Source organism: Piliocolobus tephrosceles, chromosome 4 (assembly GCF_002776525.5).
Source record: "Piliocolobus tephrosceles isolate RC106 chromosome 4, ASM277652v3, whole genome shotgun sequence".
Classification (NCBI taxonomy): Eukaryota; Metazoa; Chordata; class Mammalia; order Primates; family Cercopithecidae; genus Piliocolobus; species Piliocolobus tephrosceles.
Window position 1 is genome coordinate 153,774,908 of NC_045437.1, and position 71,634 is coordinate 153,846,541.

The 71,634-nt window shown below is 46.7% G+C and overlaps 1 protein-coding gene across 1 annotated transcript; it reads right to left on the minus strand.

Annotated features, from left to right (window-relative positions):
• Positions 1–14,769: 14,769 nt before the first annotated feature.
• TGFBI (transforming growth factor beta induced) lies at positions 14,770–48,505 on the minus strand. Its single transcript, XM_023195724.2, has 17 exons — positions 48,211–48,505; positions 43,534–43,632; positions 33,991–34,055; positions 31,653–31,813; positions 31,134–31,298; positions 30,730–30,876; positions 28,586–28,727; positions 25,029–25,241; positions 24,066–24,203; positions 23,325–23,470; positions 22,388–22,524; positions 21,433–21,563; positions 19,025–19,149; positions 17,655–17,757; positions 17,012–17,091; positions 15,905–15,929; positions 14,770–15,407 (listed from the first exon to the last, which is right to left on the minus strand). Exons 1-17 carry the CDS (start codon positions 48,342–48,344, stop codon positions 15,367–15,369), a joined length of 2,052 nt encoding a protein of 683 aa, XP_023051492.1. The 5' UTR covers positions 48,345–48,505; the 3' UTR covers positions 14,770–15,366.
• Positions 48,506–71,634: the final 23,129 nt, after the last annotated feature.

Genomic DNA, 71,634 nt, shown 5'->3' on the forward strand with positions numbered 1-71,634 from the left:
TTTTTAAAGAACACTAGTATGGCTATTTCATATTTCCTCTCCTCAAACATCCTCCCAAACTGATTTATCTGCCTTTTATTTCATGCAATGAATTTACGTAAACCTGAGAGTCTCCTCACCTTCCCACCATCAAAGCCAACATCTTTGCCACAATGGTTCTAGGCTCTCTGCCTGCCTTCTCACCATTTCTAGTGGCGGGGTACGGGCATTCACTACAGGAGACGCCTCCTGCAACTCCAGATCCCAGCCGCTAACCCAAGTTTGTCCCACCTGTGGCCCACAGGCCGTACGTGGCCCAGGACGGCTTTGAATGCAGCCCAACATGGATTCATACGCTTTCTTAAAACATTATGATTTTTTTTTTTTTTTTGCGATTTTTTTTTAAGGTCATCGGGTATCATTAGTGCTAGTATATTTTACGTGTGGCCCAAGATAATTCTCCTTCTTCCAATGTGGCCCAGGGAAGCCAAAAGATTGGACACCCCTGCCTAACCTCTCACATCACCAGCTCCCCAGCTCTACCAGAATATTCCCATCAACCTTCAAACTCGCCTTAATATGGTCCCCCTCACAGCAAAAACAAAACGAAGTAAAACACAAACAAAACCTCCCCTCACCCATGTCCCTTCCTGACAACATCTATTTCTTTGTCCCCTTTGTAGCAAAGCCTCTCTGTCCCTACCTGATTCATGTATTCACTATCTCTTCATTGGCCTCTGCTCCGTGCCAGCAAGTTCTCATCACAGGGGAGTGAGAAAAACAAGAGAGGGATGGAGAAGACAGCTTGGACACACTGGTCCAGTTCTCAGGATAGGTGGGATCCCAGAGCATCGTCTTCCTTCTCTACCGTGAAGAGATCCATCACACCTACTCCGGGGTCAGGGGCCAGGATCCCTTCCCCCATAAGATCACCACATTCCCTTTTCAGGGACATATATTCCTCTACCCTGGTGACTACTGGCTTCTAGACAAGAGGTCTTTGGGAGGGGAGGATGGGTCCTGTTGGTTCTACTTGTAAAATACATCCTGAATTCAATCACTTATCATTGCCACTGCAACCTGGTCCAAATAAATTCTGCCTCCATCCCTTTTCACCTGGACTACTTAACAGCCATTTATCTGGGCTCCCTGCTTTCTGTGAGCACCCTTTGGCCCATTCCTCACATAGTAGAGTGGACTGATGATCCATTCTGATCTCCTTTCCTTCTAATTTTCTTTTATGAAAAAGGCAAGGAAATGCTCAAAGCTCCTGGGGTCATATTGGGATATAGAAGCTAGCTGGCCTAGAGGGATGTGGGGGGATGCTCTGAGTCTATTTAAATCCCTGCATCTGAACCTTGTGAGATTGGCTGGAGACACACCCCATCTTAATTCAAGAGCCTCAGGCAGGAAACCAGTGGATGATGAAAAATGCATGTATTTGGCAGAAGATGAGATGGAGACAGCACTCTCCTCTTCCTGCTCAAAGGGAACTCTAACTGGCTGCCTTCTGACGCTGTTGATGTGCGATTCTTAATGCTCCCTTTGTTTCAGACTTGAAACAGCATTACAGCAACACAACTTCTTAGTGCGGAACTCACCCCTCAGCTGTAAGAGACTTCTCGGTGGGGTTGTGCCCTGCTGCCTGTTTGGCTCCTCTTGTAGGTGTCCTGGATTTTGAAAGCTTCCATTTCAGGGCCAGGCAGAGCAGCTGAGCTTTAAATGGGAGACTCATGTGATCTCCCCAGAGCCCATGAGTGGGAAACTGGAGGACAGGAGCCATTTTCTGAGAAAGTAGAAGGAACCACTTCTGACCCCCATCCTGAGGTCCAGCTCTCTTGTTCCTTCCACATTCAACTGTAACTGAGCACACTGTCTTCAGAGGGCCAGGGCTCCAACTCAGAGAGGCACAGCCATTCTGGGTTCTGCTTTTTAAGGGAGCTTATTTAGATTTCTTGCCCAGGCCAAAGACCCCTGAAAAGGGTACCTGGTGACTCTTGGGGGAGGGGATCCTGGCACCTGAACCCTGGAGGGGGTGTGGGCTTGGTGGGATGGATCTCTTCAGAGTAGAGAAGGAAGAGGGTGCTGTGGGATCCCACCTATCCTGAGAACTGGACCAGTGAGTCCAATCTGTTTTCTCCATCCCTCTCTTGTTTTTCTCACTCCCCTGTGATGAGAAACTGCTGGCATAAAGTAGGGGCCAATGAAGAGACAGTGAATAAATGGACAAATTAGAGACAACTTACCAAATGGTGGTTGTCCCAGGAGGACATGCAGTGTCAATAGCTCTTCTTTTCTCTAGCTTTCCTGGGGATGGTATAGACCTGTGTGGGGCAGTGGCACAGGGAGTCACTGTGCACCAACCTAGCAGACACAAGCTGGCTAATTCTGCACAAGTAGCCATTCGCTTTAGGATCTTTAACAAGTGCCTCAATCCACAGTTTTGCAGGCCCACAGGTAATGGATAAAGCCACTCTACTTCCCACTTTCCTCCCTGCCTCATGGCCCCACAATCAACCTGTGACTGGGGGCATGTGATGATTTCTCTGAGCCCCAACTCATTGATCTACAAAATCGAGGGGAGGTTAATAATATTGTCTGCCTCATAGAAGTGAGATGAGAAAATGATAAAGATATGACTAACACAATAAAGGGTATTATCATTTCTCCCTAGCATAGTGCTTGGCATACAACAGGCATTCAATACACGATTACTGAAAGAATGAATAAATCAGTACATGTTCAGAATGATAGTCTTACTCCTCCTTTCAAGAAGGTATTAACTTTCTGTATGTCCCCAGGCCACGGAAATCCCACAGCTTTCCAGATATGGGTATTTAGGCTCCAGAAACTGATGCATTAAATTGAGAGAAAACAAACAAATCAACCCTGCATTGCATCTCCCTGGCAAATATTGGTAAGCCAGTAAATAGACATCTGGAGAGAGGACTGAGCCAGATCTCATTAAAATCAAAGTCAAGGGCTTTTCTTCAAGAATGTTGCTTTTTGCATATTTACATAATGATACCAACATGGCTGCCCCTGACCTTGTCGGGAAACTGGAGAATTCATGCTGGGTTCCAGATGTGGCTGATAGGACGCTAGTCTTCTTACTACTCAACCTGACTGGGCCCCCTGGGGAAACAGAGTTTTGCCTTTGAGCAAAGAAGAGACCTCTAAGACCCTTGCACTCTGCTTGCCCTGAGTGGCTGTCTCAGCAGATGTGGTCCCTTCCTCTGGTGGTGGTTCCCAAACTGTACCCTGTATCACCTGGGGTGGGGACTGTCTCAAACAGCTGGGCACCACTCCTTGAACTGTTGACCCAGTAGGGCTGAGGGGGGGGTCTCCCAATTTCCATTTCTAACAAGTTCCCAGGCGATGCTGACAGTCCCAGGACTACTCTTTTAGAAACTTTAGCCTAGGGCAGCTCTTCCACACCTGTTGAAGTATTTGCCACTCAGAGTGTGGCCCCTAGACCAGTAGCAGTGTGACCTGAAAACTGGTTTGAAATGTAGAGTCTGACGCTCCATCCCAGATCTCTCGAGTCAGAATCTTCATCTGAACAAGTCTGAGAAACACTGAGCTGGGAGGTATGGTAAAGAAGCTAATTCTTGGGGTCCTCCCTACATAACTGAAACAGGGTGACAAGGTACAGCCTAGAAATCTGTATATGTAACAAGGTTCTGAGGGGCTTCTGATGCATGGTAATATTGGAGAGCCTTTGCTCTACATATTGAAATCACCTGGGGGAGGTTTTAAAACTGCTGAGGACTGGGTTTCCTTAAGGTCAATTAAAATCAGAATCTCTGGTCTAGGCATCAGAATTTTAATAAGCTCCTTGGAGTATTCTAACATGCAGTCAGGATTGAGAACCACTTCTCTGTGTGTTGTTGCTGAATGCACACCCTGTCATTGGCCACCCAAGGTAGTGGTTAAAAGAACCTAGAGTCAGAGTTGAGTTAGAATCCTGACTTCATCACTTATATAACAATGCTTCCTTGGGTAAATTCCTGCCTTAGTTCAGGCCTCTATAACAAAAATATCATAGGCTGGGTGGCTTAAATAACAGATACGTATTTCTTACAGTTCTGCAGGCTAGGAAGTCCGAGATCAAGGTGGTTACTGGTAAGGGCCCTCTTCCCGATGTGGGGATTACTGCCTTCTTGCTGTAGCCTCACTTGGTGGAGAGAGGAGGCAAGCTCTCTCCACTCTTCTTATAAGGACACTAATCCTATCATGAAGGCTCCACCCTCATCACCTAAGTACCTCCCAGACGTCCCATCTCCAAACACCGTCGCAGTGAGGATTACATTTTCAACATAAGAATTTTAGAAAGACACAGACATTCAGTCCATAGCAATTACTCAATCTCTCTGAGCCTCAGTTTTCTCCTCTGTAAACTGGAAACAAAAATTATAACAAACGAGAACGTGAGTGTAAACTACTGAGAATGAGGCTTTGTGCAAACCAGGCTTTCAATAAGAGATGGCTTTGATTGGAGGGTGTGAGGAGCTCCAGGGCCCTTTGTTACACAGTCTCTCTCTCTCTCCAGCCAGCCCTAAAGCCACCCTTGACTGCTTTGGAGCAGAAATTTGAAGCCGTCAGTGTGTTAAAATGCAAAAGTGGACACTTATTCCCAGAAGACCCTGTGGAATCTCACAGGCCCAGCTGATGGGGATGACAGTTTGTCAGTCAGTGTCATCCTGATGTGTGTGGATGTCCTCAGGCTGTCAGCTAGCTCACCAGGGCAGAAGCCCAGGAACACATGTGGTAGAAGGTGCAGCCAGAGCCCCAGGGGAGTTCTGTACCCTAGCTCTCGGCAGGTCCCTGTGGATCTGAGGGATGGGGAATCACCCTGACTCCTAAGGGTCTTTTTCTTCACAGTAATGCCTCACAGGGCCTGGCCCTGATGCCTAGGCCCAGGACTCAGACTTTCCATATACTCAGAGGTCTCTGCAGAGACAGAGTGAAGAAAATGAAACCAAATTCACAGGTTTATTCCCAAATATGATTTTTCTTAGGAATATAGTAAGAAACATGACAAAGGGCATTTCTTTCTATCATCCACTGGTTTAAAGGCCTATATTAGTTTTCTGTTGTTGCCTAACAAGTTACCACAAATTTAGTGGCTTAAAACAATAGCCATCAATGATTTCCTAATTTTTAAAAGTCAGAATTCTGGGTGGACTCAACCAGATTCTCTACTCAGGGTCTCACAGGCATAGTGACAGCAGGGCTCCTCTCTGGAGGTGCGAGAAGAGAATCCCTCTCCAAACTAATTTAGGTTAGTGGAGAATGCAGTTCCTTGCAGCTGAAGGTCCAAGGTCTCTATTCCCTCACTGGCTGTCGGCCTAAAGCTGCCTGCATTCTTTTTTCTCATGCTCCTCTTTCTTCCGACAAGCAACCTTGCACCAAGTCCTTCTCAGGCTTCAGATCTCTCTGATTTCTACCTCAGCCACCAGCGGGAGAGAAAAGGCTTTGCTTAAAAGGCTGTTATTTGATTGGGCCCACCTGGATAATCTCCTTTTTGCTATCAAGGAAGAAACATTGTGGGGCAAAAGTCATGGCAGCCATCTTAAAATTCTGCTTACCACAATACCTATATTCTTTTTATTTTGAGGCTTATAGCACAATAGGGGAAGACTGCAATATATTATATACGCTCACGTTTTCCTCAAACACAGTATCTGAAAGAATCTGCTCTAGTGATTTGATAATGGTTTACATTTTTTCTTTCTGCTTGCCTATACTTTCTAAAAGTTCCACAAGAAAAAAGTGTCAATTTTGTAAAAAGAAAAAAGTTATCTTCAAAAGCAAAGAAATCTGACTGTATGAGTTATTAAAAGATACTAAATTAACACCAATTTACGTGGTGTGATCCAGGTGCAAGCACAGTTATGTAGATCAAAGGAACAGATATTATAGCCCAGAGACACAAGCTGATACGAACAATGAAACATATCTCCAAGAAGGCAAAACAATACAATGAATAAGGAAATAATTGATACATTTCTGATGGTGGAATAAAAATTTTGAGGTGAAATTAATTCATTAAGACCCTGAATTTCCATCTTAGAGGAAACGAAATTCAAATTGAATTTAAAAGTTAAAAATAACACAATAGACACATTAGGAAATAAAACTAAATTCACAAATACAATTTTTCTAAAAATCTGGTTAGAAAGATGACAAAAGGGCTTTTATTTTTAATCATTCACCTGTGTAAATTCTATGATCTTCAAACAAAGAGATAGGCTACTGAAAAATGTGTTTGAAGATTTCCTTCCTGGTTGAGTTCTCTCGAGTATGTAAATAATAAACCACAAAGAAGGTGCTTCCATGTTACTTAAGTTCTCAGGGTTTCCCAGCCTGTGAATTCTCCAATATTGAAACAGTTTTGCCTGTGGAGTAAAGGTCGTCTACATTCCTGACATCACAGGGTTTCTCCTCTGCAGCATAATTTACTAAGCAGTGCAGTGCTGTGAGCTCTGAAGGCCTTTCCACAGCCCACCTGGCTATGGCTCTTCTCTTTTCTATCTTGCTTTTAGGCTGCCACTGAGCCACTGGGGGATAGCCTCTATGCCCTGCTGCAGGCAAAGAAACTGGGCTGCAGTTGGATAGCCTAATTCTTCTATGCTTATGCATGACCTACTATGTGCAATGTCTAATGTTGATGCTTTGCGGGTAGAGGACTTGTTGACTGCAAGCAAGAAGCGCATGGTGCTGTGGAATTCAGGTCTGTATGAAACGTATCTCGAGTAGGGCCTTGATATGGTTTGGCTGTGTCCCCACCCAAATCTCATCTTTAATTGTTGCTCCCTTAATCCCCACATGTCACGGGAGGGAGCCAGTGGGAGGTAACTGAATCATGTGGGTGGGTTTTTCCTGTTCTGTTCTCGTGATAGTTAACAGGTGTCACTTGATCTGTTGGTTTCATAAAGGGCGGTTCCACTGCACACGCTCTTTGTCTGCTGCCATGTAAGACTTACCTTTGTTCCTCCTTTACCTTCTGCCATGATTATGAGGCCTCCTCAGCCATGTGGAACTGTGAGTCCATTAAACCTCTTTTTCTTCATAAATTACCCAGTCTTGGATATTTCTTCACAGCAATATGAAAATGCAGTAATACAGGGTTCAAGGGGGAGTGGTCATCAAAATCGTGTTTATTGTACCTGTGCATTTTCCTGAGGAGAGGATCCATGGCTTTTATCAGGAGTCCCTGGCCTAAGGAAGACTAGGAATCCTGTTCTAGTCTAGAAGTGAATAGGATCTGATTGTGGGTGATTCCTCTCAAAGCAGGGCTGGGATTTGAGGCTACATCTTGGCTGTTCAAAGATCATGTTCTTCCTTAGTTCTCAGGCAACCCTGAACAACTGAGGACCCAGGAGTGCTTATTCCTATACCCCTTCTTTTCTCCTCCCTCCACTATAGGAGGGACCAAGCCTTCTTCACTCCAAAGCTGGCTGAAAACAGCCCCTCTAGCAGGGCTTTTCCCCTCACTCTCTGATTCTGGAAGCGCAACTGAGAGCTGTCAGCAGGAAAAGGTCCCTGCATGCAGATGGCTTTCTTGAACTTGAATTATTCATAAGCTGTTGCCAAGAAGCCGCAGGGACTCACCCGCCTCACTGACAGGAGAAGAGAGTAGTTTTCCATCTGTTCATTCAAAAACTCATTTCCGCTCAAATGAGGATATTTAATCATAAGTCTTTCCCCTCTGTCTCTGCTACTACCAAATGTCAGAATTTCTTCTAACACAATTACGATATTCGGAATGGGGAGAAACCCTCCAAGCATGAAACTTCCTCCCCACAAGGGTTAGAGGGTCGAGTCACTTGCTAAAGATGAAGCAGCCCTTCTGCAGTGTGACTCAGCAGTCGTTTACCTGTTCTCTGGGCCCAGATGTTCTCTCTGAGCCAGGGCCTGCTGGCCCAGGGGTGCCCTTTCTCAGTTAGGGAGTCTTAGCCAGAGAGGACTGAGGCACACATAGCTGGGCAGGAGGCTTCCCTGGGAATGGTGATGCCCACAAGTCACGCTGCTTTCCTGAGGAGACCCCAGAAGAGCTCCGGTTGCAGGCTTCCTTCGGCCCACATGCATGAGAGACCCCAGAAGAATATCTCAAGGGTCTGGAGAAGTCTCTTCTTCCTTTTTTAGAAAGCAACAGGGGCCTGAACCCACCTCGTTGACTGAAGGAGCCATTTGTTCTCTGGAAACCAGGCTCTGAGATAGCACTTTTTGAATACGTACTGTGTGCCAGGCCCTGTGCTAGGCACTGGGCGGAGTCCCTACGTACCTCTGAGCAGCTCACCTCCTAGCAGGGAAGACCGAACAAGAAGTGGGGAATTAACCCAAATAAGTCCTTAGGGCTATGGCAGCACATGCATGGGGGTTTAGAAGAAGGAGCTGCTGATTCTGACATGAAGGATAAGACTGAACGAGTAAATTTCCAAGTTTTCATATGCCTGTGGGGTTCTCAATCCCTGAAAAATGGCATCCATTCAAGCACTCACAGCAGCAAATGTATCCTTCTCTCCTGCCCCCTTTTCTCCCAGCCCAGAGGCAGTCCTCTCATCTCCCCTGAGAATGCTCTTGCCATGGTGCCTGATGACATGCATATGGCTAAACCCATCGGATACATCAATAATTTATCTGAGTTGATGCTTGTCCTTAAAAGGCTGTCCTTCCTCAGCTTCTAGGATTCCATATACATATTCTCAGACCCTTTTTGCAGGTTTTTCTTCCTCTTCTAGATCTCCAAATGCTGGAACTACCCAAGACTCTGTCTCAGGCTCTCTTCTCTCTCTCTACTCTCTCCCTGGAAGATCACATCCAGTCACTCTTTTTAAATAGCACGTATATCTACTAACTCCCCAACACTCCATCTCAGCCTAGACCTCTTCCTTGACTCTAGGCTTGAATATCTAACAGCTTTTTTTAACATCCCACTTGGATTTTTAATTGGCTTTCCAAACTCAAACTATCCAAAGTAGACTCTTAGTTTTCTTTTACCAGTAGCTTCTTCCCTGCTCTGCATTTCAGAAAAAAAAAATGGCATAACCCTTTAGCTGGCTGTTTAAGGCAAAAACCTTGGTACCATTCTTGAATTCTCCCTTTCTCTCATGTTCCTCCTCCCATCCATATTTAAGTCCTATCTGTTCTACCTCCAAAATGTGTCCCAAGTTCCTCTGTGTCATTCCATCTCTAGTGCCACTGCCCTGGTACTCCGTCATGTCTTGCCTGGATGACTGTAACAGCCTCCTAATTGGCTTCCCAGCTGCTACTCCTACCCTCCACTTCAACCCACTTTCCACACAAAAACCAAAACAATCATTTAAAAACATATTTAAAAATTAAGAAGACAGTTCTATGTATGATAGCATCAAAAAGTATAAAATACTTAAGAATCAATCTAGCAAAGGATATGAAAGACTTGTACACTGAACACTGTAAAAAAAAAATTGTTGAAACAAATTAGAGAAGACCCAAATAAATGGAAAGACATCCCATGTTCATGAATTGGAAGACTTACTATCATTAAAATGTCAATAGTACTCAAAGTGATCTGCAGATTCAATATAATCCATATCAAAATCCTAATGATATATTTTATAGACAGAAAAAATCTACCCTAAAATTTATACAAAATCTCAAGGAATTCCCAATAGCCAAAACAATTTTGAAAAAGAATAACAAAGTTGAAGAACTCATACTTACTAATTTTAAAACTTACTCCAAGCCTACAGTAATCAAAACAGTATGGTACTGACATAAAGACTGACATACAGACCAATGGCATAGAGTAGAGACCCCAGAAATAAACCCTTGCCTGTATGGTCAAATAATTTTCAACAAGGGTGCTGAGATCATTCAATGGAGAAAGGACAATCTTTTCAACAAATGGTGCTGGGAAAACTGGGTAGCCACATGGAAAATAATGAAGTTGGGCCCTTTCCTTACTTCATATACAAAAATGAACTAAAAATGAATAAAAGGCCTACATGTAAGAACTAAAATTTTTAGAAGAAAACAGGAGAAAAGCTTCATGACATTAAATTTGGCAATGATTTCTTGGACATGACACCAAAAGCACAGGCAATAAAAGAATAAATAAATATAGTGAACCTCATCTAAATTAAAGATGTTTATGCATCAAAGGACACTGTCAATAGAGTAAAGAGGCAGCCCACAGAATGGGAGAAAATATTTGAAAATCATATATCTGATGAGGAATCAATATCAGAATATATAAAGAACTCCTAAAGTGCAATAACTAAAAAAGAAAAAAACCCATTTAAAAAATGGGCAAATGAATCAAATAGACATTTCTCCAAAGAAGAAATATAAATGACCAATAAGCACATGAAAAGAGGCTCAATATCACTAATCATTAAAAAACAAAGCAAAAATCAAAACCACAATGAAATATCACTTCACACTCAATAGAATAGTTATTACCCAAACCCAGAAAATAACAAGTATTGGAGAGGATGTGGAGAAACTGGAATCCTTGTGCACTGTCGGGGGGAATGTAAAATAGTGCAGCCACTATGGAAAACACTATAGCAATTCCCCTCCAAATTAAAAATAGAATTACCGTATGATTTGTCAAGTCCACTTCTGGGTATAACCAAACTAATTTAAAGCAGGGACTCTGACAGATATCTGTACACCCACATTCATTCACCATTATTCACAAGACCCAGAAGGTAGAAGCAAGCCTAATGTACATTAAAAGATGAGTGGATAAACAAAGTGAGTGGTATATATATGCAATGGAATATTATTCAGCCTCAAAAAGGGAGGAAATTCTGACACACACTACAGTATGGATAAGCCTTGAAGATATTATGCTAAGTGAAATAAGCCAGTCACAAAGAACAAATACTGATTCCACTTACATGAAATACCTAGAGAACTCCAATTCATAGAGACAGAAAATTGAACAGAGGTTATCAAGGGCAAAAGGGAAGAGAGAATGGGAAGTTAGTGTTTAATGGAACAGATCAGTTTTGCAAGATGAAAAGAGATTGGTTGCACAACAATGGGAAATGTACTGTATACCACTGAATTGTATACTTAAAATAGTTGAAATGGTAAATTCTATGCCATGTTTACTTTACTACAATAAAAAAAATCTGATCATTGCACATCCCTCTCTATCTCCTTCCCCCATCTAAAACCCTCCAGTGGCTTCTCATGGCCTTAAGCATAATGTCTAAAATTCTTAACACTAATTATGATAGTACTTAGCCTACGAGGCCCAGTACAGTCTGGCTCCCAAACCTCTCACCAGAGGAATTGTCTCTCTCCTCTCTAGCCACACAAAACTCTCTCACGTTGTCTCAGAGGCTTTATGACACTGTTCTTCAGACTGAATTCTCTTCCCCAGCCTCTTCATTCTTCAGGTCTCCGTGACCTCCATTGCCTCCACAAATGATGGCGAGCTCCAGCACTGCAGGGACTGTTAGGGCCTGCAGGGGTGACAGAGTGCAGCAGCTCTGGGGAGCCTCCCCTAACAGGCCTGAGGCCAAAGCCTCGGCTGCTGCCTTCTGCCCCCAGGTCCCGGAGTCCTCTCCCCAGCCACAACTGGGTATGCTGTGCATGTTTTCTCTGCCTAAGGCTGTGTCTTGGATTTTCCATGCAGGGGTGTGTGTGCGTGTGTGTGCGTGTGCGTGTGTGTGTGTGTGTGTGAATGCGTGTGCGTGTGTGTAGAGGTTGTCCCAGACTCCTCTCCTCTCCACCCACCACTTATTCTCTGGACAGGCTCTCTGGCTTTCTGGAATGGATGAGTTTCTTTCCCTGCCAGATAGGGATGGCCCAAGGTGGCCTCATTTGACTTCTCTGGACAGGCCTTCGGGCCCATCCCTCATTCCATGGCTTTCTCTCCTGGCTTTGAAAAGAGTTCTGAGCGTAATATTCCAGGCAGCTCTTCTAAGAGCATAACATTGAATTATGCTTTCAAGCACAGGGGTATTTTCCTCTTTTTTTCCTGACATGAGTTCTGGGGCACTCATGGCTATTGCTAATTCTTCTTAATGCCCTGGCACCATAGAAACAAGTTATGGTCTAGGCTGTGCAAGGAGAGACGTGGCCTGCAGGGGCTTCTCAGGAGGGTAGGGGATTTTGAGCCCCTCTGACCACCCTGGCATTCTTGTCTGCTTGTCCATGGCTGCCTTGGCTACCCCTCCTGGCCTCTGGTATAGTAGGGCAGAAGGGAGAAGCGTGGTTAACAATGTGGGCTTGGGAGCCAAATGGGCTGGATTTGTGTTTCAGCCTCTTCCTATTTCGTGACCTGGCAAACTACTTTAGCTCTCTAAGCTTCTATTTCTGCAGCAGTAAAATGAGAATTTTAATGGGAATTACCTGTGTCAGAGTATCAATGTAAGTAATAGAAAAAATAATGCACTTAGGTGCAGAGCCCAATACAGCAGGCCTCTCTGGCCCCATGACTGAGCTGGCCTCTTAGTTGGCCAATGTGGCCACGTTTAGGCCACTCCTGTCCCCTGTGTGGGAAAGGCATACTCCATCCTGGGAGGCCTCAGGGCCCAGTGCTGAGGGTCTTTGCAGTCCTCTCTACATCCCAGAAGGCTTTGTATTCCCAGAGTGACAGCAAAGACAGAAGAGTACCAAGAAGAGCCCATTCCCCTTCTTCCTCTCCTTCCTTTTCCTTGGCTGGGGCTCAGTGGTCAGGGCTCAGGCAAGGCCTGGGTGACCTCCTTCTAGCTTGGGCTACCCTCTGGCCTTCTGATGGGGTGAGGCACACCTCCCTCCCAAAAATCACCCAGCCCTGGAAACACACAGTGCTGGCCCCTCAGCTCTACGGGTCCATCCTCCAGATGGCAGCCGTAATTAATGCTTAGCCTGAGTCTTCATGAGAAAAGAAGGGGTGTGGATGGTTAGGAACCAGAAAAGGGAATTTAACCTTCTTTGGTAGGAGAGGAAGGCTGTGCCTGGTCCTCAACCACAAGGAGTATTGCTCTCCAGGGAGAGTTTGGAGAATAGAGTAGAGCCCACATTACTAGGGGGTGGGGCAAAGTCAGGGCAGGGAGTGGAAGGGACAAATGAAGGGGAGAAGTGGAAACACACATCTTAGTGTTTGGCATTTATAATGGAGTCTGTAGTGATTTTTACTTTAAATTTAAGGGTCTTTAAAACTTATGCTGATCACCTCTTTGGTTTCTGAGGTCGTCTTGGTAAAGTGCAGTGTGTGTATTTTGGGTGCTCAAAGTGAAGCATAGCATAGGATACCCAGCAAGAGCAAGGCCCTCATTAGCCGTCCAAGCCCGCATGGCTGCCAGGGAGGTGGGAACGGCAGGACAGAGTTATGGGAGAGTGACAGGGACCGAGTGCACACCCAAAGTTAAGCTTTACCTCTCAGGACACCTTCTCCCTGAGCCCCCTAGCCTGATGCCGTCCTCTCCAGGTAAGTTCCTTCCATTCCTCTCATCTCCTCCCACTTCTGGGAGCTCCTGGGCATTCCTGCTTCCAAATCCTTCACTATCTGTCACAGAACCACAGTGCTGTCCTCAGAGTCACTAAGAACACTCAGGCTGTAGTGCCATGATCTGGTTGACAATTATCTTCCCCCGCATCAGTAGAGAAGCCTCATGAGAATGACATGTCTATTCCCTAGGGTCTAACATGGGGGTGCACATAGGTGGCCCTCAACAAATATTTGTGGAACCCATGGATGAATGATTTTAATGGATTGATGTCATATCTGTCTTTCCTCAGACTGGAAGCTACTTAAGAGAGGGCCTCTGTCTGCCACTACCATTGCTGTATTCCCAGGAGCAGTGGACTGTCCAGCAGTAGTGCTGGGGATATATCTTTGGGTCATTGGTTCCATGAAGTGAAACGAGCTCCGCCTGCTGGAGTGAATCAGCCTTGGCAGCAGGGGATGTGGGTGGGAAGGAGGTCTGTCTCCTTCTCCAAGAAAGTGGGCCAGCCCACCTGTGGGAAAGACACAAATAAAAGCTCTCAGGTGCATTGATCCTGAGCAGTGCCAGAGAGCAGGATAAAAATAAGGCCACCTAATGCCGTACCAAGCATTTTATATGGATCATCTCATTTCATCCTCACGACAGACCCACGGAGTAGATGTGACGGTCATCTCCCTCTTACAGAACAGGAGACTCTGGAAGGTCACATGACTGGCCCTAGGCCACACAGGTAGGGGGCAACCGCACCACAGCCACATGACACCACCTCTCAGAGTGCTGAGGATATTCTGGATGCCAGCGATTACGGGAGCCAGGGAAGGAATCCGAACGTGGGTTGGCACAGAGGGGATGGGCCTGGAAAACCTGGACTTGTTGTGTTGTCAGTGGTGGTCCCTGAGAGTCAGGACGCGTGGGTTGCAGTCCCAGCTCAGCTAATTTACGTGTTGCCGGTGGTTCTCCCTTCCCTGGGCCTTGGTCTCCTCATCCGCATAATGGGATTGTACTGGCAACCACTTCACAGGTTGGTGCTGAGGATTCAAAAGTCCAGCACACAGGCAGAGGATCACCATGCTGGAGGGAAGGTACCTCCAGATAATAAGAGGAATAAAGTGCGGTGTGAAGGGAACACGGAAAACTTGAAACCCCAGGGCCAGAGGAGGGTGAAATAAAAACCTGTTTGGCAAAGACAGGCTCAAACCCCCACGAGTTGTCTGGGTGTCTGAGGGCTGGCTGCTGGAGTCTCCCCAGAAGCATCCCTCGGGGCTCTTTGCTGAGCTTCTCCAGAGCGGAATTGAGGTGTGAAGCAGCATGACCTCAGGCCGGCACGCTGTACCATGCACACGGGACGTACGTTTCTTTGGTTTTATTATTACAAACACACCATGGCTCTGTCACAATAGGGAAATCTGAGCTCTACATGCTCTACATACCATTTCTTTTCTACCTGGACAGGGCCCCATAAAAGCGTCCAAGCCATGTGTAGATGCGAGACACATTTGACAGAACAGTTCAACTCATAGCTTATAATGATGCCATTTCTCCAGCTGTGCAAGGGCTTTACAAAAACTGTGCCAGGACTTCCCATAAGGCTGGATTGCTTGATTCATGTTTTATGAGCCCCATAATACTGAAGCTCCTTTTCCAGGGACTTGGCATAGGCAATAAATTCCACATTTGGGATAGGTCCTTTCTGGAAGCGAATGTCAGGCAGTGACATCCAAGTTTCTGCATGCAGTGGGTTAACAGCCATGTTTAGAGGAACACAATTTAAAAAGTACATCTCTCTCCCTCCTCCCCCACCTGCACAAGGCTCACATCTCATTATGGTGCGGCCCATGTACATTGAAGTATGATACTTGGTTTTGAAAACATTCAAACAGTCTCTGTGGAAATCTGAGAGAAATTGGCGGGGAGCTGCCGTGGTGCATTCCTCCTGTAGTCCTTCATGCTAATGCTTCATCCTCTCTAATAACCTCTGATAGACAGGGGCTGAAAAAGAGAAGTTTGTAACATCAAATAGGTGCAGATCTCCCCATGTCTGTCTAGGACATTGTCAGAATCTCAAGGACCGGGGCCAAGCGGCCTCCTTCTGCTGTGTTCTCCTGCACATAGCAGGTGCTTTGTGGTTTGTGAACCTTCACTCTTACTCAAGGCCTGATGTTCGGGTTTTCTGTACCTATCAACTTGGAACTAGATCCTCATGATGGGCTCCTGCCAAGCCCTTTGCAATATTCCCAGACTCCCTAAACTGAAAACTCACATTAATCCTAAAAGGTTGTTACTCTTATTATCCCCATCTTACGGAGAAGGAAATGGGGTGTTCTGGGTCTGACCCCAAGTCACCCTGCTGTTCTGACTCCAAAGGCCAGGCTTGTTTTACTGCACCATGATGTTCTTATCTATATACAGCAGATGGCAGGCTTGGACTTGCTTGGGGGTGAGGCCTAAACAGGTCTGCAATGACTTCAAACCCAGACCAGACTTACCTAGTCGCACAGACCTCTGGGAAGCCTGAAAGAAAACACAAGGTGTCAGGTTTTCTAGTGAAAGTTATACCTGCACCTGCTTATGATGACGGCTTTGCCCATTGCCACCCCTACTCAGAAAAAAATGCTGGGGTGAGGAATAGAAAGGGGAAGGTGGAACTTATAGGCCCTGGGGAGTTCCTCAAGTGGTCTTGGCAGACATAAGTTGTGCAAGCCCCTATCAAGTGTGGCTTCAGGTGGACATTCCTAGGAGACCCCCAAGCCAAGCTCTCCCACTGAGACTACAGCCTAGAGTTGAGGGAGCTGGGGCTGCACAGGGATGGCCTCAGGAGTAGGAGTTCAGGGCTAAGAATCCTTCTCGAGGGCACTAAGGAGACCCCTGTGTACAACAGTGAAGTGACACGGTAAGCTCCAGGCCTCTGGGTTCAGGACCGCTCCCTGCAGCCTCTCCCCTTGAAGTGCAATCCTTCTGTAAGGCACCTCACATCCCCACGAAGCTCCACCTGACCCGAAGCAGCAGAAGAGCCAAGCAAGGCACTGAGCACTGGGCAAGATGGGGAGCAGGAAAGGAAGCTCAGAAAGAGCCAGAGAGGGTTTGAGAGGGAGGTGAGGCTGGGGCAAGGAAGGGATGGCTCCACACACATAGCAAGCCCAGTATCCCTGTATCCAGAATCCACACAGTGCCCAGGAGAGTCCCAGCCTCACCCACGATGGGCAATGCCATGGACAGCAGAAAAGTGACCCAGAGGCCCGGGCTCAGGGCAGGCCTGGCCACTGTAAGATGAGCTTGGGATGGGCTGCCCTCTTGGGCAGATGGCTTCCAGAGCTGTCTGTTCTCACCAGCAGTGACCTCCCCATGATCTGAGGCTCAGAGGCCTCTGTGTGAAAGCCTGTGCTTTGGCCCATGAAAGTCCAGGAGTTGCCTGGGTTCTTTACTCTGAATTTGACACAGGCTGGGGCTGAGGATGCCCCAGTGGGAGTAGGGAGAAGTTTTAAGAGAGCCCTGGGGAGCAGCCAAGGAAGACAGGGGCTGGAGAGGCTCCTCTACGGCCCAAACAGAGGACCTAAGGCTGCTCAGGCGAGGTGCAAATCTAGCAGGCATCTTACCCTGGAAAACGCTGATGCTTGTTTGAAGATCTCAAGCGCAGAGTCTGCAAGTTCATCCCCTCTTTCCTGAGGTCTGTTGGCTGAAGAGGAAAGAAAAGGCAGGTTTGACCAGAGAGAAACCAATAGCATGTCATTCATAACAACCATGACTGAGGGACACTGGTGGGCTTTCTGGCTCACATTTCCAAAGACATGTTTTCTCTATAATGTTTCATAACTCATGGTAGAACTTGGCCCATGGGGAGAGAGCACCAAGAAAGGTGAATGCACACATGAGGAGAGGCAGGATGGAAGTTCAACTGCACTGGAGGCGAGGAGCACACACTGATGTGAGATGCTGTAAGAGGAGTGCTGGGAACCGCGAGGACAGCATTCACATGAATACAGAAAACTGGGCTGTGTCCCAGGGGAGCTAATACAGCTGGGCAACTCCACAGAGAGCAATGCATCCTCACATTCCTTAGTGTGGTGCATTCAAAACCAACAGCTCCCAGTTCACTCTGCAATCAGTCACACAGGCACAGTTTAACTATCACAATTACGTGTTATTCTGATCATTGTTTGGAACAGTTTTTCTTCTCTCCACGAACTGCCACATGGAGAGAAGGACTGACTGTAGAGCCAGTGGGGATGCGACACTTACCTGGAGGCTGCAGAACGTTGGTGATGACATGGACCACGCCATTTGTGGCCATGATGTCAGGCTCAGCAACAGGCTCTTTGTTGACACTCACCACATTGTTTTTCTAAAGGAAAAACAGAGAGTAGTGGTTGAAAGTAGAGCACATTTCTTTCACTCACTCAGCAAGTGTTTACTGAACACTTTTCATATGCCAGGTCCCGCATGAGACTGGGGATACTCTGGTGAATGAAACAGTCTCTGCCCTTGGCAGACCTTCAGTGTGGCGGATTAATTCAAATCTCCTGTGTGGATTTAGCACATTGCAATCTACATAATGCTCTTTTGTGTGATCCATTTAGTCCTCACAGCAGTGTATGATGAGGAGAGTAGATATTATTGTCCCATTCAACAGAAGAAGAGACTGAGACTGAAGACAGGAGAAGCGCCTCTTTTAAGCTAAGTAGGTGGAACAGCTGGAAATGGAAGCCAGGCTTCCTGCTTTGGACAAAAGTCTCCTTCCATTTTGCCTGGGTGCCTGACTTAAGATTTTCTCACAGGATGCCCACCCAGGGCATATCTATCTCAGGCCTTCCTGAAGGGTCCATGCGACAGACTCAAGGGTGTAGGAGGCACAGAAGCCTGTGACAGACAGGACCCCAGCATCTGAAACCAGGTATGAGGAGATTCTTGAGCGACCTGCTAAAGTCAAACAAGTCATGCCCATGTCTACCTCCCTACATGCATATCTTCCTATGCTCCTGGTGAGAAACTGGTGAGCAAAGGATGGCTGAAGACCAGGAGAAAGGAGCAGAAAGCAGAAGCAGCCACACACTGAAGAGTGGTCCCTCCACAGAGGGGGCAGTGGCCTCTTCAGGTGCAGCCGGGGAGATTTCTGGAGCTCGGCTGGCTATCTGCTTTGGGGACAATCTTAGCGCAGTTCCAAAGTGGAATGTATATCATCAATGTGCAGAGCAAGGGGCTCACAGAGCAAGTGTCAGAACTCGAAAAGCCTCTTGGGATGGTCTGGTTCATGGTACAACTCAGTGAACTCCTGGGTTTGGGGGGTGGGATGGGGTGAGTATAGAGACTGATCTCTTCAGTCACGTTAGTTGCCTACCATCTCCTTAACAGAAGGAAGATCTAATAGCCTCTCTCAGATGCCAAATCAGATGCTCTATTCCCACGTAAATCTGGAAGTTCTTACTCATGTTAACTACGATCTTACTTGATTTCCCTGAAGACCCTCTTCACATTTCTCTTTTTCTTTGGATGAATTACACTCAGAAATTCGGGCTGCATCTTGAAGGTGTGTAATGCCATCCCAGGGGTGAGATATGTCCTGGAGCCCTGGTGGCAGGGCACAGCCAGCCTTTGATTTGCGGGACACTTACCAAGCTGACTTCCAGCTTGTCACCTTGGAGAGACTTTAGCCGCACCAGGGCCCCGATGCCTCCGCTAACCAGGATTTCATCACCAACGTGGTATTTCAGGATGTTGGCAAGTTCCTTGGCATCTCCTGCAGGTTGCGGGAAAAGGAGATAGAGTTAATCCCAAGAATGGTAATTAGCCTGGTCAAGGAGGGCCCAGAGGAGAAGATGTAAGTGATCAGCCCTGAGAAGAAGAACTCCCTGCCCAGGGAATGAGCACTTATTAAGCTCCCAGTGTTACTCAGCGTTGTGACCCACAGTCTGTCTAATGGTCAGAGGACACAAAACACATGTCCATGACCACAAATCTGCCCCTGCAGTCAGTGGGCTTCTGGGTGAAATATGCTCTCTGGGATGCTGGGCTCCCTGGCTGCTGAGAAGGGGTTAATCCATACTCCTCTGTGAGTATGACTCATGTTTCCATGAGATAAATATTTGCTTGGAAAGCTAGGGACCTTTCCAGCACCGGCATCTGGGACGTTTCATCATCAGTATGGCTCCCGACGGTTATAACACAGTAGTGCAATATTTACCCATTCTGCCCTCAAATGCTCATTCTGTTTGAGACGGCTGTTTCCTGAAGGGCGAACTTAAAAGAGTAGACAGCTGTACTGTGGAGGAGCCATGGAGCCGATGAGGTCAGGGCTGAGGGGGATATTCCCTCCGCAGCATCTCTCCTCGTCACGTCTCAGCATTCCTTTCAGCCCACATCAGTGTCTCCAGCAACTGGGGCAGGCATCTGATTGCCCATAAAGGTGCACAGGCATTTCCCAAATTAAGTGTGGGAGGTCATTCCGAAAGTTTCCAGCTGCCCTCTCATCTTGGATACTCCCATTACCAGCCAAATGGCTAAATTTCCCCAGGGCTTATGAATAGCTATTTCCAGCATCTTGAAACTGAGAAGGGAGGAAGTTTTAATGTATTTTGGAGAGTTCACTTGGTTGTTGACAAATCCACATGAGTGCCAGAGGACAGAGCCACTGGGTACCAACCAATTTTCAAACATCCACAACCTGGAGGTGACAAGGTTCCCCTTCCACAAAATACTGCCTGGAAGTGCAGAGCCACACTAACCCCTGGGGTGCATGGGATGTTCTTTCAATATCTCTAACACCTGGACCAACCTTTAATACCCTCTGTTCCCCAGGGGTGCCTCAGGCCTGGGGGAGGGTGTGTTAGGGAAGCTTTCTCCATCCCCCTCCTCAACTCCCACACAATTGAAAATGGAAAGAAAGCCAAGCCAGCTCGGGCCACCTGGGGAATATTCCATTCTTGCTGGACAGAGAGAGGTTGAGAAGTTTATTTCATAACGAACTTCTCCCCTCTCTTTAGGAATATACGTCAGCATCACAGACATAGACATTCATTTAGCAATAAAGAAAATTAAACATGACACAAATTCACCTTGGAGCTGCCTGCAACCTGCACTTTCTATTCTGCTGGAGAGCAGGAAGGGAGGTGTAGACAATGTGGGCCCCAAGGTTTGTCAAGGTCCTTCCTCTTCCTCCTCCTTTTCCTCAGTCTCACCTTTCTGTGAGAGCGGAAGCATCTCTCACAGGCATGCAGCTGAGCTAACCACTGCAACTCCCAATCCCGCTCCACTCGCCCCCATCGTCATGGCTATTATTGACCAGGGCTGTGTGCCTGGTGCTGTGTGTGGCATCCTATTTAATCCTCACAACACAGGCTGCAAGATACTCTTACCTTCCTCATTTTTCTTAGCCACTTGTAACCACTAGATCCCCTCCCAAGCATCCTCAGCTAGATCTCTCAGAGCCATGACTAACTTCTTGGGAAAGCTTTTGTCTGGAGGGATCGTCAGTGCAGGTAACTTCATTATCACTGTGCTCATAGGTCTCCAGGGGGAAACATGCCTCAGTGACTGGGCTGGTCGCAGCCACCCTCACTTCTTTTCTACTCCTCTCTGCCTGGCTTCCTGCCAGGAGACTGAGCTCTATAAACGGCATCAGTGGGCTCCCTCCTGCTCTCGCATCAGCCAACGACAGACCCAGATGGCAACTGGAGAGAGGGAGGCTGGGGCGCTGAGTGACCCTCCTTGCATGGTTCTGACAGTGGCTGCACATGGCACTGGCTGCTGTTCTGTGCCCTTGTCCAAGGCCCATGACCTCCCTGGTTCCTGCTCTAATCCTCCCATTCTCCCAGGCCTCGGGGTAGTAAAGGCTTCCCAGGGTTGCTAGTCCCTGGTTGGCCTCATTCTTTGCTAGATCCTCTAATCTCGCCCACTCTTCCACAAATAGTCTTGTCATTAAACCCCTTCAAGCCAATCCCTAATGTGCCAACTGTTTGCTGCTGGGGCCCTGAGGGATCATTACTTTAGAAAAGTGGAGATGTGTACTTAAGTTGGTCTTTACCCAAGAGTCTGCTCCGTTCTCTTGGTGGCAGGGCTCGGAAGGCTTCATTTGTGGGAGCGAAGACTGTGTAGACTCCTTCCCGGTTGAGGGTCTCGGTCAGGCCTGCAGACTGGATGGCAGCTACCAGCATGCTGTGGATACACACACAGAAAATGTCATCTGTCCTGGGGGCCAAGAGGTATTTTCCTTAAATACTTCACCACTGGGGATAGTAGAGCCCAGACCACTGGAATGCTCACACCTTGGTTTTCACATTCTCCCTGTGTACAAAGAGGGAGAGATTCTAGGCTCCATCTCCTCTCCACGTAGCAAAAATGCTAAGCTCTGTTAAATGGCCAGAGGTCAGAGGCCACGGGAGAAAGGTGGAAAAGAAAGGGCAGAGGTATGGCTGACCCAGAGACTAACTGAGCCTCCAGGGATATGATTCTGGGAGGGCAGAGGGGTGTGGTCTCCAGGCCCTTGTGCAGGTGGCTGAAGTCAGTGACAGGGAAACATTCAATGTGACAGCACTGCGAGGTGAATGAGCAAGCCAGAAATGGAGATAGCAGGGCAAGAAAACAAACTCACAAAGGTGCTTCAGTTGCAATAAACAGATACTGCACGGAGAGTGAGAGACTCATCATGCCCTGTAAACTACGTGCTCTCGGCTCACTTGGAGCTTTACAACGAGCAAGTGATGTTTTCCCTGCACTTCAGTCATAAAAATGTAGTCCCCCCTCCCTGCTTCCCACGCATGTGAGGATTACACTCTCAGAAGTAACCCTTCTTCCCAATGTAAGCTTTCAAGACGACCCTTCCCTTTTCCCCATCCCAAGTCTGGAAGATCACAGCAGTGCACCACTAGTGTTAATTGAATCTCTAAGGTAGAAGAAAGCTTGATAAGTAGCTGGGGCCTCACATCCCACTCCAGCATGACCACTGGGCAGAAGCCCCACCCAGGGATGGGACTAATTACCTAAAGCGATTGTCTCCCTTCAGGACATCCATGACAGTCCCCATTGGCGGGGTCAGCACCCGGTCCATTGTGAACAGGGTCCCGTACCTCCCTCTCTTGTCGTGGGCCGCAATGCAGCTGTTCTCAATGCACAGGCTCTGCACAGAAGAGAGACAGAGAAAGAAAGGACTGGTTATCCTCCCACAAGGGGCCTCCTGATTTGTTCAGAGCATGTAGCAGGGTCATCATCCATGAAGATGAAGGAGTATACATTGGGGTGGGTTATTAAGGCTGGGATAAAATGATGTATTTTCTCAATAAATGGTCTTCCTTAAGGAAAGAATGGCTAGAGAGGCCCCAATAAAGTTACAGAGGCCCCATAATGAAAATATCAGTTACACATGAGGCCCATTGACAATGTTCAAATAAATAGATTAAACCCATCTATTTATTTGTTTAACGGATGATAGCCATCTTTAGTCAAATGGTGCTGGTGGATCCCAGGCAAGAGCTGTGTTGAGTTGTACTTCCTATTTGATTTCCAGGGTAACTGTTGGATTTGAAAACAAAGAAGATACAGCAGAAGAGAGAAGGCATCTTTTGGACCAAGGAGGGCTGTATTTTAGTTTAGGGGGCTTCTCTTCTCATAAGCTCAGAAGGAGTCCGAACTCCATCCCTCCTCCTAGGTGTTCATTCCTAAATTCAAGAAGGACTTGTTCCTTCACAATAAAAGTTGGATAATTGTGTGGTTTATTCTCAAAGGCCTCCAGAAAAAGAGATTCTAGTCCTTCTGCAGGATCTCATTTTGGTATCAATACTTTTCCAGAAATTATTTCCTTCCTTTTCAGCAGCCAGTCCTCATGCAAACTCCTGCTTATAGAGGACATTTTTTTTTACACTAATACAAGTCCCACAATATGGAGTTTCCGAGGAGCATGATTTAGGACCCAGAACTTACATTACGATAAACAAAAACTCTCAGTTTTTTGCCGCCCAGAGTTTCTAGGGTCTGTCCATGGTACAGATACTTAGAGGCCAGCTGGTCTTTAATTATGTGGTTCCGAAGCAAATTCCTTGTATGGGCATCAATTGGAGGGGTTCCATCTGTAAGAAAGGGTGTGGTTAAGTCCAGAGAGATGTGCTCCTGCAATGAAAAGAGTGATGAGAGATAAATACAGTGAAAAAGCCTGTCCATCCTTGAGTTTGGAAACAGGGATTGAGAAACCAAGTGGAGCTGCCAATATTCCTTAACATCTGGTATCTTCTATGGAGAAATAAAGAAGATCCAGATAATCAAGGGTGTTTGGGGTTTTGCCCTAAAAGGGAAGGGCAGGCACACATACAACTTGGCCCCCTTCTCTGCCTTCCTGTGGCTGCAGCTCAGCTGTACCCTCACTCTGACCTCTTGCCTATACGTTGGCAAGTGACTCTGCAAATAGAAAGGCAAGGGAATGCTCTGCTCTCCCAGATGTCAAGTCTTGAGTTCTGAGGAATGGCTCCCCAAAGGCATTCTCTGCACTGCCTAATGAAACAACAGAGCCTCTGAAGTTTCTGCTGAAGTCACATCTGCTTTTGGTTGAGCTGAGTGGAAGTTCTAATGTCCCATGGGGTGTTGTAAATCGGAGAGTGTTGTAGAGGTGACAGGAGTGGGGAAGCTGCCTCCGGGGACAAACTAACAGGGATGTCTTCCCCATGTTACCTTTGAATACAGAATTCAGGGGAGCCAGGAGGGTCAACCGCTCACTTCCAGAGAGATGAGTGCCGAGGCCGGCTTGTCTGAAAAGGTCAATGGCTGTGGACACATCAGACTCTGCAGCCAATTCAAATAACGTCTTGGCTACAAGGAAGGAGAAAGTGGGTTCAAAAGTTAAAAATGCTGTTTTCATTTATCATTCATCCACCCCAGGGCATGACATACATCAGCAGGAATGTCATCTCGTGAGTCAACAACCCCTCTAAACACTGCTGGGGCCCAGCGGGCTCATGTCATCAGGGGAACAGTCGCCTAGAAAATCTAATCAGTCAGGAGGAGAGGGAGGAGAGGTGAGCTCAGTTAGGCAGAGATCAGCCGCTGTCCCAGGCCCTGTGGGCTGCTTGGTCAGGGCGCATTCTAACACTGGGGAGAAAGAAGACAGTCTGTGTGATGGCTTCTGGGGTGTAGATAAGGCCTGCAACCACACCCATAGAAGCATTTTATTTTTCCCTATGAGATTTCTTCACTCATGGACAGATCTCACTGGAAGACTAGAGTGGGGCTAGGATTCTGAATGAAACACAAGCCAAAGTCCATTCAGTCATTCTAACTGGGTCAGTGACCATGGGACAGCTTGGGCACTATTGAGAAAGCACATGCTCCGAGGTCAGCAAATGGCCCTCTTTGCCCATCCACAGCAGGCAGATCTTCTGAAAGGCCTCTGCGATTGTGTCTGTCCCCAGACCCCTTCAACGGCTCCCCACTGCCTCTCCACTGCACTTGCATGCCTGAAACTGAAGATGCATCAGTCTGGTCACAACCCACACATTTGCAGTGGCCGAGAGGATGTGAGCTGAGTCCAGGCAGGGAAGTCGCCCAAAGATCCCTGAATTTCCCCACCCCCGCCACAAGGGATGGCAGAAAGGATGGTGGGCCAGGCAGGGCCAAGACCCTGGAGGCCTGGCCTACCTGAGTCTGGAATGAGTAGCTCATCAATGTAGTGGATCACCCCGTTGGTGGCCAGGATGTCTTTATTGGAGATGATCGCCTTCCCATTGATGGTGAGCATGTCCCCACTGCAGCCCACCTCCAGTGTCGTGCCCTCTAGGGTCTCCAAGGACAGCCCCGCAACGATGGCTTCGGCACACATAGCTGACTTCAGGATGTGGTTATTCAGCAGGTCTGAGGGCCAAACAGACTCAGGTCAAGTCAGAATCCGCTCCAGCATGACCTCAGGGGCTGCTTGCAGCCTGCCCACGCTGTGAGGATCCTGTTCTCTCAGATGAGGACCCTCAGATGAGGCTGGGGCACCACAGGGCCCAGATCCTCCTCGCCTCCTGCCTGCTGTCCTAGAAAACCAGCTGGGGCTCTGTGGCCAGACTGCCTGCTTTGAATCCCATGGCCACTTTCCAGCCGTGGGACACTGGGTAAGCCATTTAGCCTCTTTGAACCTCAACTTCCTCATCAGTCAAGTGGACATAAGAATTGCGTTCATCTCGTAGGGCTGCTGTAGGGTTGACATGAAATTCTGAATGTAAAGCACTCAGCACAGTGCCTGACAACAGAGTAAATGCTCAACAAATATTAGTGATTAGCTTATTTGTAGCTGAACTTCAGGGATACAAGAAAAACTCAAGAGAGCCTACCGTGGGATTTGAGAAATCCACTGACCTTTATAAAAATGTAAACTGTAGTAGGAAAAAATGATAAGTGTACACATGACAGTTTTGAATTATTTGTACACTTTATTTGTCCAGATTTCTATTCATTTAGCCCAAGGGTCCACTAGCTGCCAGGATATATCTTAAGGTTTGGTGATCAGTAAGACATGGCCTTTGCCATCCCATTCACCATACCCATAAATAATAAGTATAATCATTTATTTGCTTGTCCAAGTGCTACGTTAGGGGGCAGGGCAGGGCTGAGGCCCGAGGGGGACTCCCGACCCATCATGACTCCTGCTGGCCTCCATTGCCTCGGAGAGCCCAGACAGGCTGGACAGAGGCGAATGTAAGGACCAGTCAAGGAGGAAGAGGCCCTCCCCACCCCAGGCTGAGCAGGTGGCCTGGACTGCTGCTCACCAAGGTCACCAAGGCTCTTTGTCCCACATTCTCACCACGGAGGCGAGTTTCAATCTGATCCTGAGTGTGGGAACCAAAACCACACTGTCATGGGCAGGAGGAAGCTCTGAGGCCCTGCAAGACATCGGGCTGCTGCAGATGAGCTGATGGCCTTGAAAGCCGGTGCTGGCCACATTCAGCCAGAGGGAAAGAAAAAGGGTGAGAAGGCTGAAGGCCTATGGGAATGAGGCCTTGGGGACTGAGCTTCTCAGAGAAGGAAGGTGAAATCCGGGGTGTGGTAGAGGAACCTGCCAGGGCCACTTGGAGGGTGAGCAGGGCCAGGGCTGGAAACCAGTCTTCAAATGGGACATACCACTAGCCCTGGCTGCTTCTTGCCTGCCTGCCTGCCAACCTGCTGGTAACAGCAGGAGACTGTTGGGTGTGGGGCAACGACCTCTTCCTTTCAGTCTGCAGCCACGGCACCAAACAGAGTGTCCTCGCTCTGAACCAGCCAGTTATTGATTAGGAAAAGGCAGATTTGCAAGAGGGAGGAAGTAGGGGCTTTTTTTTTCTTATAATTTATAATAAGGAGTTTTTTTTTTTTTTTTTCTTTTGAGAGAGTCTAGCTTTGTTGCCCAGGCTGGAGTACAGTGGCATGATCTGGGCTTATTGCAACTTCTGCCTCCCAGGTTCAAGTGATTCTCCTACCTCAGCCTCCTGAGTAGCTGGGATTACAGGTGCCTTCCACCACACCCAGCTAATTTTTGTATTTTTAGTAGAGATGGGGTTTCACCATGTTGGCCAGGCTGGTCTTGAACTCTCAGCCTCAAGTGATCTGCCCGTCTTGGCTTCCCAAAGTGCTGGGCTTATAAGCATGCCTGGCGTATAGTAAGGAGTTCTGAGGTCTCCAAACAAAAAATCTGCTCTGTACAAATCATGTTTTAATAGGGAATACAGTTCTAAAAGCCTTTGGGCCCCTTGAGGCTGTGTGTGTCCCGACACCTGCCCTCATTCCCCATTTTGTGCTGTGAGTATCTCTGTCATTGCAGTCACCAAATCAGATGCCAGCAACCTGTTTTAAAGCCTGCCGTTTCTACTAGGTCTTAAGTTCCTTGGAGGCAAGGGCTGTGCTGTATTCATTTTCATGGCCTCTGTCCCCAGTGCTGGCCAGGCGCATAGAAGTACCATAATCATCTGGACACAGAACAAATCCTGTCTTCCCATCTGTGCTTTCAGAAATATGCCCTTTCCCATTCCTGCACAGATAGAAGGAGAGCACTTTAAATGTATAGCGTGTCTGAAATGCATTAGACATTTTATACAGCACATTGACAAGGTGGGTTTAAATAGATTCAAAAGAAATGAAGTGATCCTGGAATATGTTTGAGAGGAAAAGTGTGATGGGGTGCACCAGAGACGTGGGGCATACCCTGCGTTTCAGGGGACTCAGGCAGCAGCTTTGTGCTCAAGGCCTTTCAGAGGTCCTGGAGTAGAAAGGGGCAGGGTGGGGGAAGGCAGAATCCTCCTTTCTCATCTCCAAAAGGAAAACATGTGAAAACATGTTAGCTCCTTCCCTCTCCTGCAGCAATAATCAAGGCATTGCCTCACTTAGCAGCTCATTGAGGAGGGCATGATGAAATCTGAAATGGAGAGTCAAAAGTTGACTACGACTGTTTTTTGTTTTGTTTTGTTTTTCTTGTTGTTGTTGTTTTGAGATGGAGTGTTGCTCTGTCACCCAGGCTGGAGAGCAATGGTGTGAACTCAGCCCACTGCAAGCTCCACCTCCTGGGTTCAAGTGAGTCTCCTGCCTCAGCCTCCTGAGTAGCTGGATTACAGGCACCCACCACCATGCCCAGCTAAGTTTTGTATTTTTAGTATAGATGGGGTTTTGCCATGTTGGCCAGGCTGGTCTCAAATTCAAGACCTCAGATGATCTGCCCGCCTCGTCCTCCCAAAGTGCTGGGATTAAAGGCGTGAGTCACTATGCCTGGCCTATACCGGGTTTTTAACTGTAATTTTGGTTTATCCATAAGGCCCTTAGCCACAGAGAGGAACAGTGAAGAGTCGGCGTGAGGAATTCATTTCAAGGGTGCCAGTATCTGTCACCTCCACACCTGTAAGCTATTGCTCTACCTGTTAGCCTTGCTCTGGCCTTGGCCATTTGAGCCTTTCACTCTCCTTGTTTCTGGCCAGGGCCAGCTATGGGTCTCTAGCTATGTCTCTCTTCAGTCCAGCTGTCCCTAGACAAAAGCTGCTGCATTCTGTACTCAGCCCTCAGAGCAGCGTGGCTGCTGCAGAGACATGGTTAGCTGAAGCAACGGGATAGGATGACCCCAGCCCATGGCTGCAGTGGACATCCTGAGGGTCACCTCATGGCAGGTGGCATGTCCGTCTCGGACTAGAGCAGGTTTTGGGCTCAGTCTAGCTGCACAAATGAGGCAGCAGCAGGAGCCAAAGGATGCTCACCTCTCAGGGCTTCTGGGTCGCCCAGGATACGGTTCAAAGTCTCACTAGGGATCTTCTCGAAGGCCTCATTGGTTGGGGCCAAGAGCGTGTACTGGCCATTACCTTCAAGCATCGTGTTGAGCCCTGATGCAGCCACAGCAGCCTACAGGGAGGACAGAAGATGGAGTACTCCGTGAAGACTCTAGCATTCCCCACAGAAGATGCACACACAGCTTCGCTGGTTCCTCGCAAGAGCTCAAGGCTTTTGCAGAAGCCCAAGACAAAAACAGAAGCCAAACCCAAGCTCGCCAATGACCCCCGGGGGCCTTGCTGGGCCTGAGCTCCAGCCAGCCTGGTCATCTTTCACATCCTTAACCTGTCTTTCCTCTTCCTGCCCCCAAGTCCTTGACCCTGCTGTCCCCTCTGCTCTTCCCTCTTTCTTTGCTTCTCCGATTGTATTCCTTCTTCTACTAAAATATCATTTCTTTGGGAGGTCAACTTGGCACACTTCCCACCTCATCCCACAGCCAGACAAAGGTGTGTCTGTCTGCTGTGCCTATACTCATGGCTTGCAGCCCTCCTCACACTGTCACTCAACAGTTATTGGTAATCACATACATGAGCGCATGCATGGAAGGATCACACCACCCATTCTCTACACAGCTGCCAGAAGGATCTTCTAAAGGCCTGAGTGGTTTCCTGCTGCGCCCAGGATGGAGACGGACTCTTTCCCAGGTCTGCAAGTCCTGGAGGATCGGGCCTGGCCACGCTGGCCTTGCCTTTACCTGTTGTATGCCCTTCACATGTGACCTGACCCACTGGCCTCCCCCTTGCCCTTCCTGCCCTGAGCCTTTGCTATTGCTCTCCCCTCTACTGGGTGTGCTCTTGCCCCAGCATTTTGTATAATGGACCCATTCTCATCCTTTAGACTACAGATCAAAAGTCACCTCTTCCAGAGAGAACTCCCTGACTTTCCAATCCTCCCTGCACTACTGTCACTCCCTATTTACCCGCCCACTTGACAAAAATTATCACAGCCCATGGCTACCTTGTTGATTTGTTTGTTGTCTCTCTCCAGATAGAATATTAGCTCCACTGAGAATAGAACTTTGCCTGACTTGTTCACCTCTATACTCCTGGAACATAGACCCACCTGGGAAGTAGCAGGTACCTAATAAGTGTGTGTTATAAGAAGGGAAGATGGGCACAATGGAGGGTCAGAAGAGGGAAGGAGGAAATATTTACCAAATCTAAATAGTAAGAGGAGGTGACGCAAAGGGATCAATTGCTGTTCCTGTGCTGCCAACTATGTGGGAACATCATTTTCTTGCAGATCCCTGCCCTTCAAGCAACCCAGAAGAAAAGCATGGGAGAGGAGCTTAGAGAGCCAGACTCCCAGCTAACAGCCATCTGCGCTTGCAAGGTCCATCAGTACTAGGCGGCCCCAGTGTGTTTTTCTCTCTGTGTTGGAGATCTCTAGGGAGGGACCACCCCACTCCCACTTGTATCCTTTGTGGTTAGGAAGTTCTCCTTGAATCAAGGCAAAAATCCTGACAGGGCAGCCTGCCTCCACTTCCTCCTGAGCAGCCCTTGCCAAGAGGAACATGCCTTCCCCTCCAGTTGTAAGACAAATGCCTGCTGGGCATGGGGGAAGGAACTGTATTCTTGTGGCCCCAGAGCAGTCAGAAGCCAGGCTGGAAATTAGACCCTTGACTTCTGTGTCCACACTGGTGGCCTCTCTGCTGTTCTGGGCTCCAAGAGAACATGGGTATGGTTGGAACCAGAGTCCTAGGGTGGGGACATGCGATCCCAAAGCACACACAGCCTGATAGGCCATTTATTCTAGTCCCCCATGTGGGAACTGCCACCTCTGGAAGCCATAGTGCAGGTCCAGGGCTCAGAGGACCCTGTGCTGCTGCAGCCACACACCACTGACATTTCCAGGGGAGGCAAGGAAAGGAACACTTTACAAAGAAGACAGATGGGGAATTTCACAGGTTAGGTCAAGCTGAACGTCTGGTCAATGGATTCTCCATGTTCAAGGGCATTCAGGGGAACCTGCTCTATGTTCCCCTACATAAGCCATCCTCTACCCCTCCTGCAGAAGAGTTCCTGCTAGGGTTATGTGTCCCAAGCCTAGGCCTCCACGCAGAGCAGTCCCTTACCCGAAGTGTCTCAAAGGTGTCCTCAATCTCGATGATCTGCTGGATGTTGTTGGTGACGGTGGAGATGACCTTATCGATGAGGTGCACCACCCCGTTGGTTGCATGGTGGTCGGCTTTCAGCAGCCGGGCGCAGTTCACAGTTACAATCTGCCCAGAGAAGCAGCAAGGATGAGCAGTCAACACAATACAGGCATAGTCCCAAAGCCCCAGAAGGAGAAAACAGTGTTTTCAAACACAGTAGCAGAATGTGGGTTTTACAAGCTGTGGAATAGAGGGCCCAAGGAGAAGCAGGCACAAAGGGGAGGGTTGTCTACAGCTTAAACCCCAGAAACCAGCCCACCCATGGAATCGAAGTGGGTTCCTTGTGGACCAAGGGCCATGCAGTATGACTGGGGATCCCCTACCCCGTTAGGATAGTGATGGATCTGGATGTCGGAATTCTGGTACATGGAGGTGAGGGTCATGCCGTGTTTCAGCTCATCAGTCAGGACTCGCCTGCCCACCATATGGTAGCGGAGGGCATTGAGCAGCTCAATGTTGACATTGCTGACCAGGGAGTCCAGCACTTCCTAGGAGGAAGGACAGGGTGTCAGTTAGGGGCTGCAGACTCTATGTTCAAGAGATGGGTCCCTGCAACTCTGGGAAACATGTTCTCAGCCCCCATGAGCCCAGGCCTCTCTTCTGCCAAGGATCCCTCCTCAGGAAGCACCCAAGTCTTTCTGCCCAGTGGGCACAGGGGGCATTAGACGCAACCTGCTAAGACATATTTTAGCTCAAGTTCCATAGCCTTTTCTAAGGCGTTAAGGAAAAAGCTTCCTGAAACAGTAGGAAATGACTGTAGACTCCCATTCATCATGCCCACCCCTCGGGGAAGTAAGGCAATTCCCCATAAGAGTCCCCTGGGCAGACAGAGGTCATCTCACAGCTGGCAAGGAGGCCCAGGCCTCGTTGCTAGGGGCGAAGATGGTGAAGCTGCCGGGCCCCTCCATCTCAGGCCTCAGCTTCTCCGTGCGGTCCGTGTACAGCTGAGTGGTGGTGGATCCAACAACTCCCAGGGTCTCGTAAAGGTTTGAGAGTGGTAGGGCTGCAGGAGCAGAAGACAGAATGAGGGATGCCCTCCAGAGGTCCAACCCAACCAGACCTTCCCTTCCCTGCCAGAGAGCACAGTACATCTGCAGGTGGAGAGGACGAGGAGGCATGTCGGAAAGCCCAAAGACAGACTGTTTCTAGGGTGCTTAAGGCTTGTTACAGTCTTCTTAAAACAACTCATGAACTCAACTAATTGGTGATTTTTAATACAAACACAGCAGAGCAAAGCTCTTGTTCCCAGACGTTTAGATAACAGAGGCAGGAATGTACATTGAAAACAGATATCCTAATTACAAACTAGTCTTATAGATTTACCTGTTTATTGAAACTGGTTCTCTAATGGCTTCTGTTAGAATGAGAGACTATTATAAATCTCCAAAGTACTGTGTGTATTTGCAGGTAATGAAATGTTATTTCTTAAAGTAGCTTGAAGTTTAGAAGGGATTTCTCAGACCTTATAAGACCAAAATGAGTTTCATGTTCATTTGTTTTTTTGTTTCTTAGACCAAAATCTTAATATTCATTTTGAAGGGTCTGAAATTAGCGTTCAGAGTTGAGCTCCCCTTCTAAGGTCAATCTTTCTTTTCCCATCCCATTTCCCCACCTGTCCCTCAACTTGACTCAGTACCTCCATGGCCCCACCCACACCAACCTCTACCATCACATACTCCAGGGACCTTGGCACCAACCAAATTGCCCTCCTTCCTGTTACGTCTCAGTCCCACGATTTATTTATTTATTTATTTATTTTTGAGATGGAGTTTCACTCTTCTTGCCCAGGCTGGAGTGCAATGATCCTATCTCGGCTCACTGCAACCTCTGCCTCCTGGGTACAAGCGATTCTCCTGCCTCAGCCTCTCAAGTAGCTGGGATTATAGGCGCCCACCACCATAACCAGCTAATTTTTTTGTATTTTTAGTAGAGACGGGGTTTCACTATGTTAGCCAAGCTGGTCTCAAACTCCTGACCTCAGTTGATCTGCCTGCCTTGGCCTCCCAAAGTGCTGGGATTACAGGCGTGAGCCACTGCACCCAGCCCAGTTTCATGATCTTTAAGAGACAAGGTCTCACTATGTTGCCAGGGCTGCTGGTCTCGAATCCTTGGCTCAGGTGATCATCTTCCCTCGGCCTCCTAAACTGCTGGAATCAAAGGCAGGAGCCACTGTGCCAGGCCTCAGTCTCACATTCTTAACTAAAAAAAATAGCCAATATAGTTGGCCCTTCATATCTGTGGGTTCTTCACCCACAGATTCAACTAAACATGGACCAAAAATATTTTATAAAATACAATAAAAATAACACAAAAATTAAAAGAGGATATAACAACTACTTACGTAGGATTTACATTATATTTGGTATTATAAGTAATCTTGAGATGATTTAAAGTATATGGAAGAATATGCATAGATTACATACAAATACTATATCACTTTATATCAGGGACTTGAACATCTGAGGATATGGCATCCTAGAATGGGTCCTAGAATCAATCCCCGATAGATACCAAGAGATGACTCTATTTCAAAATTAAAACAAAATACTAACTCCCCTGTACAGTCACTTGTGTGTGGTACTAAAAGAAAGGCTCTAATAAAATTCACAGGTGCCATGCTGTCTTTCGCCCAACGCAACCATTTGTGGGACTCTCTGCTGACTCTGGGTGAGCCCACCTGTCCTGTGGCTGTTCTCCCTGCTGAACTTCAAAGGGCCAAGTTTAGACACAGGGAGATGGGGATGGCTTGGAGTTGCCAGCCCACCAGAGATCCCCTCCTCCCACATCCCATCTGCTCTCTAGCAGGGCTGATCAGAAACTGATGGCCTATCAGGCCGACCCTGCTGGATGTGTTTAGAATCACTCCTAGCCAGAGGCAGAGGCCAAGAGCCAAGAGCCTGAGCCTGTGCCTACCAGGAAGGGCATGGACAGGCCACAGTTGGAGTCTGCTCCACCAGTGTGGTAAGGAGGCCAGAAGGAGCAGCTCAGGAAATGCACTGTTTCCAGCTTCCATCCTTAGCCGCTTGCATAGAGCCTAGGGCCAATGGGCACGTGGGGAGAATGCCACATCCTTGTGCCACCGCCCCCATTCACACTCTGCTGCCTTTTATGTGGGGACTCCTCTCTCCCACCATTCCCCTCCACCCACACCAACAGGCGAGGCCCGGTGGATTCATTCACCTGCTGGACAGCCCTTCTCCCCAGGAACCTTTTCATATCCAGGACAGCACTCATAGCTGATGACTCTGTAACAAGACAATCATACATTGTGTTAGGCAGGGCTTCACTGTTCCTCACAGGTCATCGGGCCCCTCTCCACAAAGTCACCTCCACAGCCAAGGAAGGGGAATGGTGGGTGAAACACATTCCTCTCAGGAGTCATTTGCTTAGTCATAGGTCTGCCTTTCCTGAGCAAGGAGAGTCTCACGCCTCCTCTGCTCTGTAGAATGTTCCTGGCAGCTGCCAATACCTACAGCTAACCAACTGGGAGAACACAGGACTCTGGCAGCCTAGTCAATGTTGTGACTAGAAAACATAACACACCAAGGATTTTATCTCAACATTATTCACAGGAAAAATCCAATGGTGAGTGTTCCTGAAAGGGAACAGGAAGGAACAGAAAGGGGCCTGCACCAGCTCTGGCTCTGAGACTGTCACTGACCAGCGGGGACATCCCCAGCCAATTTCATCATCTTTCTGGTTCTCCATTTCCTCATCTGTAAAACACATATGTGTATCAGGCAGTGGTCATTAAATCTCTCATGATTTTCTAGTTCTCTGATCGAATAACCAAAGAGGGGAGCATATATACAATAATCAAGTTTTTCTCTGTCTTCACAATCAAATTTTAAACTTTAAAATTAAAGCAAAGCTCCTCTTATGAAGATACTTTTTATTTTTAAATAAAAAATTAATCAATAAAAACTTTTTTCTGGTTTGAAATTGAAAATATATAAACATTGACCACTGTCTGGAGATCTGAAATACACAGCTTTAATGAACCAATATTCTGGGGATGCCTAAAACACTGAGAATTTCAAATAATATTGCAAGGAAGGAAGCATTCTGAAAGCCCACACCTAAGAAAGACTTGCTTAAAACCAAATCCCTAGGTTCTGCTGAAGGCTACCCTGTACCGGCAGAGTGAGCACGACCTCTACTCAACAGGCTTGGAACCAAATGCAAACAGCCAGTCCTTCCCTTTCCTTTCTTCTACATGGATATGCCCTTTGAGACAGGAAAGGACTCAGACTTTAATTGCAGCGGGTTTTACCACAGAAATGCTCACTGTGGGACTCTCACACGACGTTTAATGACATCACCAGAAAAGAAACAGGCTGACTGGGAAGAAATACAGGCTTCAGGGCTCTGGTGGGGCCTCTGGAAGGTGCTCTCAGTGTGCCCGGGACATCCTGCTCTTGTTCATTTTTAAATGGAGTCGTCTCAGGGAAGACTTAGTTAAGCGAAGATGAAGGCTGATTCATCTGTTATCCAGGGGGTGTTTCAGAGACAGATCAGCTAAGATGCTCAGGTGGCCAGGGAGTTGCAGCTGTCACTTTGCTAGAAATGGGCCCCCAGGAAATGACTGAGGAGTGACAAGCTACGCACATTCTTTTTTTTTTTTTTTTTTCCTGTTTGCTTCCTCCTCCTTCCTTCCTCTTTTGCTTTTTTCTCCAGTCTTCCTTCCATCCTGTTTCTTTCTAAGCTTTCATCCCTGATCTTATAAGGGCTAAACAGGCTATTATCTTGGGACTGATCTTGACTGACTCACAATTTTCTCTTCAGAAACTAAAGTCATCCTCTGCAACTAAAGTAAGATTTGATTGACACACTTTCAAAAGCGGTGTGGTGTAACAGAAACAGTGCCAGAATCATGAGATTTGGCTTGTGATCCATCAGTAACTGGCAGGGTGAACTTGAAAGTCCATTTCTCTCTCTGGTCTCAGTTTCTTGGTCTATGAAATGGGGTGAAGTTAAACTAGATGATTTCAAAAGTTACTTGCAATCTCACACTCACAATTCTAGTCAATATTTCTGGAAGACAGAGAAGAACTCTTTCAAAGGACACTGTCTGCCAACTTTTCCCAGCTAAATCCAGAGAGAGCTCCAAGCCTTGAACCCATAGGACTAGGGATGCATATGCATGGGATTCTAGGCTTTCTGTGATAAATTCCAGGGCTATATTACTGCGGCTGGGATGTGGGATTAGGTCAAGTCCCCCAAAACTTAGTTTCTTTCCAAAAGTGTGTGTGTGAAAATCCATGGAGTTGCTGAAGTAGAGTTGAGGAATAGTGTTATCCTCAAAGTCCTCATGTCAGGGCCCCCTGAGCACATGGGTGCAGTACTCTGTATGGCATGGAGCCCCTGGGCAAGCTGGCCAAAGACTCTTTTTCCATATTGTTGGCTTCTGAGTTCCATCCCCAAAAAACCACAAGGGAGCTGAACAGCTCAAGTGACCTCACCAGGATTTCATTGAGGACAATAGAAAACCAACTCCTCAAATATTAACTCATTGGTTCCAGTGGCTAGGTGTGTGTGTATGTTCAGGGGTGTGTAAAGAATGACACTAGGAGAAATGGAGGTTGGGGGTTTAGGAGGAAGGCATAGATCTAAGCAGAAAAGTCTCAGCTTGGAGTAGAGTAACTCACAATAGAATCAGAAAGAAAGCTGTAAGGGCTCTGAGGGGCGAAGGAGTTTCTTCAGGTCATAGGTAGTTAGTAATAGACCTAGGACTCTTGTTGCATTCCATCAAGTCCAATCCTTTTTCCATTGCTCTTGAAAATGCACGTGTTTGGAGGATAGCAGACAGATTTGGAAAGTCTGACATCTAGAAGACACAGGGGGTGTCTCCAAAGTGATCAAGGTTAGCCCTTTTCATCACTCACTGTTCCTCTCCATGTGGGCTTTCAGCACCCGTGTCCCACAGTGGCTGGACTACACTCTACTGTCACACATGGATGACTTATGCAGCACACGCCCCACAACCAAGGCTCAGTCCCTCAGGCCACTGAGTCTTCCTGCGCCAAGGGCTTTTTCCTGGTTAACTGAGTGTGGCTTTCTGCCAGGAAGCTCTCTCTTAATCCGCTTGCCTTCCTGCTGCCCAGTCTGGCATCTCTGTCACTCTCTAGGTGTACAGGGGTTAGCGACGCCTTCAGCCCCAGTGCAGCAGCCTGTGGGTCGAGAAGGTGTCAAAGCTTGCAGTCCACCTGCCTCCAGCTGCCCCAACAAACTAGCTCTTTTCTGAACTGGTCTGCATGGCCCCAGAGCAGCAGAAAGCAGCTGTGAATTGAAGGCTGAGAAGATTTCAGAAAACTTTGACCAAAATCTTCTGGGCTGGCAGTGGCCTCTTCCACTCTCCCTATACTGAGGTCAGTGTGCCACACTACCTGGCCCTGGGCCCAGGGAGAACACAGATGCTGTGGTTGGATGGGCTGGGGGCAATCACAGAGGCATGGGTCTGATGCCATCCCTCTAGGATGAACATAGGAAAGGATGGAAACAATAGGGGGCTTCCCAGCTAGAGCCCCCCAGTTCCTAGGCTTCCCTGCATAGAAAAGACCAATTTGTTGGTTTCTGAATCTAATCTCATCAGCCAAAGCTGTTCTGATTAAAGGATTCAGACTTCTCCTCTGCCAGACATAGTTTAATAAAGAAAAAACTCAGGTCAGAGAAAGCAGATCCCCTAGGACAGTGATCCCCAACCTTTCTGGCACCAGGGATCAGTTTCATGGAAGACAATATTTCCCCAGATGGTGGCAGGTGGAAGGAGTGGTTTTGGTATGAGACTCTTCCATCTCAGACCATCAGGCGTTAGATTCTCATAAGGAACGCACAAGCTAGATCCCTCACACGCACAGTTCACAATAGTGTTCAGACTCCTATGAGAGTCTAATGCCACTGCTGATCTGACAGGAGGCACAGCTCAGGCAGTAATGCCGGCTTCCACCACTCACCTCCTGCTGTGTGACCTGGTTCCTAACAGGTCACAGACCAGTACTGGGAAGGTGCCTAAATTAGGGAATGCGCCTAATTTAGTAGAAAGTTTAAAGGAGTGTGCAAAGAGATAATGTCAACCCAAAGTCTATGTGTAGGGATGTCTGGGAGGCTCTCCATCAGTCCCTTCTAACATTTTTATTCATGATTGGATAGAGAGAAGTACTGAGATTTCTCTCCCTAAAATAGGTTTCCAAGAAGTTAATATAATTTAAAACAACTACTGCACTTCACGGATTTGGCTGGCTGCTCTGGCTGTAAATGCCTGGGGATTAACTAGACTTGAGAAGTCGTTGGAGCAAGGAATGGCCCTGTAGGCCAGTCACCTGCGACTGAAGGTAAACTGTGCAGGGCATCACAGTTTCCAAGAGGAATGGCAGAGCAAATACAGACCCATAACGTCTAGACATCTGACATGGCCCATAGACTACTTGCCTGGGATGGTTTGCTTTCTGCCCTCCTGGTCTTGGAAGCATGGCTGAGCTGATTCTGAAGCCTCCCAATAGAAAATCAGGGCTTGCTTTAACCTACTGTCTACCACCAAAGGCCTCAACCACTACAGCTTTTGCCAGGGGCCAGCCTAGTTAGCGATGAGGACAGAGTCTTCAGAACGTGGATGTACTTTATTTGTGGTAATCTATGTGCAGCATGTGAGGGCATTTTCAGGGCTCCTGGAGGCTGACTATGTCTCCTCAGTCCCCAAGTTCCTTGTCTGATGAGCAGTCTTGGGGATCCCCTTTACAGCAGGGGGTGAGCAACCTGGAGAAGGTTGATGACTCTGAGCCAAAGGCATCCTTCTCTGACCCTGAGGAGGCCTTGTCTCTGGGACCCACAGTCACAGGTTTGGGGCTATAGAGAGAGACCTGGGGCAGTTTAGCCAGGTCCTACAGGCCTGCTCTCTTGTTCACCTCCCAAGTCACTGACACTAACTGCCAGACTTGATACTCCCTGGGGGCAGCAAAGGGGAAGTAGACAGACCTCCTCAGCTTATCAGTGAATGACTTTGACCAGCTTGCATAAGCCTTTTGAGCTGTCTCCTCATCTGTAAATAGGCTAATAATCATATTTATCTTATAGTGTGATTGTGAGAATTGAATGAACTAACATATGAGAAGCACTTAACAGATGCTTACGGTTTACTAAGTGGTCAGTTGTGAAGCTTCTAAAGAAACTCCAGGTATAAACTTTAAAGTTGAAGCTATGTTAATAACTTCATTGAAAGCAATGTCCTACATGAGACCATGGATAAAAATACATTGAAATAAAGAAAAATGCAGCTATAACTCAACAAATAAGGCCTGTGTTGGCTTCCCATTGCTTTCTGTGACAAATTGCCACAAACTTAGTGGCTTAAGATCATGCAAATTATCTTACAATTCCAGAGGCTAGAGTCAGAAATAGGCCTCATGGGGTTAAAATCAAAGGCTGCATTCCTTACAGAGGCTGTAGGGAAGAATCCATTGCTTGTCTTTTCCAGCTTCTAGAAGCTGCCTGCATTCCTTGGCTAGTGGTTGCATCATACAAACGTCAGCTTTCATCATCACATTGTCTTCTCTGACTCTGATCCCACAGTCTCCCTCTTTTTTTTTTTTGAGGCGGAGTCTTGCTCTGTTGCCCAGGCTGGAGTGCACTAGTGCAATCTCAGCTCACTGCAACCTCCACCTCCTGGGTTCAAGCAATTCTCCTGCCTCAGCCTCCTGAGTAGCTGGGATTACAGGTGTGCACCACCACACCTGGCTAATTTTTGTATTTTTTTTTTATTAGGAGGGGGTTTCACCATATTGGTCAGGCTGGTCTCAAACCCCTGACCTCGTGACCCACTCCCCTGAGTCTCCCAAAGTGCTGGGATTATAGACGTGAGCCACCACGCCCAGCCTGCCTCCCTCTTTTAAGTACCCTGATGATTATATTAGACTCACCAAATAATCCTGGATTATCTCCTACCTCTTATGATCCTTAACTTAATCACACCTGCAAAGTCTCTTTTTCTAGTAAGGGAACATATTTATAGGATTGGAGATTAGGATGTAGACACTTTTGGGAGGTCATGTTTCTACCTACCACAGGGCCTTACCCCAGGTGGCACATAGGTTCACGTAAAAACCCAACATAATAAAATTCCTTGTCAGCTAGTCAGCCTCCTAGTTTACAGAATGGGACAGAACCTTTAGGAAACACTGCCCAACAGAGGCGTTTGGTCGATTTCTGCTGTGTGGTGTATGTCCAATCTCAGTACCCCCAGAGCAGCAGCTGGCTGCCCAGAAATATGAAACAGGAAAGGAGGCGCTAGTATGGGTCTGAGGTCTGCTTGGATGGCTTCCCACCATCTTTTTCTTTTTTCCTCTTGGGACCAAGGTTGTGGGATATAAGGGAGGAAAAGGACAGCTCTTCTTTAGCTTCACATCAGCTGTCCCTGGTGCCCTGCCCAGAAGGACACCTACTGAAAAAGCCCTGCCAGCTGATGGAAAAGCTCGACCATGCACCAGCTGATCTCTTTAAAAGTTAAATCTCTAAGTATTAATGCAGTGCTGAAGAAGTACTAATATTTTTGCCCGTGGGCAAAGCAACACTTGCTACTAGAGAAACAGGAGTGCTCTGCCAGCTCATCTTGGCTCCAGAGAAAGGCTTTGCACTTGTGAAATGTGTTGCTCGTGAAACAATTTCAAGACTTTTGGAATGAATAGCTGTCACCCATACCCACTAGCTCCTCCACCAGCCCTCCCTATGCCACGTTTATGATGTCTGAGCTCCTGCTATGACTATTCCAGCCCCATGATGTCAACTTGGACTTGGCTGTTAAATAGGCCTCCTCTCCCTGGGGCTAGCACAAAGGAGGCCTGTCGAGAGGCAGCCAGGCTTCCTGACCACAATTTCCTGCACCTTTGCTCAAAGTGCCACATGTAAAAAATTTTACGGCTACTAATCAAACCAGGGCCTGAAATCACAGAGGGGGATGCTGACTGTCTGCCCTCCACAGTCCTCTTTGATTAGCCATTGTATCACTCCGGTGCTCTTTAGGATCTGAAATAAATGCTAAAGTGAATTTCCAAACAATAAAATTTACAATAAAAGCCACTAAATAGGGACCCATTGGTAACTACTTCCTGTAATAAAGTCCATATGTCAGCTTGACTCATTGCACCAGAGACTCAGGCCCTTCTCTCTCTGTAAATGCAGAAAAGCTTTTGTATGCAGGCAACAGAGCTTCACCTGATGATAGCAGTGGAGTTCCGGGCCTCACAAAAGCAGGCAGGTGGCTCCAGGCTCCTGTCTCACCAGGTCGGCTCCTGTATCTCTGCGTGACTTCTTACCACAAAGTCTTTCCCTGTATGCCTGGTACCCCTTGTCTGCTTCCAAGGTGAAATTCTCCTTCTGGTTTTGGGACGCTTGATGACCTGAGCTGCCTCCTCCCCCATGATACTTCGCTCCTTTTCATCCCAACATACACCTCTGCTCCGGTCTCCTTCTCTGGAGTCTCGCTGAGAAAATTCCAACTGCCTATGGACCCCATGCTGAGACAGTCGTTTTTGCTCCAACCATTACTGTGCTCCCATTTCCCAATCTGGTCCTCACCCAACTAAAGGTATCTAGGGACCTGCTTTCCCCAGGATGCCATCAACTCCAGCCAGCACAGCCCTCTCCCCTTCCCACCTGACCACTACTTCCTTTTCCCAGAGGACTCCCCTTGTGCTCACTGGGTAAGGGAGCTGTACCACCGCATCATCACATTATCATATCCAAACCTGCCCCCGAGGGGATGACCCGCTCATCAGGAACATCGTGGCAACACACAGCTCTGCTGCTTGTGCGTTGTTCTGGCACACAAAGATACAGGTACAAGAGCCAAGGCGACTCATCACTGACAGTATTATCAGGCTGGACACTGTTGGAGAATGTTATCAAGCTATTGTTAACTAGCTGGGCAAATGCCAGCCCAGGGGCACCCCCGAAACAGCGTGGCAGATGTTACCCTGTAGCCAGCTTGTCATCATAAACAGGTCTCCATTTTCAGAGAAACTTGAACTAACAAAAAAGATGGTCCTCTGAAGCCCAGGGCTCTTGAGATATAGAAGAGTTGTTTGCTTGGCACTAGTGCTCTAGTCACCTTTCAAGAAGCAATTAGGTGAGGCCTGGCTTTGCATTTAATTAAGTAATTAATTGTTAATCTGAGTACAAAATATACACACATGGGAGAAAATCAATCAGTACTAAAGGTTTTCTTCTTTCTTACTTTTTAAGTCGGGCATCATGGAAGAATGGGTGGTATATAATTTGCATAGTCTCCTTTCATTTGTAGCATCTTGAATACTGCTGGGTGTCTGTTTGCTGAATCTTGGCAGTGTGTCCTCCTAGCTCACTCAACTGTTAGCTTGCAGGCTGGGCTCTTGATCAGGCATGGAGCAAGCTGCCACGGACCTGCCCTGGACAGGCTCCCAGGGTCTGCTGGCATCTCCCCAGCTCTGCCATGAATCCCAACTTCCCTCAATTCATATTAGGATTGCTAGCTGCCTAATATGATCAGGGTCACACATTGGGATATTTATTTCCATGTACAGTTTAAGGAAAGAGCATTATATCTTCTTTCAGTTGGCTATTAAATTGGAGGAGATGTCTGCTCAAAAGCAATGTCACAACAATAAACTTAGAACTCCCTAACATTGGAAAGTGCTCAAGATAGTGGCTTAGAGTTTCTTAATTGTCCCATTATGTATGGAAGATAGGAGGAAGGTCAGGCCCTCACAAGTGGCCCAGGAGATTTGTCACACACATCTTCCTAACTGTAGGAGAGAGCCAGCTTTGAGATCTGTTGACAGCGCCAAAACAGATTAGGTTTCCCCAGAATTGTTAGAACATGCACCTGATTCAACCAGGGAGCTGGGCAGTGGGGTAAAAGCTGCCTCCCTCCTTGCTGATACAGACATCAACAAGCCCTGTTGTAACCACGCTGGTCCACACCCCGTTGGCACTCTTACTTCTGTTTGTGTGGTCTAGATCTGCAAATTCTAGGGTAATAATAATAATAGTAGCTAGCATTTATTGAGCACTGACATGTGCTGGGCACCATATTCAGTCTCTTATGTACATTATTTCATAAAATCCTTGTAACAACTCCATAAGGTGGGTCCTTTTGTTATACCAACTTTTCAGGTAAAACAATGGAGGGTTCTAAAGATGAATCAACTGGCCCAGGTAGAGCCAGGGTTTGAATCAGGAAGTCTGTGCAAATACTATATGCTATGCTGTCTCATAATGTGCGTATGTAGCGCTCTAAGTTTTTTTGGGGTGTTTACCTTAGGACTGTAAGATAGAGGTAGTGTTCTTTAGTACAAATTCACCAACAGGCTTTCTTTTCCAGAGTCACATGCTGGTGGCTTCTCCACTGCATATCTGTATTATTTTGTGAGGATTGAAAAACACACAGATGCATAGACACACACACACACACACACACACACACACACACACACACACAGTGTTTCATGTTTCTTGCAAACCCAAACCAGCCCTGAAAAATGTCTCCAAGTCTTGTCAGCAGCCTTAAAAATGCAAAACAAAATTGGCCAGCTTCCTAAAAATGCCACTCCCCAGCACGCAGGTCCCAGACACGTTCGCACATGCATCTTCATGGCTTTTTAGGCAGCCTGACCTTTTAGAAGGCTGGCCCAGGCCCTGGGGAATCGCAGCCAGCATGTATACAACTTGGTCTCCTGGATGGTTACTGATACTCACGTTGATTTGCCACAGATTTTCCTTTGGTACCACTGCTTGCAGTTGGTGAAGTACTTCTTATTGGTGCCAATAACCTTCTGCACAGCGCACACATTAGGGCTGAAAACAGAAGCAGCAGAGTTAGGAAGATGATCAGCACGTCCACCCCACTTCCATGACTCCCACAATGTTGGCCTCCTTGGGTCACTGGAACTTTCTGGAGATAGAGGAGAGACAGTCATTTCAGTCTTGGTACTGGGGGTATCTTGGGTGTAGACTTTGGTTCTGTTTACCTAGATTCCCATCAGCCCCCCGTGAAAGCTTCCCTGCAAAAATTGTTAAAATCTGTCTTACACATTGATGTAACTTCATGTAAGTATCCTTCTTCAACACGGGCAATTGATAAATGTAAACAAAAGCATCTCTCAGGCAGCTCTCCACACAGACATGCTCTGCATCCCTGGACCAGCTGCTTGGCTCCCAAAGACGAGCCATTGTTACTGTCCATCCAATAAACCAGAGGCTTTATAGCTGGTTTAAAGCATGGCTGGTTGCTGTCAGGACCCTGATAGGATAGGGGAATGCTCTCCCATTTAACTCTCAGTTGTTCATTACTTAGATACCAGCTCAAGTCTCACTTCACCCAGACAGCCTTTCTCCAATGTCCCAGATGACATGCTGCTTTCCATCCTCTGACAGTGGATGCAGTCCTTATTTGATGTTGGGTTCCAAACAGAATTCCTATAAGTGATGCAGGGAGGTGGGGGGTGTCTCTTCTCTGCATCTAACACTCAACAGAACCTTGAGGGCAAGTGTTCTGCCTTGTTCTGTTGTTCACATTCTAGATGGGGCCTAGCATCCAGGCAGGGTGTAGAAGGAGCGTGAAATGAACTTGTTGATAATACTGCTCCCCAAACTACACAGACCCAAAGGATCCTCAGGAACCCTGTGAAAAAGCAGACTGTAAATGCCTGGGGGGTCTGCTAAGAAGCCTTTCTAGAACCATAGGATTTTGATTTTGTGTATTTTATTCACATACACCAAGTCCTGACCCAAACCGTGCTCAGGCCAGGTGACTGTAAAAGCTTCATTAGGAGCCCCTAGGACTACGTAGGTGGTCACAGTTAGGAGAGGGTTGATGTTCCTGAGCCTGAGGCAGGCATGCATTTGACTGAATCACAAGTCAGCGAAAGCAAAGAAAACAAACAATACTGAGGGCTTTCACAAGACCTCCGAGCTCAGAGAACTTCAGGTATCACCCAAAGGGTCAAGTATTTCTTTAACATCAATTTTCCTATTACTTTAAAAATGCCATCCACAGACATCACTTGATGTGTGGCGTATTTTTTAAGAAGACACCGATATTGCAGTAAGAACTACACCTACTGTCCCCATCATGATTCCTCTGCAGGAACTTAAACAATTCTCAAATGTTCAGAGTCAGGCTTCCGGGTGGGAGTCCATTCTGCCCCTTCATTTCTCTGCCCTGTCTCTTCTACGGTGATATAACTGTCACCTCTTGGCCAGTTTTTTGTTCAACAGGTGAAAGTGAGAGGGCCCAGTAGGGATAATGAGCCCACTCTGTGCGGGCAGAGACAACAAAAATGCCATTCACTAATGAGTATTAGTGAATGCATGTAAGGATCTGGGGGCAAGAGAAGTGAAGGCTGGAGAAGGGACCACAGCCAGAAGAGACCTGTGCCTCCCTAGTCCTAGCTGGGACTGACCAAATCCTCCCGATTTCTGAATACCTGGTTTCTGTTTGCTGCCTAGGATTCACAGGTTAGACAATCCCGGAACAACTCCTGAAGAGTCCTTGCTGGCCATAATCCAGCCCCCGGTCCTATTTATTGTTATAGAATACCAGAAGCTCTTCAATCTGACCAAGCAGGAAACAATCACTGTCGATGAATTCCCTGCAACTTTCCGTAGGCGTTTGGCGAATCTTCAGTAAGTCTCTTGTGGATGTGGCTCCAACATTCCTTTGCTGAGTGTTTCCACTGCTGCTGTCCTTGTGGCAGCAGCAGAGGCTGGGGGCAGCTGTGACCCTCTCCTTCTCACATCGAGGAGTGTGGGTGGGCTGTGTACATAGGAAATTTATGCTGAAGCTTAATTGAAATGAGCAAGTCGTTAGCTTAGATTTGAAAACCAAGTGCTTCAGGAAATTCAGCTCAGTTTTTGGTTGTTGATGTTTGGAAGTGTGATCGTATTTTTACTTCTCTTTCAGTATTATTTTTCCCCTTCCCTATAGCAACACAGATATAGCTGGGAGTCAAGAGACCACATCATAGTTATTACTCTCCCAACAGCATTCTGCTTCTGAACTAAGTCACACTCTATCTCACTAAGCTGCAGTTTCACCACCTATAAAATGGGAACATGAACAGTAGATCTCGCTGTGTTGTGGTGAGGACGAAAGCAAAAGTGGCGATCAAGTGCTGCGCACAAGCAAGGCACAGCTATTACTTCTTCCTTCGTATCAGGCAGCATGCTACAATTCCTTAAAATAGCAAAGTTTTCCTTCCCTTTATACCAGTTTCCACTTTGAATGAAAGGCTGGAGCTTGAACAACGTTATCCATTTGCACGAGGTGCCACACCCATGTGTGCCAGGCCAGGCAGCCCTGTGGCATTAACAGGGACAGTTAGATCACGGTAAATACAACTGTGCCTGCAACCATTTTCCTATAGTTCACGTGCATGCGCATCCAGATTCTACTGGGCGAGGGGTGCTCCTGTGACTTCTTAGATTACTCTGCCCATCACAGATTACAATAGGCCTTTCCAGCTGTGCTGCAGGAAGCTAATCAAGAGGATTTGCCTGCAGGGGTATGGTGGGGAAGTTGATCTAATATCTGGAACTCATAATCAGGAGCATCTGCATTTAAGAAAAAAAACCTTATTTTCCAGCTGGTCACCACTCTTCTGGGCTCCGAAGGGAAAGATGTTTGCTATAAAGATGGCTCTTGATGGAAAGCCCTCCACACCTTTGAGGATCCTTCACTGTGGCTGTGCAGAGAGATGCCCTTACAAGTGACACTGTTGCAGGGCATGCTATAAGGATCTTCTCCTGACTTAGGGTGAAGATACAGAAGAAACAGAAACCTCCCAAGCAGATTGAGGTACCCTAACATAACACAATTTATTGGCAGGAAAGGCAGGCAGAGAGACCAACGGAGAGGTGGGCAGAGACAATAAAAATGCCAGTTGCTCGCATTTTGATGTTGAGCCTCATATTCCTCTCATTTTTCTGACACTCCCCCTCACTCTATTCTGCACACTGCCCAAGTCAAAGGTGATTCTCCCACTTCCAGAAAGACCCCAGGATATCCCCAGTGTTCTCCTATTTCCAGGAGGGTGTTGACACTGCAGCCGGGCCTGGTTTGATTTCACTCTGCAGGGTGGCCAGATGTGTTCCCAGCAGGCCCTCTCCCCCAAAGTTCCAAACTCCTGAAAGGCCTAGACCATAAAGCCACAAGCAGAGGAAACAAGGGCAACTATGCCCTACAAGGGGCAGCCTGTACCCGTACCAACAGCACTCCTAGTGCAAGGAGCCAAGACTGTCAGGGCCTATGAAGTCAACTCTATCACTCCCACCAATAAATTTTGATTTGAGTACAGATCTGCCCAGTCTCTTGGAGGTCTGGGCATTGCTTGTGGGTGTGAATGCCAGACCCTGATGGTATTTGGGGACTCCTCTGAGGAGTCACTACAAGATTCTACTCATATATAGTTGTACCTAGTTGTGAAAAAGAAGTTGGTGCAACCAGGTAGGCTGGAAGCTGCAGCAAAACCTAGGTATGTGTGACGCAGGTATGGCCTGGTTTTTGATGTAGAAATGTTGCCTGCCTCTGCCTGGGTCTGTGTTAGGGCCACTATCAGATCAGACCTGCTTGAGTTTGTCTCCTAAAGTCAACACATCTTCAGTGTCTCAAAGGAATTCCTGCAACTCCTGCAACGATAGTGTCCTACATCTACAAACCCAGCTACTACTTTAAGACAGACTCCAATCCTGGTTCCAGTGCACACTTCAGGACTGTGGGAAAGTGGAACCACTCGGGACTCAGCTTCCCCATTTGAACAGTGTGTGTGAGGGCCCAGTGCATTCTCCTGCTCTTCATCAGGCAGGGCAAGAAGTGCCACACTGCCCTTGCTGTGCCCAGAGAGTAGTGTCGGGTGCCAGCAGTATCTGAGTGCAGGGCCTGGCCAGGTGCACAGGAGCCTGGCACACCTTGGATGCTGCCACCGTGTGTGGCCTAGGTTCTTGTCTGGAGTCGCTGGCCGGGGGCCTGGCTGGGTTGGAATAGGTGCACTGCTGGGTGGGCTTTGCCCTCCGCACCTTCCCATGGTGATTATGGCCAAAGAGTTGCCATTTCCCCCTTTCTCCAGTGGCTGGGAACAGAAGCTGAAAGCGCTATCCGTCTCAGGCTCTTGGCCTGAGTTGAGGATCTCTGGTTCGCTTTCCTACTCACTTCCTCTACAAAGCGGCGGCCAACCGCTTTCCCTCCATGGTCTCCCACCTCCCTCCCTCTCTCCTTCCACCGCGTGCGGGGCTGGTGTCCAAGCGCTCCACGCTGCCGGCTTTTAGTTCGGGCTTTGTTCCCTGCGCCCCCAGCCCACTTCAATGCCCCCAGCGGCGTGCGCTCCGAGCCCCGACGACCTGACCCTCCGCAGCCCCTGGCCGGGCGACTCGGCTTACCCGTGCTGGCGGCCCCGGAGCCGGCTGTGCTGCAGCACCAGCTGGTAGGGCGACTTGGCGGGACCCGCCAGGGTCGCGGCGGGGTCCAGGGCCAGAGCCAGCGCGAGGGCCAGCAGCCGCACGAAGAGCGCCATGGAGCAGGACGACGCGTACCGAGCGAGCTAACGACAGACGGGCGAGCGGGCAGCTCCAGGGAAGTGAGAGCGCCTCCGCCGCCCGGGCCAGGTTAAGTAAGCCGCGAGCGGGAGGGAGCGGACGCCAGGGGCGGGGAAGCTGGGCCGGCCCGTGCCTGAAGGGCGGGCCGCCTGGCGCCTCCCAACCCGCGCGCCCCCGGGCTGCGCTGGGCACCCACCCTGTTCCGCACTGTGCCAGTGCTCACAGTTTTCCCAGCCCTCGCCCTCACTGCCAGCCCTCCCTCACTCCCTCTCTCGCCACAGGCTCCCTCGAACCAAGGGTATGGGCCCCTTAGGCCTCCTGTTGTTGCTTCCAAATGGGGACCTTGGGACTGAGGGACAGCTGTCTCTGGGGCTTGGGTCCTGCATGCTGGGGGCCCTCACTGATCTTGAGGCTACAGAACACTGCAGGGAGGGGTGAGGGGAGGCAGTGCTGATTCCCAAAACACTGTGGCCCATCAGACTCGTTTCTGCACCCCAGGAGCCGACCCCCCTCCCCAGCTCCTCAATCTCTAATCCCTCCACCCCCACCCCACCTGTCAAGCTCATTGAAAGACTGATGAGTAAATCGTGTGATCCAGAGAAACGCCAAAAATGTGGGGCAGGTTTTGTTGGGCTCTAAGCTGCTTTTGGAGCCCGTGGGGAAGGGTGGGGTCCTCACCTTGGTACTAACTCATTCCCTCCTTCAGTAAACATCTCTGCAACAGTACCTGCCAGATACATGCTGCAAAGTCAAGAGTCCTGCCCTGGAGGAGCTCAGGGCAGGTAAACAAATTGTCACATGGTAAAGAGGTAATACTCACCCAAGCACCTATTAATGACCCATCAATTACTTGACACTGCTAGCCCTGGGGAGACACAGATGGATGAATAGAATGAGTGAGACCTAAGCCCTTTGTGAAAAAGCTCCAAGTTGGGGAAATCCGCAACCCAAGCCAATGATGTTCCATGAAGAGTAGCTGAGGCTGTGGGAGCTGAGAGAGGCACCTGGCCCTGACAGGGTGATGCCGGCTCTGAGGCCTCAAAGTTGAAAAGGAGTTAACCAGGTAAACTGAGGGATGCATTCAGGAAACTCAAGTTATCTGGTTGACTGAAGCACAGGGAGGTGGAGTCAAGGGTAGGGAAGAAGAGAAGGAAGGTATCAGGGCCCAGACTCCAGCTAAGAGCCTAGCAGGTGATGGGTGGAGGCAAGTGACATGGCCAGTGTCATGAGCAGGCTTAAGGAGGCAAGAAGAACAGGCAACCAGGAAGGGACCATGCGAGAGCTTGAGCTATGGTTGTAGACGCAGAGATGGGGAAGGCTGGGCAAATGTGAGGTGGGTAGGAGGTAATATTCTCAGTAGAACTTGGAGTCTGTATACAGACTGTACACAGGGGGAGAAAGGAGAGTCAAGGATATCGAAGGGTGTTTGTGGTCTGGATATTGTGGCAGGTGATGGTGCCACGTTCAGGATGAGGCACATGCAGGGTGCAGGCTTGCCAGGTAGGTGAGTGGGTCTGGGACACCCTGGGTCTGAGGTGCTTGAGATTCATCCTGGTGAAGCATCCCATGAGGATAAAGCTGGATATGAGGATCGGGGGCTTGAGCAAGGGACGTGGGATGAAGATTCACACCTGGGATTAATCCTCCAGTGACAGAAGAGTCCAGGAAGTGGGGAATGTGGGGTTGTAGTCAAGGAGGGGTATCCTAGTAGGACAGCGCTGCTCAAAGTGAGGATTGCTGCCAGCAAGACAGATCTGAATGGCGTCCACTGTGTCAGAAGCAGAGAGATCACTGGGGACTTGGCTGTGGAGAGCAGATATCCGAAGCTTGAATATGGTGGTTTGATGGAGAGATGAGTAGCATGGAGGAGCTTGCCTGAGAAGGGAAGGGGCGATTTAGGATGGAAGCCAGGGAAAAACAAGAGGGGCTTGGAGAGGTTAGAACTCTAATAGAAAGAAGGTGGGAAGGGGGAAGGAGAGGGATAATAAGAGTGAGGGGACAGGAGCAAGGGAAGCAGGAAGCAGAGTGGTGTGGGCACTGAAGGAGGAATTGCCTGCTAAGAGCGGAAAGCAACTGAGGGCCTGCATGGGGAGTGACCAAGCTAGTGGAGAGGAGGGAACAGGTGTATGGGCGATTTCAGTGGCAGCATTGATTAGACTTGGAAACCCCTTGGGCATGCAGGGTTAGGGAGGGGGAGTAGAGCTAATCTCAAGGCTCAGGCTCGTAGCTGGCAGGAAGGGATGCCTGTGTTGGGCACCCTGGTGAAGGTGCACATTTGGGTGTGTGAGGAGAGTGCTCCATTTGTGTTCACATTATGCGTGACAAGCCAGCCACCTTCATTTCCAGGAAGGATGGACAGGAGGGAGCTATATTCAAAGGTCTAGAGCTCAGGACAGGTGTCAGGATTGGAGATGCAGATTTGAGTCACCATCACGAGCAGGCAGTAGCTAAAGTCATGCACTGGATGAGCTTCCTCGGGAGCAGGTGTTGGAAGAGAGGATTAGGAGGAGGAGGAAGGGGAAGAAAAGGAGAAGATGGGTTCAAATACCAGTCCTACTACTTCCTAGCTGTGTGGCCTTGGGCAACTTATTCAACCTCAGAGAGAGGATAATAAAACCCACCTCACAGGACTCTAAACTAGATTACATGATACAATTCGACTAAAATGGCCAATAAATATGCATTGCTATTATTATTATCTCTCCCAGTAATTGTTCTATATAGTAGGGTTCAATTAAATGATATGATAGTTTTGAGAAACTACAGAAATAATTATCTGAAAATGCTCATTTCACTTGTTGAAAGCAAAACATTTCTCGGTTTCGGCATGACAGCTTGGCATAGGGTAATGGGAAGAACCCAAAGGGATTCAAGCTCAGGCTGACTCCCAGAATAAGTTTCCCCTGAGATCAGTAGAATTTGGCTGCATTGCAGTTTCTAGGAAAAATGCTCCTTGTATGTAAGAGGCCAGGAGCCCTGCCATCTGGTTCCAGCTCTCTCTAGCAAGATTTAGGGCAAGTCAAGCAAGTTCACTGGACCTCACTTCTCTAGTCTGCAAAACTAACATTCGATGACTTGAGTTTTTCCATGAGCTCAGTAAAGAGATTGCAGTAATACTTTATTTATGGTTTAGATATTTTTTTAAAAATCCCACCTCCATGACCCACCACCCATTCCCTCTTTCAAACATGAAAAGCAGAATCCTGTGTGTATAAACATTCTCCCACCTGAGGTTGGTGCTTCTTTGGAGACAAGAATGATGCTGCTGGAGGTAGGAGCAGGGACCCTCCCTCCATCCCCAGATGACCCAGAGCCAACCAGGCAAACACAGAGCACCAGAAGCCCTGTCATTTGAGAGAGAATTTTTTCCTTCCAGATTAAACAATCTAAACAGGAGAAAGTGAGGCTTGCTTAGAAGAATCTTTACTCGACTTTTTCAAGCACTTTAAAAAATGACTGCTTTTACATTTTGTGGCACATGAAAGGTCACCAAAAACAGTTCAGTTTTTGAAAATAACCCTGCAGGGCATGACAACAAGCTTTACGCATGACGATAAATTAGCCGTTCCAACAAGTTCTTCACAAAGAAACTTAGGAAAGAAACTGGTCTGGGCCTGTTGGTGGGAGAGCTGGCATCTGCAGCCCAGCTGACCCCAGGCCTGCCTTTTCCATACTCCCTAAAGGTCCTGGTGATGCTTGGGCATCCGTGGAGACAGAAGACACAGTCAAAATCATTTTCAGAGGGCACATGTAGCTAAATAAAGAGCTCTTAAAATTCAGCTCCCCAAGACTTGCTAGGGAGGAAAAACAAAAAGGTAAGTTTTGGCAAGAGATATCCAAATGAAAAGACGTGAATCAAATTTGGGGGAAAATTGCCATCCCTTGTATAACACACAGAACTTAGAGTGGTACTTCATATACAGTAATTATTTTTTCCATGTTACAAATAAAGGTAAGAAACATCCCAGGTTACTAACATTAAGGCGTGATTGTAGTACCATTTAGGGGATTTTGGACTGACTTCTCAAGGATTTTCCACAATCTTGCCACTCAAAATGTGATCTGCAAAACAACATCATTGGCACAACCCCAGAGTTTGTTAGAAATGTGGAAACTTTTAAAACCTTTTTATTTATTTATTTTTTTTCTTTTCTAGCTCTCGTGAAGAAATGCGAAATCTTATAACCTCCCAAGACCCACTGAATCCACATTTTTACCAGATCCCTAGGTGATTTGTATGCACAGGACTATAGGGTCATGTTAAATAGCTATGAGCTCAGAGGCGGTTAAAACAGGATTCGATTTATGCAGGCATGGAAGAGAACGGAATGCACCTGAAAATGCATACCAGTGAAATGGTCACAGAGGAACTCTCATCTTCTGCTGAGACCCAGCTCACTTTGTGGATGACCTTCAAGATGCCCAGATGCAAGGTCAGTTGTTGCATATTCAGTGTCTTCCACACACTGGATGGGGAGGGGAAATTGGGCTCAGTCAACTTCCATTCTTCTCTCTTTTCAAAGCCTGCAAGGGAGGCTGGGATGGTCAACAGGTTTGTAACGGCAGGAACTTAAAACAAACTTGAGGCTTCGGACTCTGCAATTGATGGGAACAGAACAGCCGTCGCAGCCCTAGAATGGCATCAGGCCCCAGTGTTTAGTTTCTTAAATGACTTGGCTGTTTTTAGAACTTCTCCAAACACTAGCTTTCTTAATCAGGGCCTGCCAAATGCTACTTGTTGGTTAGAACCCAATTTCATTTTCCAGGGAAATTGATTTTTCATGAGAGTTTCATTGATTTGGCTCTGCTAAAATATCTAAGAAGAATCCAGAGGCACTTTTGAGGTTGCTTTAATTGCCTGACCTCAAATACTTTAGTGGAGGGATGCCCACAGATGATTGTTGGCTTACACATGTCTTTCCTCTGCTTCCCTTGAGTTTTCTTGCACGTAGAACAAAGGCCTTCAGGGAAATGGACACCACCCGGCAGCGACTCATTCCAAAGTGCAGAAATCCCTTGGTTCCTTGGTCCAGCTCCCCTTGTTCATTTCTTCATTCTTGCCTGTGGTGCAGCTCAAGGTTGGAAATCTTGCATTCAGTTTTGCCGGTCCCTGCTCTCTGGTCACCCACATGCAATCAGTCACCAAGATCCTGCAGGTGTTCTTTCCAAGTCTCTCCTAGATGTTTCTGTTCCCCCTTCTACTACTCAAATACTCCAGGTCCCCACTGCCTTGCCTCTCCCCACCCACAGCCTCCAGCCAGTCTGACATCAGCTCCCACCCCAGTCATCCATCTCCCAATGTAGCCGGTCTTATCTTCTTAAAACACCACTTCTACCAAAACACTGCACTTCTAGGACACTCCCGATGGCTTCTATTGTTTGTAAAAGAAAATCCAGACTTCTCTGTTTATTTATTTATTTTTTTGATGAACATCTCATCCTCTCCAGCACCCTACCATGTTAAAAAGAAACACAGGCACATCACAAAACAAAAAAACAAAAAAAAAACCTTAAAAAATACAAAAAGACTAGATAAGAGGAACACATACATCCATAATCCCTATACTGAAAGAACACATACATCCATAATCCTCATGTATTGCCCTCTTTCTACTGTACCTGGCTTCTAAAGTCCTCTGCAAAATTGCCCCTTTGCTTCATGTAACCTGCTTTCCCTGTGCCCCAGTTTCAGCCTGGGCTCTTGCAGGGCCGGCGTGTGCCTCTTCCACCCACTCAGGCCCCCAACCCCAGCCCTGCTCTGCTCCCCGTGTAGTGAACACTATGCTCCTTTTTTGCCTCTACACATGTATGTGATTCTCTTCTTCCAAAACCAGCTTTGCTGAGAAGCTTTACTCAGGCAAATTCCTCCACCTCTCTGGGCTGCTGTTTTTTCAGCTGGTCTCCCTTCCGTGGCTCTCCCACTGGATGGAGCCTCTCCTTTTTGAAGTCTAACATCCATCATCACAGTGAGCCCATGTGTTTGCTCCCTGATTCTTTTACAGCCTCCTAATAAGTCAGCATGGAGCCCAGTTAGCATTTGCGGATCCATCAGTTGACTGGCTTCCCAAATTCTTTCTAACATAATTCACACCTATTCTATAATAGAGTGGTCAGAATAGACAAAGACATTTGTTGGCTCTGCTGTAGGTGACTGCTCCACTATATGCTGTGGACTAGACTCATTTGCGTGGCCTTCTGGGTCAGGCAGGGATTCTGAAGGGCTTTAAAGAACATTGGACCTGGCTGCCTCCCCACCTTCCCTAGCACAGGCCTTAAGTCCCAGCATGAAGGATAAGGAGTGAGCTTCTCTGGGACCGGTGCTCCCAACATCACATCCTGATCCTTTGGATGCTCCCTCATGCTAGGTGAAAGAAAGTCTCTGCTTCCCCAGCTGCAATGTTGTGCCAGCATCAGAAGGTAGAAAGGGGAAGCAGGGTTGATGCAGCCATGACTGATGACTCCACAGCAGCCATTCTGAGAGCCATTTTCAAAATTGCTAAGAATTTGCTGCTATCCTGACCCCATCCACCCTACTCCAGAACACCCTGGACATTCAAATCCATGGTATAGAAATTAATTTGTGCAGGCTGGAGAGCAGGTGAGATGAGAGCCACCATATTTTGCCTGCTGGTTTTAACATTTTAGAACTTGCTCATTGTCCAGATCAGTACCTTTGCCCTGGCAGGAAAGGACAAAAATTAAACCCCATGTAGAGTGCCCCATGATACCCACCCCAGACTTCTCTGGACCCTCCACTGTCCCTCATCGAGTGATTGGGTACTAAGCCCAGTGGCAGGCCAGCCATAACGCCCCCTTCCTCAGTCTTTCCCAGCATTTGCTTCCTCAGTCTTCCATCCATGGGACTCCTCATATTTCACTGGGACAGGAATGGGGTGAATACTGTGCTCTACACAAACCACATAGTGCTCTGCAGTTACGATACAAACGTTTAGAATGATTTCTGCTTCTAAAGATAACAAAAGCAAGAATTAGCCTCCAAGCTTCCTCCAGATGAGGCTGTGTTTAGGAAAGGCTATACATTTGAGAATGAGGCAGGGAAGCAAGCAGAAGGAAAAAAAACAGGTATGTGCATGCATGTGCCCACGTAGAATACTGGCTTATTAAAGAAAAATAAGAGCTTACCAGTGTCAGGTCCTATTCTCAATACCTTTATGTATTAGGTGATTCTATCCTTAAAATAATCTTATGGGTTGGGTGCTGTCCTCTTTTCTGTTTTCCAGATGAAGAAGGCAAGGCTGGAGAGGTGAAGAAGTTTGTTGGAGTGGTGACAAAGCTAGTGGGTAGGAGAGCCAGCATTTGAACAGAGGCAGCCCAGCCCCCAGTAGTTGTGCTACCTAAACCACTATGTGTCCCCTCCCCAGGTAATGTAGTTGCATGTTTTTGGAAAATCCTTGATATGGTTTGGCTGTGTCCCCACCCAAATCCCATCTTGAACTGTAGCTCCCATAATTCCCATGTGTTGTGGGAGGGGCTGGGTGGGAGATAATCGAATCATGCGGTAGTTTCCCCCATACTGTTCTCATGGTAGTGAATAACTCTCACGAGATCTGATGATTTTATGAGGAAAAACCTCTTTTGTTTGGCTCACCTTCTCTCTTGTCTGCCACCATGTAAGACATGCATTTCGCTTTCCACCATGATTGTGAGGCCTCTCCAGCCACATGGAACTGTGAGTCCATTAAATCTCTTTTTCTGTATAAATTACCCAGTCTCAGGTCTGTCTTTAACAGCAGTATGAAAACAGACTAATACAATCCTTAAATCTTCTCCCTCGCACACATGTTCACTGAGCAACACTCTAGCAGCTGCTCTGGTGAGTGAGGCAGGCTTGGGGAAGAAAGCAGCCAGCATACAGCCACTCATCTCCTTCTCCAGACAGGTAGGGGACATGAGCTGCTGGAACCACTCTCTAGATGACCATGAATCAGTATTCCTTTCAGTGTATCAACTAGAATTGCTTAGTAGTCCTCAACAACCTTTAATCCCTCATTAATCACTGATAAAATATCAATTAAATATCAAGATTTGAGAAATCTTCAAACTCGTGGCATGGTCATTTCAATGAACGTTTTATACACCAAAATTGCAGGACAACAAAAAAATTAAAATGACCTCCAGGGTGCCTAGAAAAGATTTGCCATGTTAGTTAGCACATTCCTGAAGTAACAGTCTAACTAGAAGTTCAGTTAGTCCTGTTATTCTACATTACTTTTTAAAAATACTACTGACAACGTGTGAACAACCAGCTTGCTCCAGAAAGCGGTTCTTGATAGATTCTAGCAGTATTTACTGAGCTCATGTTAGGAGCCCAGCAGTCGGCTGCTTATTACGGTTCTAGACGCAAGTGAGTCATTCTCTGGTGGGGAGCCAGGCACATATACAATGAAATAAGTGCCAAATGCATGGCTATACGCAAAAGGACTCCAAAGGGAAGTACCCAACCACACACCACACAACGGGGGTGGGAGGGTAGCAAGGATTGACGGGGGGAGTTTGGGGTAGCCAGAGGGGAACCAGATTCTTCCCAGAAGAGGTGATTCATCATCTGGTGGACAGTGAAGCCAAGTCAGCAAGGTAGACTGCAACTCATCAAAACAGAAACCAGAGACGGGGTTAGTACTAGAGACAGGATTGCCGGTCTGAATTTCTGGTTCTTGTTAGCGCTTTACAATTCCTGAGACATATATAAGCCTGAAGGAAATGCTTTCCTCTGTATTCACTCTTAATGGCCACTTTTATTCCTCCCTCTGTTGTAGAGAGATCTACTAAATATCTTATGACTTGATTTGGTCCTTCTCAAAAATAGGTTCAAGTCTTCTCTGTGGGCACTTTTCAAACTCCAAAACCAATAAGTCCTTGTGGATTCTATTTACATCTTCGGGGCCTGATCGGCAAGTACCATCACATAGCACTGGTGCTACACAAACACAGTTCAGGTTCCTTCTTAACTTTCTAGTTACTTATAGTGAAAGAGGCAAGGAAGGGCAACAAGTGTGTATCTGTGTGTATTGGTCTGTGTGATGTGAAAATAACAGACTCCTCTATCTGTGTGTCCAGATCCAATAAGTACAAATTCTATCAAGCCCTTGAGACAGACAGGACAGAGTTCTGCCAAGCTGGGGAGGGGTACAGAGCTTAAAGCAAAGCTTAAAAAGGCTTGGCTCAGTGATTAAAGTACAACACAATAAGTAACTTTAAAATGTGTTTATTTAGATACAAACTCCATCCAAGACCCCATAAGTTAGACCTTGGCCTGTTTTTGTAGATTGGTGTGACAGCAGTGGTCTTTAAAAAATTTAGTTTCTATAACTTACTCTGGGGACGTACGTAGGTTGATCACTCTAAACCAGTACGTTAATAAATAGAGCAGCAGAAAGGAAGGCTGCAGGGTCATGAGACCCAGGCTTGCATGCCTCTTCTTTCTTGATAACTGTTTCCAGATGTGGGCGTTGGCACAGTATCAGCTCGGTGACAAAAACGAATGAAAGTCTTTTCTCCCCAGCTAACAGCAGGCGGCTACTGGTCCCGGCAGAAGGCCTGCTTGTGTTTTCATTTCAGACGACTCACGTGGCTGGAAGCATTTGCTTCTTGCTGAATGTTTACCTGGCATATGCTATGGATAGCAAACGACACAAGAACCTCAGGATAAGATGTCCCTTGAAAAAGAAGGTGGTAGAAAAGTGCATACATCTAATAATCCTAAACAACAGGGAAAGACATGGGCTGGATTTGGGGTAAAAACATCTCATAACCAAGGAAATGGTATGCAGGAAGTCGTCAGCTCAGGATCCTGTTCTTATCGTGGATGAAATGGTTGCTTCCTCTAGAGTTCTGGAGGGGAGAGGTGAGAGAAGATTGTTCCTGACTTCAGAGTGCATATGAGGGGTCAATACGCGTGACACAAAACAGACATAGTAAAGGACTCACTAAAGACTGTTGGATCTGCTTTCAGTAGAGAAAAGAGGTGCACTTAGGAAGTGGTAGTTTCTGGCATGGTTCAACTGGCCTGTCTCCATCTGTGTGGAATCTCACCTTTGACCTCAGACCTTGGTCATGTATCAGCCAGATTGCATGTGGCCCAAGGCTTGGAGACCAGGCTAGCTGAGCCCAGGCTTCTCACATTCTGCTTCCATCTTCCTTTGATTTTTGGGAAAATCTCCTCCTGCTGATTTTCATTTGCTGGCCAACCTGCTTGCCACAAACCAGGGAAAATCAGATCTGAACTTTGAAAACTGGAAACATAAATGCATTTGCCATAAACATGGCTTTCTCCAGCAGACACACAGGAAGTAAGCTTACCTATGTATGTGGTAGTATCATGGACCACCTTAGAGCCTATCATAACTAGCATTCAGTTGGTGTGGATGGTGTAAGAATAAATTTCATTGCTCTCTAGGACACAAGGAGCACTTACTTACGGATTTCCGGGAAAAGTGTTCAGCTAGGAATGCTCTAAAAGATTACCAAAAATCTTTGTTTTCATGCCTCAAAAGAAATATCCCATCTCAGTTGGTTTTGACTTGGTGACCACAGTTTATTTCCCAATGTCATTTGCAGGAGTCAGTTTTGTGGACTTGATCAGAAAGCCTTGAAGGGTGTGAGAAGAGAACAGATGGTTAGCAAGGGCCACTTTGGGACAGCAAGAAAGGCCGAGTCCATCTGCTGGTGACTGGATCTGACCAGTCCATGATACAGCCAGAGGCTGACTGGACAATCCTGCTCTCTCCTCCCTCCTGCCAACCCTGTGCCCTTCCTTGGTCTTGGACAGGAAATGCAGAATGAGACAAGCCATTCATTGCCATTCATCCATCCTACAGAATCAGAGCCCCAGCCCCAGGGCCACTGGCTATGAATACCCCTTGCAGGTGAAATGCTCCTATTAATACATAACCCTGAGTTTGGGATAATATATGAAAAGATGTTTCAGAGCATGGTTTCCTGGAGATACATGCCTTAAGGGCCAATAGGTGGATTCTGTTAGCCCCTTTCTGGCTAGAAGGGATTCTATACAGTGCTGCCCAGTCCCAGGGAACGTAGAAATGAGCTCCAAGGAAGCTTCAGAGAGGTCTCCTTTTCTAGTAAGTTCCACAGCCACTAAGCATTTATTAAAGTGTCAGCTGTGGATATTGCATAGTCAAGCAAATACAGGGTAAACACGAAAGATGTAGAAGGTCCTTCATGTCTTCCAGAAGCACACCATTGTCTGGGAGGGCCAAGGAAAGGCAATAAATCAAGTTCAAGACTGGAAAACATACATTTTTATAGCCAAGTTTACTGAAATATTTTCAGTTCTCTGAACCTAGCATGCTTTTTTTCCACCTCCAAACCTGTGAACACAGACCTGTGTTCTTGCTGTCTGGCTTGCACATGTCCACGAGATTTGAGTTTAGACGACACTTTCTCTGGGAGGCCCTCCTTGATGCCCTTAGCCTGGGTAGGTGCCCTTTCCGTGGGCTTTTACTGGCTCCTTTTCTTCTTCCACCATAGCATCTATCAGTGACATGTCTGTTTTCTCTACCAGATGGCAAGTTTGATGAGGGCAGGGAAAATGCCTGCCTTCTTCACTACCCCATTCCCGGTATTCATTCATTCATTGGTTAATTAACTGTGGAGTGCCTGGCATGAGCCAGTCAAATGATGAAAGAGAAACATCATTGTGAAGCTGTATTAGTCAGGGAAGGCAACTTGGGGGAGGTGCATTTTGAGATTTTCTTTGAGGAAGTTGAAAAGGGAAAACAGTGGGAGGCACAAAACTTGGGGGCCTCATGCTACCCCCTCCCTCTCCACAAGATGTCTGGGCTTCCATGGGAATCAAATCTGGGAACCATTACTAAGGGGAAGGGCACTCACGTTCATGGAGCTCTTACCACATGCCAAGATTTGCCAGATGCAAACCACGTTAATAATACTTGCCATTCACCCTGAGTTGGCTGCAGGCCAGGCCACTTCTTGGGCTGTCTCATTTGATCTTTTCAACAACCCTGCTGAGATGGTTGTTCCCATTTTTACAGATGAGAGACTAAGCCTCAGAAAGAGTGGGATTTGGCCAAGATGGCATAGTGACTAAGCCAAGAGTCATAGCCAGGGCTATTTGGCTCAAAATCAATGAGCTTCAAATATTTTGCTCACAACCCAACTCTAAGAATTGACCTTTTTTGCACACTTTAAAGTTGACTTATAAAGATTTTTTATCATGTGTTTAAATAACAGTAAAAGATGTCAGAGCACTGTATTTTGAATATGAGCATTATATTACGTTTTTGTCAAAATAATGGAACTTTAGATTTAGTTTATGCAGTTGATAGAAAATTTCTGCTGTATCTCAGCTCTGTCCCTCTTACCAGCCTTGAGCAAGTTACTTAACTGCTTCTACCTCAATGTTTTCTACAAATTGAGAATAAGAATAATACCTACTTACAGGACTACTAGGAGGATTAGATGAGATAATTTTATGTAAAGTACTTAGAAAAAGGACTGCTCCACACTTCCGTGTAAGTGTTTGCTATTATTATAAACTCTAATTGCACAATGAGAGGCTGCCTTTTCTAATTCCCCTTTGTTAGAAGTCCTGGCACTATGCCCCATGGTAAGCCAGGTGAGAGGGAAATCTTGCCTTCATGGAGAAGGGAGGTTGAGGAAGGGGAAGTAGGAACATCGGCAGAGGGGAGGCACATGCTCAGGCTGATCTGTTTTAGGAGAGGGCACATGTGGAAACTGAGGACTTGGAAGTTGATTCTGGTAAAAATTATGCATGCTCCCTGAAAGGTCTTCCTATAGCCCCAAGGATGTGTGTGTTCCCGTTTGAAGTCCCCATTTGTCCTTGAAGGGCAGCAACCACCAGTGAATGAGGCAGCCCTCTCTTAGCAGGGCCCAACATCCCAGGGAATAGCTGATGAAAAAAGGTGAGAGTTTTTGTAATTTCTCCTCCCCAGAGAAGTGAAAATGCAGGCAGGTGCTGTGCTGATGTGGCATGGTCAAGTGCTACTCAAAAAATGGTCTATGGGCCAGCATCACTAACCTTGCCTCAAGTTTTCTAGAACAGGCCTCAGCCCATTGAATCACAATCTGCTACAGCCAGTGGTTCTCAACCCTGGCTGCAACTTAGAATAAGTAATCATGGGGAGCTTTTAAAAAATCCTGATGCCCAGGGCCACACCCCAGACCACTTAAACCAGAATCTCTGGTCATGTGGTCCAGGCATCACTAGTTTGTAAGCTTCCCAGGTGACTCTGATGTGCAGCCACAATGGAGAACAGCTTTCATTTGTAGCAATGTTAATACAGAATTTCAAATGTGAGCTCCCTCTCTTCTAAATAGTAGCCTCATCTGCGGTAGCTCTTCTGTGCATTCTGCCCACCCGTTCGCCGCTGCATGCTCGTTCTCTCACCTGGGCTACCGTGGCAGCCTCCAGCTCTTTCCACCCAAAGGAAGACCTTTCACAACATGGCCTTGACTTTCTTTCCAGACTTTTCTCCAGACACTCCCCTCCATTCCAATCCAACCTGATGATTCTCTCTTCCCTAACGTGCCTCAAAGTTTCTCACATACCCACCACAGTCTGCCGACTTCTGCTCCATTTCTTGCCCAAATTTCTGCTCCTTTTGGGGAGAATGTTAAGATACCTCCTCTGTTGGATCCCCTCTGCCTGGTTGTGACCTCCCTGTAGTGTTTTCTCTGCTTACACTTTCTACTTCGGATTCACATTGTATGCCTTCTTTCCCTACTTCACCCCATCCTATTAGCCTGTGGGCTACAGGGGCAGAGTAGGAACCCACTTCTCTTTATTTACCCTGAAAGACCTGCCACTTGCCTGGGCACACAGAGCTGCACCCCCGCCCTGCTCCCTCCCCAGGCAGAGACGGGCTCAGGGAGCCTTGCAAACCATCCCCACCACCACCACTGGCACTTACTTCACATACTAATTGTTCCATTAAATTAAAGCTCTTTAAAAATTACTACCCTAAGGGGAGTGGGCAAAACCCACACCAGGCAAGTTGCTTTAAACGTTGCCTAGAAATAAAAAGTTTTCTATCATTTGTAGCACTGTTAATACAGAACTTCAAATGTGGACTCCCTCCCTTCTAAATAATAGCCTTACTCTTCCTAGAACAAGATGGGTTCATCAGCACAGCCGGCAGCAGCTGACCACCAAACTTCAAAGGAAATATTCTCCAATCGCTCCTTCCAGATCCATCTGGCAGCCTGAGCCTGGCCTCAGCTCAAGTCCATGGTAAATGTTCCTTTAATGCAGAGACTTGCATTTGGGCTTGGACTCCTCCTCTGTTTTCCCTTCATGCTATGGAAATCATTTAGTAATTTGCTGTCATAAAAATCAGGCAGAGAACCAGATATTTAATGTCTACAGACAGCACACAGGGTGGAGACATCACCTCACCATCATTGCCATTCATGTGCCTTACTTAGCAGGGCTGACAAAATGCCTTCCTCTCCAGGGTTCTACAATCCAAGCTGCTGTTCTTTCTAGTTGCTGGTGACCTTCACTTTCATTTCTTGCCCTTGCCAGACACCTTTTTCTAATAAGGATCTGCCTTCCCATTTTGTAGACAGGATTCTCATAAGTATCAGTGTAGGTTGCATTCAAGACTCATTTCTTCTCTGAGATAAGAATTTGTACCGATGGGGTTGCAGGCATATGGCAGGATTTATTAAAGAGCCAGATAATTTCTTTCATTATTATCTTCTTAGGCCCAAATCATAGGTCTCAAGAGAAATGTTAGAAAGTGTTGCTTCCCTAGTACACATAAAAGAATGGATATTTAGCAGAGACAGAAATGAGTCAGCCTCTCTCCCTGTGTCTCACCTAGGCATGTGGTGTTAAGGCCAGTACCCCGCGGGGCCCCAGGTTAGAGCGGGACAAATTTATATTACACATTTAAAAGGGCCTCCTGAGTGTTAGGCTTGGAACAGGCTGCAGAGGCTGCTGGACAGCTTCCCAAGGAGATCTTTAAGAACATACAGCCATCTATTGCACTTGTCTGAGGACAAGCCCTGCAAAGAGGAAGGATAGGGAAAAAGATTTCTGAAGGCCGCTGCTACCTTGGGGTTTTTTGGGGTCATTTTTGTTTTATTTTTCTTTGTTATGGATACAGAATAGTTGTATGTGTTTATGGGGTACATCTGATGTTTGGATACAGGGCGTACAATGTATAATGATCAAATTAGGATAATTGTGGTATCCATTACCTCAAGTGTTCGTCATTTCTTTGTGTTAGGAACAGTTCAATTCCACTCATTTAGTTATTTAAACATACACAATAAATCACTGTTAACTACAGTCACCCTATCGTGCTACTGAACACTAGATATTATTCATGCTATCTAACTGCATGTTTGTACCCAATAACCATCCCCACTTTACACCACCATTCCTGTTACTCTTCCTTACCTCTGGTAATCATCTGTATCTCCACAAGATCAATTTTTTAAAATTTTTAGTTTCTACATGTGAGTGTGGACATGTGAAAAATGTGTCCTTCTGTGCCTGGTTTATTCCACTTAACAAAAGTAGACCCTTATCTTAAGACTTAAGTCTAAACCTGAAGCTATGAAACTACTAAAAGAAAACATTGGGGAAACTTTTCAGGACATTGGTATGGGCAAAGATTTCTTAAGTAAGACCTCAAAAGCACAGGAAACCTAATCAAAAATGGACAAATGGGATCACATCAAGCTAAAAAGTCCCTGCAGAGCAAAAGAAACAATCAACAAGTGAAAGGACAATCCACAGAATGGGAGAAAATATTTGCAAACTGCCCACCTGACAAGGGATTAATAACTGGAATATATAAGAAGCTCAAACAACTCAATAGGAAAAAATCAAATAATCCAATTAAAACATGAGGAAAATATCTGAATAGATATTTCTCCAAAGAAAACATATGAATGGCCAACAGGTTTGTGAAAAATTGCTCAACTTCACTAATCATTAGAGAGACGCAAATCAAAACTACAATGAGATATTATCTCACCCCAGTTAACATGGCTTTCATCCAAAAGACAGGCAATAATAAATGCTGGTCAGGATGTGGAGAAAGGAGAACCCTCATATGCTGTTGGTGGAAATGTAAATGAGTACAACCGCTATAGAGAACAATCCTCAGAAAACTAATACTAGAGCTACTATTCAATCCAGCAATCCCACTGCTGGAAATAATCCCAAAAGAAAGGAAATTAGTATGTTGAAGAGATATCTGCAATCTCATGTTTATTGAAGCACTACTCACAATAGCCAGGATATAGAATCAACCCAAATGTCCCTCAGTGGGTAAATGAATAAAGAAAATATGGTACATATGCAGAGGAATATTATTCAGCCATAAAAAGAATGAGAGCCTGTCATTTGCAACAACATGGTTAGAGCTAGAGGACATCACCCTGGGGTTTTGTGATGTGTGCAGCCAGCCTCAGGCCAGAGCCAGGAGAAGTTGCAGCTCATCTCTGATTTTTGCTTAAGTGCCTGTATCTCCACAAATGTTTCCAACTTCCACTCTACTATGAGGTCTCACTCTCACACAGGAACTTCAGCTCAGAGGAGAAAAAAATAGAACCTTCTAGGCCAAACACCAAGAAACTTTTGTTTGCTCATGTCTGTACATGCATCTCTTCATAAAATAAAACAGTTATGGAATATCTAAATTCTGATCTGCCTCTTGTCTCAAAAAATGTTTAAGAAATGACACCTTAAAGTTAACTAAGAACTCAGAGATTCATATTTTGAGTATGAAATTTTTGATGAGATCTGCAGCTTTGCCATTTATAGAGAAATGCATGAATTAGACACTTACAGTAAGAGGAAATGGCTTACTAAATATCAGCGTTAATTCTTGAGATTCCATTTAATTGCACAACACTCTACTTCCTCTTCCTCAAATAACATGAACAAGCAATTGTCTGAAATATTAAACATATAAAACTATAGAAAAATACTAACAAATTCTAAAATTGTATATGCGTGTCCTTTATATGCAAAAAAAAAAAAAAAAATGGTACTATAGGAAGAAAATATGTACCTGAGAAAATCTTCCCCCTCTCCCCTGTTCCTTAGAGGTTCTAGGAAACCATTTTTCAAGTTCATTTCTGATTTTCAAAACCACAGGCTGATAACAATAAGTAGTTAGCTTTTAAATCTTTCACTACAACCACCCAGATTAAATTGTTCCCTTATTAATCTAGGGAGAATAATTTTGCCCATTAGCCATGATTTATTTCAAATGCATGCTTTCAGTTCACATTCAATTTTTTTCACATATGTGAACACTTAGATATTGAAATTCTTTTCCTGTTAGCTGTCAATGTGCATTGCTTTTTAATCCAAAAGACTTAAAAGATTATCAGATAAAAAGTATTTCAAAGCTTAAAACGAATCCTCCTGTTGTATTCCCAACTACCTCATATCTCTTATCGTAATGTTATATTAAGTGCTTTTGGCTGTTTTCCCAAACAGCCAGACATGTTTTATTGAAGTGTGAGTCATGGCAGCTTTGCTTTCATGGTTCAAGACAGTCTCCTTGAAGCGGGGACTAAATGGTAGAGTCTTAAGTTGTTGGTGATGATAGATTGGGAACTGGACATTTATCCAAGTGCAGAAAATGAAACAGGAAAATATTTCCTGCCAGTTTTAAATCAAAGGAGCTAATTGTCTTACATGAGTTGTGCCAACTAAGTAGTATGGGATTGTGGCAGGGCCTGGAAAGAACAGAAGTTAGAGAGAAGCTCCCTCATGAATGAAATAATTTAAACTCTAGACTAAAATGTGGATTTGTTAGAGTTTCAGAAAAAAAAATTTACTCTTCTTCCTCCACTCGATGTTGTTTCTATGTGGTAAAGTATTATGATGGCAATTTCCACAGACTGTGAATTTAGTTATTTCCTAAAATGTCAGTTTGAATCCAAAAGCAAGTTAACATCTGTGTGATGGGACAAAGCTGATGAATGCATTTGTTTCAGAGCCTTTGCTCCTTGACATCCTATCTAAGAAGAGTTAAATTTCTGCCAGATCAGTAAGAGGAGCTTTTGTGTTTTTAAATCAAGATATCAGGGCAAAGAAGAAAGAACCACAGAGCAAGGAGAAAAAAATGAAGACTTCTAGGTAGTCTTAATTGATCTGATCCACGGCTGCCCAGTAGAAATACAACCTGAGCTACATATGTAATTTTATACTTTATAAATATAGAATCATATTGTATAAGTAGCCATATTACAAAAGTAAAAAGAAACTGGTAGAAATTAATCTTAAAAATATTTCTATGGAAGCCAATCTATTTAAAACATTATCATTTTAACATGTAATCAATATGAAAAATATTAGTGAGACATTCTATCTTTCTTTTTTTCTCATCCCAAGTCTTCAAACTCCAGTGTGCATTTTAAACTTACAGCACATCTCAAATCAAACTAGCCATATTTCAAGTGCTTGATAGCTACATACGGCTAGTGGCTACCATATTAGACAGCACAAATGTAGATAATTCATTCCTTGGAGGGAGGCATAGAAATAAAGAAGAAAAGCCTTAAGAGCTGTGGATTTAGAAAGAGTTTTGGCCAAGGTAAGAACTTTGAAGAGAGTTGGCTGGAGCAGCTGTGAAGTGTCTGGTGAATGTATGGGATTCCTGTGGAGCATGTACTTAGATCCCTTATATAACTTTCTTTTCTTTTCTTTTTTGAGACGGAGTCTCGCTCTGTCTCCCAGTCTGGAGTGCAATGGAGCTATCTTGGCTCACTGCAACCTCTACCTCCCGGGTTCAAGCAATTCTTGTGTCTCAGCCTTCTGAGTAGCTGGGGTTACAAGTGCACGCGCCACTGTGCCCAGCTAATTTTTTTTTTTTTTTTTTTTTTTTTGAGACGGAGTCTCGCTCTGTCTCCCAAGCTGAAGTGCAGTGGCACGATCTCAGCTCACTGCAACCTCCACCTCCTGGGTTCAAGTGATTCTCCTGCCTCAGCCTCCCGAGTAGCTGGGACTACAGGTGTGTGTCACCATGCCAGGCTAATTTTTGTATTTTTAATAGAGACAGGGTTTCGCCACGTTGGCCAGGCTGGTCTCAAACTTCTGGCCTCAAGTAATCCGCCTGCCTCAGCCTCCCAAAGTGCTGGGATTACAGGCATGAGCCACCACACCAAGCCATGTAATTTTCAAGGAGCAAAATACTTGAGTTATTTTGAAATTAATTAGGGTGAATGGACTGTGTTTCTTTGAATAGCACCTCCTTGAAACTGGACCACTTGGTGCTGGCTGTATAAGGGTTATATATCTAATCATGGGTGAAGGAGAGGTAAATAAAAATGTAAGGTAGAAAGATGCTGATGGTCGCCAGCCATTCCCCATGTGGGAGTTGGTGGGCAGAGGCCTGAACTCTATTATTATCTGGATCTACACAAGGAACCTCTGTCCTTGATTTGGCATGAATGACAACTAGCCCAAGAAGACAGCACATCAATCATATGCAAGAGAGGACATCAATTTGAAGGGCCCATTGGTGCTTTGAAACAATGATCTGGAAACTCTTGGAGGAGACAGGCACAGCTCATGGTACAGATCCTGACCTGTGGAGCAGTGTGGGCGGCTACCTGGCTGCAGCATCAGGAAGCACACAGGATAAAGGACTCCGGTCACCACCTCCACCACCCTCTGGTGCCCCATAATCAGAACATGAATGAACAGGATTGACTGGCACTTGGGCCTTCACACACAGTGGAAGCCCGAGGGCCAGTATAGCCTAGAGTTCTGAACTCAGATCAGATGAAAGTAAGAGGATTCCAAATCAGCTTGTCAACACCAATCTTGAGGCCCAGTCTCACGGGATCCTCTGAAAGAAATACACTGCCTCGTGAGAATGATCTATTCACCAAACCATCTTTCTGGAACTGGGGCCTGGCCCCAGGGTCCCTGGATAATTCCATGGATGTGATTCCTAAAATTCCTCAGAATATCTGGTTGACCCTGCAAAGGTGAAAGGGAGTCAGATGTCCCACTGGGGAGACATGAGGACCGGGGCCCATATGAGTCCTGGTCTGGGTTTGGGGCACCCTGCCTGCCTGTCAGTGATGGCTCCAGCTGGTTCCAGGCATCCAAGAGGCTTAGAAAATTTCAAGGAAGTTACCTCAAAGCACAGGGTCCCCAGAGGCATGAAGCCCAGGACAGAGATGCCACTTCATGGGTCTAAGGACATTTGGGAGGAAGCCTTCCTAAGAGAGAATAGCATCTACAGAAACAGAGAAGCAGAGTGGGAAAGACCAAGTGACAGAGAGTCCTGCAAACACTGAGCCCTCCATGCCAGCTGTGCCCTGGGAACGATCAGTTTTGATAGCCAACAAATTCTTTTTCTGACTTTAGCTAGTTTGTATTATGCCTCTGTCACTTGCAATTAAAAGAGCCCTGGTCAATGAAGAACCATTCAATGCTTTCAAGACCAAATTTGTGTCTTCTCTCCTCATGGGAGCCACTCTGTTCCTCCTTGCCCCACAGCCAAAGACGTTCCTCTCCCCATATGTCCAAACCTGCACTAGATGGTGAAGCAGGCAAGGTTCCTCTGCCTCCTGGAAAACGACAAGAGTGGATGTATAAGGTCATCCCTGTACATGAAGGATGGGACCCTGGTTTTACCAAAAGGTCTTTTCAAAATGCCTCCATGAACAGATTTGTCCCACCTTCCTCTGCCCAGCTCAAAGTACCTTAGTAGCTCCCCGATGCAGTCAGAGTAACCTGTGTGATCTGTCCCTAGCCTACACTTCAGCCCTCCACCCCCCATCCGCACTCCCACTCCCACTCTGTGCTCTTCAGTCACTCTGGATTCCTGTTTCTTTAACAAGAAAGTTTAGTTCTACCTCAGGGCCTTTGCACTAGCTATCTCCTCCATCTGCAGTACTACTCTCTTCCCTTTTCATTATTCAGATCTCACTTTAAAGTAGATAGAAAAGACTTCCTTGACCCCGATCACTCTTTATTATCTTAAGTCTCTTCATGACTGCTATTTGATTTGTTTTGTTGGGTATTTATCATCTGTCTCCCTCTACATTTAAACTCCTTGTGGGTAGCCCCAATCTTATTGGTCTTGTTCACTGCTATATCCCCAGTATCTAGACGAATGGCTGACACAGTAGATGCTCAATAAATATTTATCAATTATGTAAACTGAATGCACATACCCTGTGTTCATTAACTTGTCTTCTCAGGAATATCATCCTCTCAGCTCTTTAGCAAAGCCTTGGCTGACTTATTTATTTGGTTAACAAATCATTGCTGAGCATCCACTCTGCTTAGGTTCTGTTCAAGATGATAATGAGACCTGGTTCCTAACCTTTGGAAGTTCCGACCCAGGGAAAGATAGACACTAGGCAAATGCCAGACAATGTGGAAAATGCTGTGGTCAGGCTGTGCACTAGCACTGGTGCTGGGGAAACAAAGAAGAGTGTGATCTTTTTGTTGGGTACAAGAGTTCAGGCAGTGAAGTCAAGGAAAGCCACAGAGAAACATCCTTTGGGACCTGTACATGTTCCCCACTTGCAACACCTCACAGGTGGGAATGACGGAAGCAGTTCTCCCTCTCCTTCTCTCTCCCTAAAGTATTGGTATATGTAAGTGGGATAAGTGTGAGCAATTTGTCCTGAAAGGAGAGGGAGCTGGAACAACCAGTACTTGGGAGAACTTGTGATTATCCTGTTTGCGTGACAACAGCCAGTTAAATTATTTACTCCTCTCAAGTGCATTTTGCATCAAGTAGAATATCTGGTTTTGGCGCTATTTTATAATCTGCTAAGTTAGCTAACTGCCCCTCCTATCCTGGGTTGGGGCAAGGAGACGTCTTGAGACAGAGTAGAGGCTATCAGGGGCCTCCTGCCTTTAGAGAACTCGGGAGGACAGGCAGCCAGCCGTGCCCATGTGTGGGGGGACAGCGGACAGGAATCCCTGAGGTCCCAGGTCTTCCTCTTATTGCCCCAAGGGGGTTCACACCTAAGACCAGCCCTGCCAAACAGCAGGGTGTCACTCTGCTGTTTACCATGAGGCTGACTCACCTCTACCTGTCAGACAGTAGAGAATGTAAAATTCTGAACAGAAGAAAAAAAATCCTCTTGGAGAGCACAGGAGGCTCCAGGCTAGGCCCCAAGTTCTCTGGAACTCAAGGAGTCTCTGCACACCCTGATGCATCAGGAGTTACTCACTTGTGCCTTAGATTCCTTGTCTAAACTTGGCCTAACAAAGGGATCATGGCTCGTTGTCAGAATGAAGTAATGTCCAGCTCCTTATGGCTAAATGATGAATCAGTCATAAGAGGGAGAATTGACTTCTTTTAATAGGAAGCCTGAAATCCATTTTCTGCTGCATTAGGTGCACACATACACAGGGGCAAGATGACTTGAGTAGATCAAATGTTTGTAAAGTGAAAAGTTACACAATGTATGGGCCAGCTCCTCTAAGGAAATCGAACAGAGACAAGCTGGAGAAGTTAGAATGGGGCACAAGAGACAGCAGCCCTCTGGTGGGACACGAGACTCTCCCTGGCACAAAGATGGGACACTGGGAAGTATCTGCTGTTCCTTTGGCCCCTAGAGCTGACCAGTCAGCCCAAGGTCAGCTGGTCCCTCCTTTCTGCAGTGTTCCCACTGAATCACAGCAGCTGAGAAAGATGATGAATGTTGGAGCTGGAGGCACATTGGAAACTAGACCAATCCCCTGATTTGTAAACAAGGCAAGAGAGTTCCAGAAGGGAGCTCTGCCTCATCTGAGGTCACACAGCAAGTCCATGCTGGAGTCAGGAATGGGAAGCCAGAGTTCCTGATTCCCGGCCCACCACACTCCCAGGGCACCCTTGTGATACGCCGTCTGGTATTGTTAGTTATTTTCCGTGTCTGTCTGTCTTAGCTCCCTAATGCGACTCTACTCCCTTGGTTGCTTATAGCATTTTATTCTTTGTGATCCCCCATGTCCCCTTAGTTAGAATTTTCCTCAAGACTTTAGTTTTAAAATGATTCTTGGTTAATAACCTCCTACCAAGCTGCTCCAAACTTCTAAAAATATCTAAGATGATGTTGAAAAAAGTAAAAACGTTATTCTGTGAATTAAGATCAAGATTCAACCTAAGGCCAGGCAAGAAGCTGGATTGAAAATCTCATTTCAGGACCACTCACACTGTGTGCCAGGGAACCTGCCCCTATAACCAAGAACAAAGGGCTGTGCCATGCAAAACTCTGGGGTGCTTTCCCAGGGGGCCCCTGGCTGCACGGGACCCCCTC

What these genes read in the sequence shown, in the direction of transcription:
- TGFBI (XM_023195724.2), bottom strand. Translation starts at nt 48,344, where the DNA reads ATGGCGCTCTTCGTGCGGCTGCTGGCCCTCGCGCTGGCTCTGGCCCTG. An exon ending in CCTGAATTCTGTATTCAAAG is followed by an intron (nt 23,471 to 24,065) that starts GTAACATGGGGA and finishes CCTTTCTTACAG; the next exon opens with ATGGAACCCCTCCAATTGAT. An exon ending in AGAACGGAGCAGACTCTTGG is followed by an intron (nt 19,150 to 21,432) that starts GTAAAGACCAAC and finishes CGCAACCTGCAG; the next exon opens with GAGATGCCAAGGAACTTGCC.